Below are 60,948 nucleotides of genomic sequence, written 5' to 3'. Positions count from 1 at the left end.
TATGGGTTTTGATAACATTTCAAAGCTTTATCAAGGTGATGTAGTAAACTATAAGGTTTGTTTTTGCAGATCAAGAGATGAGATAAAAAATGAAAGTTGAATAAAATATAGTTAGAATATATTTTTGTAATATTATTTTTATTTTGAAATTTGAAAAAGTTGAATTGTTTATTTTATTTTGTGTGGAAATTTTGAAAAGTTGTAATGATTAGATCAGATAAGATGAAAATAGTTGCAAAAACAAACAAGACCAAGTAACAATCCTATATACAATGATTAGTTGGACATGATGTCTCATTTGGAGCTTAAAATACTTCATCAAAGGTCCAAAATTCATTTATCTATTTTAGCCAATAGTTTTTCATGACATGTACTCTATATATCAACTTATTTCTTCTATTGACAGAAAAATAATATGTCGGCATATGTATATGAAAAAATTTAGTTGAATTGAGTTATAAATATATTGAGCAAAGTCTAGATTGAAATTCGATCAAAAATTAAAAAGATTTCAAATTCACTATACTTCATCAGAGTATACCACCAAGGGTGGCAGCTCAATGGTCCTTGCATTACCTCAAGTGGTTTGGAAAGTAATAGGTTCTAGATTTGAATCCAAATATGGAGCCATCGTAAACTATTAAATTGTGTTTAGATATTGAGGTGATATCAGATAACTTGAGTTGATATGTGAATAGTAGTATTTTGTAGATTCCATTTATATGTGTTTGAATGTAAATTAGTTGAGATATATATTTACATGTATGAAGTAGGTTGATATGAGTTTAACTTTTTTTGTGAGAAGTTAAAAAAAGTAGTGACTTCCATCAATTATTGATTTGGAATGAGTTGAGCTCACTCCAGCGGCTAACAGTGTTACTCTAGCGGCCAAACACAACCCTGTTAGTCGCCTAGAGTTAATTGAATTCTCTAGTGGAGTTGAGGTCATATAAGTTATGACTCAAATCCAACTTGAATGAGTGCTTACAGTTTCTCACCGTCTAGGCCCCTCCTATCCAGATAAAAAAACCACCTTCACCCACCCCTTCCAATCCTTTTTTATTCAACAAAACTGAAAAATAAAACCTAGAGAAGCGACCTCTTCACCAAAATGTTTGTGTTGATTGTTTGATTGGTTTTTTAGATTTTGATATCCGTACTAACTAAATTGCTTGGTGAATTGAATTATTAAAATTAGTAATATCCATGATTGTATATATATATATGTGTGTGTGTGTGTGTGTGTGTGTGTGTGTGTGTTTGATTTTTTAATTAATTTCCGTTGCACATGAACTTTCTTATCCTTTATCTATATTATTTAAATTTCTTTCGTATTCTTATTTTTTTTTTCCAATATTCTTATTTTTTAACCCAATGTTTTTATTATGATTATTCCTCCATATTAAAATGTGATACTTTCAAAATATTCTAGCTTTTATATATCATGCTTTATAAAGTTTTTGTCAATAGTACCTATATTATCTTTTCGAAAAGGAAATATTGTGAGAAATATCTATCTTTTTTACCCAAGTGTGATAGTCGTACGGATATTATTAAAAGAGCAAAGAAAATATATTATTACTCATGCAACTCAGCACCTCACACAAGGAACTTTGCTCTCATCCTTCCATATGTGAAAACAAAGAAAACAAGAAAAAAAAAAAAAAAAAAAATAGCGGGTAGGGGTAACAACACGCATTCTTGGTGCTTTCACAGAAACTCCCTCAAATCTCACAGCACCTATGGTTAATACTGGTTCATTCAAGGCGTCTAGCAAGAGTCTGGATGTTGCTAGTCATGCTTGAGACTTCCTGAGCCTTGAAACGCGTTTTCGATGCCCGCGGCCCTGTTTGTGTTGTTCCCACTCGTGAGCTCCTCTAAGTACCCTATCTCCACAAGCCTACCAATAGGGAAGTTATAAATATAGTCATGTTAAAGCCAGGAACGTTGTCCAAAGAGCTAGCAGATTTGAACACTAGTACCAACTCAGTACCAAAACCCAGAGAAGAGTAAAATCCTAGACTCTGCAATTGCTGACCTTGCATGTATATTGAGTCCACAAGTCCCTCTGGATTAACTTCTGTCCCATGGAATTCAGAGCCTCCGAATCATGCATTGAGATGGCATTCTCATTAAGGAATGATCTAACAATTTTTGCAGCAGGTTCGACCACTTCTGAGGCCCATAAATCTTCTGAATTGCCTATACAAGAGAATATTCGACTCAATATGGCTGGAAACTATGTTTCTAATGCTGTTTGTCAGAATACAAACATAAAAGAGTACAGAAGGCATACATGATATGGTTTCTGTCGCATCAACATAATTTATGCTCCATCCAAACAATGCTTGCAGCTGACTTAACCTTCTTTTCTGTATGAAAACAACATTGTATTACTAAAGCTTTCAATTGATCTATGGCCATAAGAGTATAGTTAGATATAGGCCCAAGGCATACAAGCCTGCAATGCCTTTGAAAAAAGTAGGAACCACCATAAAAAGATAGATTTTTTCAAAGGGTCTGCATGGGCTTGCATGTCCTAGAGCAGCTCTAATAATTTTCCCAGCTAAAATGTGATCATTAAGATTGATGAAAAATAAAACGTGTAACACAGATGGCTAAATCTTTAACCGATGGAAATTTGAAGAAAAGAAGAAAAACAACTGTTTTTCACAATGCACGTACAAAATTTTGGCAGTTTGCACCCTTGGTTGTAATCAGACTGTTAAGATCAATGAAAAATAGAACATTTGGTACAAAAAATCAAATCTAACCTAAGCGTGGAAATTACCAAAGTTTGGTAGTCTAGGATATAATTTGTTAGTTTTGATAGTTTGGGGTGTATATTGCAAAAGTGATGATAGTTTGGAGGTGCAAAGTGTACTTCCCCCTAGTTAATTATACAACTGAAGTAAACTCTTAAGAGAAAGAACTCGGGAAAAGCTGAAGGAATAAATACAACTGGAGGAAATTCCATCATTGACAAATTCAAATGGTGGGGCAAGCATTGCTCTTTCAGTATTTACCATTTAGGAACAATTAGAAAGTTTAATGAATCACCAACGACTAATCACTGCAAATGTGAGTACCTTGAGATCTATATGCAACACAAGATTACAATATGACACATTCTCAAACGAAAGAGTCATGCTTCCGAAGATTCAATGCTAACTGGAAAGGTAGTGAGCATATTTCTGGACAGATAATTGAAGTATTGGCAAAAATAATAATTTTGTAGGAATGCATGTCAAAGAAATTCATGAAACGGGGATAAAGTACACTAACTTGACGACGAACAAGTCTTCGGGTGTTTAATTTCATTTTCTCAATGGCTTCTTTCATCAGCATTTTGGGCTGGTTATTGTCAAAGGAATCCAAGACAGCACTAAGATTCTGTAACGATGTCTTGTCACCCTTGATCATTGAATTTAAAGAGAAGTCAATTGAACTACTTTCTTCATAAACTCCCAGAAAATTCTCAAACTCCCGAACACCTATGGCTTGTCGCAAGCCTCGAGTATAATTGGCATTTGGACTGTAAATGTCAAAGACTTCATTAAGCAATCCAGCTTCTATCATGCAATCCACTCTTTGCTCCACATATCGGTCCAGTACAGGAAGAGAAGCATCCACACAAATAAAACAGCAATTGTATCTAGAATTATCAACTCGACCCCAGTTCTGCCCTGCCACGTGTAAGATTTAAAAATAATTCAAAAGAGTGAAATTCCAAAAAGTACATAGATTTTCATTAATATTATATGGTCTTTTGACAGTAATAAAAAAAATTCAATATCATAATGAGATAATTATGACCAAATAAATATAAATCACTAATGATACTGAACCTCAGCAGTCTTTTCCTGGAGAAGTTTGCTAGGGGGAATACCAGAGCGAGCATACAAATTGAGGTACTGACTAATCTGCACAATAAAAAAAAAAAAAAAAAAAAAAAGCATCGAAAGAATGTTCTTAGACAGACATGGCATTAATGTAAACAAGACTAACAATATTTCCAGTCACATTACACTCTTGAGGATAACACCTTTTTTTTCAATTTTTTCCATAAATAGTTAGCATTAGAAACTAGATTGCTAATAAGAATTTATTTCCCACTGCAAAAGCAACACATGATTATAATACCAACATAATGGAAAGTTTTGAAACTTCTATCCTCCAACATGTAACTGATCTAAAAATGAAAGCTTTATACAACTACAAATACCTCTACAGACTTACAAGGGCAGAATATTGAAATAACAAAACAATTGACCCCATAGCATATACTTTTATGATAAATTCAATTCATTAAATAAAAGAAAAAACGATTGCAGATGGGTGCAATGTGATACCCCATATGATAAGCATAAGAGTAGGTGATGTATGAGATCCCATATTGCTCGGGAAGGAAAAGTTTTTGCTCTTTATAAGGTTCCAATGAGACTCCAATAGAATCATTGACTAGTCATTTTGAAGCATAAGTCATGTGGTTTGGGCCTTCCATTGGAGCGTAACAAATAGTATCAGAGCATATCCCAACCAGTATTGTGGGAGTTGAGCCATGCCACCTACAATAGATTGGCCCAACAAGGACGTCGGAAATTTAAAAGAGGGAGATTGTGATACCCCATATGATAAGGATAAGGGTACGTGGTGTATGAGATCCCACATTGCTTGGGAATGAGAAGTTATTGCTCTTTATAAAGTTCCAATAGGACGCCAAATGTATCATTGACTAGTCCTTTTGGAGAATAGGCCATGTGGCTTGGGCCTTCCATTGGGGAGTTCCATGCAACCCTAGTACATAGGATGCACACGATACTTCAAAAAGGGGTTGTATGCAAGAGAAAACCCCTTTAATGACTAAAAGAACAAAAATTAAATAAAAAATAATAGCAATTCCATGGCAAAATTAATAAATCAGCACTAGTAAAGTAGTTCTTATCTACATCTATAAATCAGTAATAATAATGGAATAGCCACATTGTAATGAACATCATTATAATTAAAAATCGCATGCATACTTTCATACATCTAATCCTGCATATAGATGTGTGTATATATATATATATATATATATATCTATCAACATGCAAAATATATAATCTACAAAAGGCAATATGCAAATCCCAAGCAAACTCCAAATTGAGGTGAACTTAAACAAGTTGATCAAGCCATAACTCCCAAGCCCCTAGGAACTACCCTAGCATTAAACATGTTTTATTTCAGAATAGGCAAACTCAAACCAGCCAACTGCCTACTTTACTGCCAACAGCAACAACTTTTGAGTTAGTAACTATTGGCCAACTAATAGGGACTAGGTTGTTACTTTTCCAGTTATCTATGTTCTTCAGTATAGAAAATTATTCTGTTGAGATGAAGGCAGAGAGATGTCGGTGGAAATAGAAACAGTATTGGTTATACTCCCAACAATCAATTTACAACGCAAACAACAGAAATCTATCATAAATGGACCCTTGCTTATGTATTTCAAGGAGGAAAGAATAAATATAATGTTGGCACCCTTACCTTTCTATGGTTGTTTGGATGGATTCTGTTTGCTGAAACTGGATCAATGTCCTTAAGATGGTCATAGCCATACTTCGAACTGTCTCTACCAAAATCCAGGTCATGATCTAGCTGATCTTCTCCTGTGAAATTATAATGGATGTGAGGTGCATTTAAAGCAAATATAGAAATCAAAATCAATAGGAAAGGTATTTACCAGAAGGACCATGTGTGCAGCTATCATCCATGTATTCTGATGAATCATCTAAGAGGAATGGACTTACCAGAGCCTTAACAGAACACATAGGCCAAAAAAAAAAAAAAAAGAATGTTATAGAAGTAAAATCATTCTCTGTAAGGTTGTAGAAAATAAATTGGAAGAGAAGTATTGTAATACATGTTCACATTGGTCAACGAGGATTCACTCAATGAAGATTATAAAAGTTAACATTAATCGATTCTCCTTTACTGTGAAAAAACAGAATGCAATAATCACTTACCTGGATATAGTAATTAGTACCCCCAACTATGACTGGGATGTAATTGCGAGACAATACATCATCAATGAGCTGAAATTCCAAAATGCAGAGCCAAGCCTTAGTTACAAAAATTTAATATGTATTGTTAAAACATTATTTAAATCATCACATCCATATGTATATTTGTCACATCTAGGATTAAGCAAAAATCCGAAAATTTGCCTCCAAATACAATTCCGCTCCAACTCCGACAAAACGGAGTCGGAGTCAGATTTTTTTAATCTTTCAGTCAGAGGTGTTGCTGGACCGACTCTGACTCCGACTTCGAATCCGACTCCAATATTGTACATATGTTATAAAAATATGTATTTATTTATATATTTATCATATATACTAGTAAATTTATATAGCTATATAACTAGAACTTATATGGTTAAATTCATTAATATACTAGTATGAGCTAATTATTATAACATAATATACTTACACTATAATATAAATAAACTAACAATAATTTACTGTATATATGTAAATATCATAGTATTACTACTATACATAATCAAGTATAGAAATAAGTTAGACGCTAATATTGAAATAAGTCTAGTATAATAAGTTAATAACACATAATATTAATTTATTAAAGTATAATAACATGTAATTAGACACTAGAAAATCTAGCATATATGTTAGAAATAAGTCTAATATAATAAGTTAATAACATAATACTACAGTATAATAACATGTAATTAGACACTAGAAATAATATGTAATACTATAGTATGATAACATATAATTAGACACTATAGTATAAGTCTAGTATAAAAATAAGTTAGACATTAGTATAGAAATAAATCAGCAGTGAATGATTTAGTTTTAGTTTTTAATTTTTGGAAAAACTAAAATTTGAAAACCCACAAAAAATTCATTTTTAAAAATGGACTAAATATGAAACAAAAAAAAAAAAGCCCAAATCCGACTCTGCTCCAACAAGTCAGAGTCGGATCGGAGCCTACACAAGTTGGAGTCGGAGTCGGATTTAGGGGAATCTGACTCCGCCTATGTCGGTGCTCACCCCTAGTCACATCTAATACTGTAGAGATCCAAGTCACCATGACAACAATAAAGCCAATAAACATGGATAGAACAGAGCTTGAGAAAATCAAACATAAAATCAACACACATGGAATGGCACAAAAACAGAAAACATAAACAGAAACAGGATTTTGCAGCACTACATGCCCCTAGGCTGTCAAAATTAAAAAATAAGATGGAAACAATAGGCCAAGTCCAGATGAAAAGGCAATAAATAAATCCCCCATTATGTCTCTAGATCTAGCAATTAGGCTGATCTGCTCAGATGGAACACATAAACTTAACCACAAGTGGTTGATGATATTGAATGATGCAATCGGTTCCTTCAATTATGTAGTTGTGATATATATAACCATATCATGGATTGCACAACAGTAATCAAACAAGCTCAAGATATTCTTAGGACTAATTAATCACGATCTGAAAATTCTCAAAATTCTGCAGAAAAAATAAAACCCGTAAAACTTTAGTTGATTTATATATATATATATATATATATATATTATTGGTGCCGGGTGTCCGAGAGGTGAGAACAGCGTTCCGACTAATCCCGGGGGTGCACAGGCCCTCGGCAAGGAGTTTTCCACAAGTGCACCTCAAGTAATTCAAGGGGAAATCCCTATGTCCAATGGCCCCTAGTGATTGTTTGCACCCAATGGGATTTGAACCTTAGACCTAGAGGTAGCATACCTCCAAGCCCCAAGGCCTTTACCACTTGAGCCAACCCCTAGGGGTTTATGGGCTTATGTATGATAAGTTCTTCAAGAAAATCTCATATTGTAGCATGTCCCATAAGGCGTTAACAATGTACATCTTGATATGCTACGATGATTAATGAAATGTCAATAAAGACTTTGTAACTTTTTGCATGAACTATCAAACCAAACTGATTATACAGGAAAGAAATTCAAGAAACTTCAGTAACTGCAAAGATTAGTGCCTAGACACAACACAGAGTGCTGACTTATAAAAGCCATCATAACAAGATATTCATCAAAATCTTCATTGTAACAACTGCTTCATAAAACAAATTTCACACCATTTTCATTTTTGTGAGTAAAAGGTTCCGAATGTAAAGTCAAAGATGCACAGACAGACGAGCAAACATAGATGGAGTATATTGAGCATAACTAACTTACAGGAATAGCAGAATCCCGGAAATCCTTGGCTGTGAATTCCAAGTTTGGGCTTATAGTTCCCAAAAGATGATGTGGCACTCCTATACCAAAGTAACGCAAACGAAAATTTCACCCATCTCTCTCTCAAAAACACGCACACACTGAAAAACATGTAAAAGTAGTGAGAGATAGAGAAAGAGTAGAGACCCTTCCGTTCATTGAGGGAAACCTTGTTGGTGAGAACATCCAGGCCTCGGTAGACCTGCATGGAATCAGCGTTGATGATCTCCATGGGGAAGCGGGACCCCAAATCAATGGCAAGTCTGGACTTCCCTGACCCAGTCGGACCCATTATCACCACTACCTTTGGCTTCTCTTTCTCGTCTTCCCATCTTCCGTTGCTAGGGTTAAGGCTCAGAGGCCCCTGCACATCCCCGGCACTGTCCATCTCTCTCTCTCTCTCTCTCTCTCTACCCTCCGTTCCACGACAAGGTTTATATTTGTTGGGCCTATGATGTTTGAAGGAGTCATATAGTATGGGACTCGCGTATATTTTTCGGACACCATTTTCTAGTCCAGAAATTGAGAATTGGAATTAGCTGTATGTTGCAACCCTCTCACCCCTCTCACCCAATAGCCCAAACTAAATAGGCCGATGAATATGATGCGGGATTTTATCAACCTTCTTTTCTTTTTCTTTTTTTTTTTTTTTTATTTTTTTTTTTCTTGGACCAATGATACAAAAGCATGGAATGATTATGCATAATGGGGTTTGAATACGAAGTTGAGATCTATAAGAGCATTAGTAATGGTGTTGGTAAAGGTAAAGATAAAGATAAAATTTGATTAAATCACATGTTTTATCTTTTATCTTTGTCATTTAAAGTAGATTCCTAGCCAAAATAATAATAAAATATTATTTTTTTATAATAAGAATTTTTTTCTAATTTTTCTTTTTCATATTTTGCAATTAAAACCCACTAAATAAGATCTACAACAAGATCTATATGAAGAAATCTAATACATAATGATAACATGTGTATAGGATTGTAAATGAAATAATGTTATATTATAATTTATAACATAAAATTTTAATAAATCTTACCGATTCCGTTGCGAGATCGAGTGAGAGCCTATGGGATTTCGTCGAGAGTAGTCGAGAGAGAGAACCATTGGGGTTTTTGTCCAGAGAGAAGGGCTTCTGTATAGAGAGAGAGAGAGAGAGAGTATAAAGTTTGTCAAGTGTCGAGAGAGAGCGTGTGGAAGGAAAGAGAGAAAAGTAATAAAATAAACAATAGAGGGTAAATAGTGCATCTCCAAATATGTAGAAACACTATAAGCTAGTAAGGAAAAAATTTGCATTTGGCTAATCCACTGCAGTACATTTAATAGGATTGCTAACTAAATACTAGTTTGCATTTGCATTTGGCTACACCATTCTTAGTGCTCTAAGCTAGTTTGGGATGTTCTGTATGCGAAAAAAATTCTACTTATCATCCTTTACACCACACACCAATATGTGATTTGTTATTTTTATCCTTCTATTTAAGCACACATGTATAAACATGTGTGTTTAAATATAAAGATAAAAATGACAAATCACAGGCTGGTGTGCGGTGTGTAGATGATGAGTATCATTTCTTGTATACAAATGCAAGCAACCAACTAAATAATTGGCATGCAACAACCAATTATTTGGTTATGTTAAGAAGAAATGCTATAATGAAGCGTTACACCATGCATCTTCTTATGAACGTGTTTCACACCGTTACGCACGCAATCACCTGCAACCAAAGGGAGAAAGGGCTTGAGGTGCGTAGAAGCGCATTCGATGCCTAAGCCAGAAAAGATAATAGGGATCTCTTAGGAAGCAGAAGATGATCTCATTGTCATATATGGTTGGGTATAAATAGAATCCACAGTACCCTTTTTTGGTGTAGTAACAGCCTGATCTCTCATTTGAAATTCAAATGATAGGATAACTGCATGAACTTTCCTTGCCTTTCGGAGCAGTTAACAGATCACGGCTTATTCGAGACTGTAGAGTGGTTCTCACCATATTATCATAGTATGCGAGTCCTCAGCTCAGGGCTTGTTGACCTAGAATGAACTTCCCCTTCTTTTCGTAAGCCCATTGGACAGTATTTTGAGCCTAAGCCCAAGCCTAGGTTAACAAGCCCTGAGCCAAGGACTCACTCAACTAAGATAATATGGTGATAACCACTTTACAATCTTGAATAAGTCGTGATCCGTTAACCGTTACGAAAGGCAAGAAAAGTTCATGTAGCTATCTTGTCATTTGTAATTTCAAATGAGAGATCAGGTGGTTACTACACCGAAAAGGGGCATTGTGGATTCTATTTATACTTGCCCAAGTATAACAATGAGATCATCTTTTACTTCCTAAGAGATCTCTATCATCTTTTTTGACTTAGGTATCGGAGGTGTTTCTATGCACCTCAAGCCCTTTCTCCCTTTGGTTGTAGGTGATTGTGTGCATGGCAGTGTGAAACACATTCATAACAATTGGCACTGTCGCGTAAGCTCATCTGAGGGTTTTGCCGCAGCACGAGCAGAGGATGTTGTTCCTAGGCGAGCTTTTTTCACTTTCTTATCTTCTACTACTGATGATAGACCTCTCTTTGGACCACTAGTCAATGATGGGGTGCCCAGAAATTAGCGACCAAAAACATGTGCTCTACTGGGCAAAATCACAAATCTATCAATATTGGCACAGGTTAATATAACATCCAACCAGGTGGAATTGTTGTTCTCCTCCACCCAAGCCTGCACGAAACGAATGCGAGCCTCCTCGTAGTTGAAAAGGATAATCTTGAAGCTGCAATCGTTGGGAACAGGACTCCATAAGGCCATAATGGGAAATTCTTGATTTGCTGCCTCGTTTAAAGGGAATTCCCAACCTTTGCCTAACACGAAGAAAAATTTCCTCGACCAGTCCTTGGCATGGGAATACTCATGCTCCAGTTGGACCAACCGATTGTGAGCCCTGAAACTACAAATGTTCCCGTCCAAACACCTAAAGCCTTGAAGGGAAAGGAACTCACGAGCAATCACATCGGGGTAGTCATTACTAGTGGGCTCTAGAACCCGTCATCAAAGGACACGACATGCCATCAAAATCTGCCAAGCTTTGGGCACAAGCTGGAAGGAACGAGGCCTAGGAAATCGAGCACATCGTACGCAGGACGGCAAAAAGGCAAGCAAAGCCCCATCGAGAACATAGCCAGGTATAAGGCCACAGAAATGGCCAAACCTTTCATATCTACAGCTCCATAGTGCTGCTTAGGCAAACCCAAAACAACGGAATTCGGGATCCCATAACAATATCTCACAAAGTCTAGCTCGTGACAAGTTGTAGATGCAACCCATTGATGACCCTCTAAAGCAGAATAAGGGCCTGTGACCACCTCTTTGGAGCCAGGGGAAGGATCGAAGGGTTGAGATGACCTGTCTCCGCGAGAGGAAGAAAGGCAAGAAGATTTGGGAGAGGCCATCAATTTGAAAGAATACAAGAAAGATGCACAGGGAAGCAAAACATCTGAGAAGAAGAGGAGAGTATCAAAAGGGTTGGAGTAAGGAAAGACGAAGGAATGTTCGAGAGAAAAATGTAACTGAACGTAAAACGATAAAGGGGAACACAGAGGCATGAAAGTGGAACAACGCTCTAACACGAGCAATGCGAAAGGACAGAAAGCCCAAAACACGAAGCGACGCCATCATTATAAGTCCCATCACACCGTTCGTGGTGAGACTTCGCGGGGTTAATGGAAGGGGTTTAATCCCCCCCTCTTTTGGTAAGCCCATTGGACAGTCTTTTGAGCCTAGGTCAACAAGCCTTGAGCCAAGGACTTAACCTATTAAGATAATATGGTGATAACCACTCTACAATCTCGAATAAGCTATGATCTGTTAACCACTCCGAAAGGCAATGGAAGTTCATGTAGCTTTCTTGTCATTTGAATTTCAAATGAGAGATCAGGCGGTTACTACACCAAAAAGTGGGTACTGTGGATTCTATTTATACAGCTCAAGTATGACAATGAGATCATCTTCTACTTCCTAAAAGATCTTTGTTATCTTTTCTGACTTAGGCATCAGAGGCGTTTCTACACACATCAAGCCCTTTCTCCCTTTGGTTGCAGGTGATTACATGCGTGGCAGTGTGAAACACGTCCATAACACACCTCTACCTAACTAACATGTAATTTATCATTTTTGTCCTTCTATCTAATCACATACATATTAAGTATTAAAATAAAATGACAAAAATGAAAAATCACATATTAATTAGGTGGAGGTCATGTGTTGTGTAAGGTTTTCATGCATGTAGAATTTTTCTATATTATATGTTCAGGACGGCAAAATTGACACTTCTGAACTTTCTGGACTCTCAAGAAAATTGAAGTAATATGCTTTTTCTAGATTATTATATATGATTACTTCAATCGAGTCATCAGCCTCCGGTATTAAGCGTTGCATTCCTAATTACTTTTTTGCTTTGCTAACCGCTAATAGAAGACTTTTACTTAATTAATTTCCCAAACTCGGCTTGCATGAACATCCTTGAGTGTCTAGTACACATGAAGGACTTTTTCTTTATCTTGGCATGCATACTGCAATTAGCATATGGAAAGTCAGCCTAACTGCTAGTACATCAGAGTTTAGCTTCACATAGTTTTGAGATGGCGGTGTCTAGGCATGCATGATCTTCCTTCTCACTTACTTTAATTGTGTTCAAATCTTGTCTCTGTTGGAGCCACCTTAGTTGTAAAGTGAATTCCGGGAATTTGTCTGTAAGACCCGTTTTGCTAGGAGAGCGTTAGGGCATAGGTTGGTAGACGGTTTGCTAGGTTTTGTGTTAAGAAATGCAATAGGAACAATAATAAAAACATGATTAATAAGTGTTAGGTTGGTTTTGATTGATTTCAAGATGAATAGAATATTTAGATCTAATTCGTCTATTATTTCTTGATCTAGTATACCTCTTGATATTATCAATGAGGAAGACTTTTATGTTAAGGAGACTGATAACATTGATTTCAGCAAATGGGGTATTCCAAATATTGATGCTAATTTATTTACAAAACCAGTTGGACTTAATCTGTCTTTAAGACTGAGTTTAATGTCAAAATTGTTGAACAAACCTACACTATTTTAAAAACTCATGAAAAATGTTAACATCTGGATATGACATGGAAGAAGGTAGCAAACCTCTTGCTATAGTTTACAGTATTTATTATCATGTGCTAAAAACTAAATTGAATCCTAAAGCTATTTTAAAAAATTCAGGAAATAAAACTTTGTTAATTCATCCACTCCCGATGCCAATATTCATGTTCCAAAAATTATTTATTGGAAATATATTAATCTTCACAATTAATGGACATTGGAACCTGAAGTTCCACCAACTAAAGTTATTTTTGATGAGCTTAATCTTGATTATATTCAACAATATTTGAATGGTACTGTAAAAATTAGTTTTGATCAACCTCTAGTTAATAATGAAAGAAGAAATTCTTTTGCTGAAACTAGAAGTTTTTTTGCTGGATCTATTAATGATAATCCAAAAAGAAGAGACAAAAATCTCTTAAACTTTCTAGAAGACTCAGTCAAAATTGTTAAGCTTGATTTAAAATGGAAAGGTGTTTCTACTTCTTCACAAGTTACTTCTATTTATTATACCATCAAAGATACGAAAGTATCTAAAGGTAAAGTCATAAAGGAAGAAGCTGATAAAGAAGAAAAAGATGCTTCCTCTTTATCACTAAAAGTTTCAGATATGATTGCTCCTATTCATCATACTCAATTATTTGTGATGAATAGAGCCTTTGAAATTGATTTGATTGCTCTATATAGTGAATATAATTTTGTTAAAACTCGTGATAAGAGAATATATGAAACTTTTTCTTATTCAGAGAAATTACGTATTAAACGAAAGTGAAAAGAAAAGATGTATGCTCTGTAGAAGCATACATTATTCTTTAAATTTATTGAAAATTATTATGTTCTTAAAAATAGTTTAAATGTTATTAAAACAAATTTTGTCAATGAAGAAGGAAAAACGATGGTTAGATCTAGCCACCCACCTTTAAAGACAATTATTATTTCTCACAAAGGAGTAGAAATAAATGCTTCTCATTTTAAGAAACTCAAGACTGATTCTAATGCCACTACTTTTATTGAAACCAAGAAGATTATTGAGCAAAACAATTTTGCCAATAAAATTCTTCGTGTTATTAGTTAACAACTAAATTGTATTAAAGAAAAGGTTGAAAGCCTTGTTTCTGCCCCAACTACTAAGCTCGAAAAACTTTGATTATTTTACCAAAAATAAGGCAATGCCCTAAGACCAAACAAGCTAAGACCCTTGAAAAAATCAATCAAATGCTTGTTGATTTGAAAAAAGAACCTTCTACCTATGCTGTAAATAACAAAAGTAAAGAAGTTATTTCTGGTTTTTCTACAGAATAGTCATCTGATTCTGATTCCTCTGTCCATGAAGGCATTGTTTTACTTGGAAAACCTGGGATCAAATGATTTTCTTCGAAAAAATATTTTCTCAGGAGTATTACAAAAACTGGAATTCTAGACTTACTCTTCCTGATTTACAGTTTGAAGAAAGATTTTTAAAAATCATGTTTTTTGTTTATTCTAATAAGTTGTATGAATAGAATATTGATGGATTATCTGAGTAAGAAATCGTCAATAAAATGAATCAAATGTCTATGGTTGCAAATGCATATGTTAATAATAACAATCTTGGACAAACGTAGATGGTTGATTTATTAACTACTAGATTCTCTGGTATGCTTCATCATTGGTGGGATAAATATCTCTCTAGTGACTCTAGCGAAACCATTAGGAATGCTGTCAAACATGATGATGGCATGCCTATCTCTAACCAAACCATAGGAAAGGGTATCTCAGATGACGTCAATACTTTGATTTATATTATTGTGAAATATTTTGTTGGAACTCTCTCTAATATTACTAATCGTATTAGTGATTATTTGAATAACCTGAGATTCTGTCAAATGTCTGATTACATATGGTATTAAGATATTTTTCTTTCTAGAGTTATGCTTAGAGAAGATAGTCAGAAACCTTATTGGAAATAAAAATTCATTGATGGATTACCTCATTTATTTACTCATAAAGTTAAGGATAAACTTATTGATATCTTGAGCTTCTTAATTATGATAATTACACATATAGTGATATCACAATTACAATTAAGAAGCTTGGTATTAATATGTGCAATAATCAAAAGATTTTTCGAAAACAGATGAAGAATAGTAAGAAAGTCAAATATGAAATAGGAAATTTATGTGAACAATTTGACATTCTTCCTATTGCTCCTTCTAGACAGAAGCACAAGTATTTTGATAAATTTGCTAAAACTCATGCTAAGAAAACCTATCGAAGGCATGGTATTTTTATAAAAAAACCTATAAGAAAAAACCTTTTATAAGAAAAATACTTCCCAAAATCCTTCTAAAAGAAAATGTTATAACTATGGAAAGTATGGACATTTCTCCAAAGAATATACCAAAAAGCCTAGTAAATTTCAAAACAAGGTTAATCAGTTAAACATTGATATCAATGAGCGTGAGGAATTAGTTAGGATTCTAGAATCAAAATCCTCTGAATCATTTGATATTAATGAATTCAGCTCAAGTGATTCTGATTACCAGTCGGAATCTAAGCTGTCTGATTCTCCCGACATTAAGCTCGGATGTAATGATTCATGTTGTAAACCTTTAGGTAAAACAATCAATGTTTTAGTTAAAGTTGAAGAGAACAAGAAAATCTTTTGTTAACTTTGATTAGCCAAATTATTAATTGTGAGCTCAAAGAAGAATACCTTCAAAAGCTTAAGAAAACTATGGTTTCCCATGAACTTGAGATTTCTAAAACCAAAATTAGTTTTCAAGAAATTTTGGGGAGATTTGAAAAGAATAAACCTAAAGAGATTTCTAAAAAGGATTTACAACATGAAATTGTTTAAATTAAAAAGGAGATTGTTGATCTCAAAGCTAAGATAGGCAATATTAAATCTGATTAATTCTTTTAAACAATAATTATTATGTTTAAAAATTGATAAACATTTTTATCAAGATATTCCTTCCGATAATGAATAAAAAAAATGATGATTCTGATTCAAGTTAGAAGGAAGTACCTCCTCCTGACAACAATCAAATTTGTTTATCCCATCATAGCATTCCACCCGAATGGTTTTCTAAAGTAAATGTTATTGTTTGTCATGAGTTTGAATTCTATGTGATTGCTATGATTGATTCTAGATCTAATATAAATTGTATCCAAGAAGGGATAATGCCTAGTAAGTATTATGAAAAATTTACTGAAAGATTGTTTTCTCCTAATAGATGTAAGATAAAGATCAAATACGAGCTTAATAATACTCATGTCTGCCAAGATAATGTTTACTTTAAAATTTATTCTATACTTCTTAAAAATATGACTGATAAGGTCATATTTTGAATTCCTTTTATTTCATCTTTATATCCATCCATTTTGGAAAAAGATAGCATTATTACTGACTGTAACAACCCGATCCTATATTATTAGGGATAATTACGGATATTTTATTGAGTTTGATAATTAGGTTATTTTTCCGGTTGACATTTTTATGGATGAGGTAGGATTAAAATTTTTTATTTTATTAATTTGAAATATATTTTAAGATAGGTTTCTAGATAGTGTTTTTTTTTTTTTAATTTCTTTCCCTATCTCGTGCGTATATTCCTATATTGCTGGATTTCCAGTTTGAATAAGATTCTTAGATCAAAATCAACTCCGAACTTCAAATTCTATCCAACCTCCTATGATCCATGATACCTCCCTTCCCCCTGCCTATAAAACTACTCCGAGACCCTTCAGTAATAAACACAACACAGAAAATCCACAGAGAAAGAAACCCATTCTCACAGCAAGCCCCTCGTCGCAGACAATACCACCGAACCTTTCTCTTCATACCAACCAACCCATACCACTTACCTCGATGAAACCACCATACCCTGTAAGCCACGAGCACACAACCACCCTCCACCGTAAACCACCAAAAATAATCTCACTTGCCGAGTTGGTCCACATCATTTCCTCCACACACAACACCTTCACTTTTAGCATTTCACAAACCACCTTCCCTCAACCCGTCCAGTAGACCACCCACACGGCAACCACCAGGCACGTTCCGCAGCCTCGCCACCTCGAAGCCAAGCCAACCACGTCGCAACTGCACTGAGAACCACCGAGATGAAACCTAATCATGATACACGAACAGGCCCTATTCTTCACACCAAAAACAGAGCACATACATCCCCACCTTGAGCCACAGCCCAACCACCCCACAACATCAACTCCCTCCACATCGTCACCACACTGCACAGAGAGTGCCGCCTGGCACCTCATGCCACCCTAAGATGTTGCCCACGCTCAGTAAGCTCACACCGATCCTCCCTATGCATAGCCTTTTGGCGTTTTCTTCTCTCGCGTAATCTCTCTCTCATCATGTTACCTCTCTCTCTCTCTCTCTCATCACACTCTCTCTCAGTTACATAGTCCCCCAGCTTGCTGGAGTGCCACCGCGCTTGCCACTGTCGAGTGTAACCCAACCTCACACCTAACTCTCGGTAAGCCCTGATGTATGTCTACGTAGTTGTTTGAAATGTATGTAACAATATGACAATTTTTCCCTTTGAGTTTAGTTTGTAATGAGCCTAAGCAGACGTATTAAGATCTTAGTTATAGTTGGGTATTTTTTTTAAAATTACCATGAGGATAAACACGTATGTTATTAGGTTGTATTTAGGTTATAAATCATTTTGGGCTTGGTAATATTTTATTGGAGCAACGGTTATGTTATTTAAGTGGGATACGCTTGTTTCTTAAATAGACTTGTATTGAATTAAAATTAGGGTAAGTAAATATCAGTTAGATATCGGTGATATTAAGGAAATGACGGTATTTTAGGGATTAGTATATTAATCAAAATAGGTTAATTTTAGCATTTCAGGGTTAAATATTTTAATACATGTTTGATTGAAAAATTTATAGAAATTACACGCTCATTGTATAAGTGACCGATTACTAGTCAAAAATAGTGGATTAGCGCTGCAAGGTAAGTAGCATGATCATACCCTTACACATATATACGGTAAGCGACATGTCTTTTATAAAAATATTATGCATGTATACATTCATTGAAAGCCTCTTTTTACGTACCCAAGTCATGATAAAATTATGAAAATTTATGATTTTATGAAAGGAGTTATGCATAAAATTATTTATAAAAAGTCATGATTTTATGTGAGTCTTATAAATTAAAATATTTATGAAAATTTATGCATGATTTTATGTGAATATTTATGCATCAAAATATTTATGAAAATTCATAATTTTATGTGAGGAAACATGTATCATGACATTTATAAAAGAATGCGATTTTATTTGAAATTTATGATATGATATGACAAGTAAGTATACGATTTCTTTTGAAATCTATGATATGATAAGTATGCAAGTATGATTATGATGAAGTATGAAATATAAAATATGTAACAACCTATGTTATGATATGAAGCGATACCTATGTTATGGGCATATTGCATTGTCAGGTCGTACATGTTGGTAGTACACCCAATATGTCTTCCTTATGTATGGATTCCACAACCTGCAGCCGCGGGCGGAATCAGAATCTACTTAGATTCGTTAACTCTAACTCACGGGGGTCAACAGTGGGTATCGGCCTATGATAAGTGAAAGATAAGTTGATATTCATGTTCATGTTATTTATATATGTATTTATGAGTATGCACATTTTTTAAAAAACCTTATGTTTATTATGTTTACTGTATGATGTGTTGCTTATTGAGTATTCGACTCATTTTTGTATATTTTTATGTTTTTAAACCACCCCTGGTGATGACATTTATAAGGATGAGACTACAAGAGAGGATTTGACTCAAGTTGGTGAGGCAGAGGCCTAGATAGATTATGTTATGATTAGCTTTATAGTTTAAGGTTTAAATAAATTATTCTGATAAGCACATGAGACTTTCATATTTTTTTTAAATAAGTGCTTTCGTAGACTCTATTTTGGATTTTAAGTATTTATTAAATTTCCTTTTATTTATGAAATCTTTCGCATCTGGCGCATTGTTAAAAAGAAAAGTTTTTAAGTTCAAGTTTAGTAGCACATTGGCTCCCAAAAAATTCTAAAATGTCTTTATTGTGGAGTGGGGTGTTACACTGACCCTTTTGGTTAGAAAGTAATGTTTAGATTTGCTTCCAAATTTGATATTGATAAAAACGATTGTCTGAAATCTTTGGTCTCTACTGAAACAAAGCATTTGAATTTCCTACAACAGTAAATCAAATATAAAAAGATTGTTGAACAGTTATCTGATAAATTGTTACAATAAAAAATTGGTGATTTTAATAAATGAATTATTGATGCTCACTAAATCTCGACTTATTTAAATGAATACTAAAACTTTAGAATTTTGCGAAAGTGAGATTCAAAGATTTACTTTCCAAGAAAATTATTATGAACAACAAGTCTCATTGGTCTTGTGCTGCTTTTTATGTCCAGAAGAATACTGAGATTAGTCTTAGAGTGGATTAGGTATCATATCCAATAAGAATGATCATTTGATTCATAAGCTCAATAATGCAGTAGTCTTCTCCAAATTTGATATAAAGTCAAAATTCTGACAAATCCAGATTAGTGAACCTAATAGGTATAAAACTATTTTTACTACCCCTTTGGTCATTACGAGTGAAATGTTATAACTTTTGGACTCAATAATACTCCTAGTGAGTTCCAAAACATTATAAATGACATCTTCAACTCATTTAACCATTTCATTATTGTTTATATTGATGATGTCCTTAGTTACTTAGTCTATTGATGAACATTGAAAATACTTACATTTGTTTCCTGACATCATTAGACAAAATGGTCTTGTCGTTTATGCTAAGAAGATTAAATTGTTTCAAATCAAAATCTGATTCCTTGGTTATGATTTCTCTAAAGGCAAAATCCGGCCTATCAATCGTGCTATTGAATTTGCTGATAAGTTTCTTGATATCATCCTTAATAAAACCCAGTTACAAAGATTCCTTGGTTCTCTTAATTATGTAGCTGAATTTTACAAAAATATGAGGAAACAATGTCGCCGGTCCACTTTTTGAGTGATTACGTTCCAAACCTCCTTCATGGATTGATATCCTTACTTCTATTGTTAAACAAGTCAAGACACATATTAAAACTCTCTCATGTCTTGGGATCCCTACTACTTCTTCTTTTAAAATTGTTGAAACAGATGACTCTAACATTGGTTATGGAGACATTCTAAAACAAATTGTTTCACTAGACTTATCCTAACAAATTGTTTGTTTCCATTCAGGAGTTTAGAATACTGCACAAATTAATTATATTATTACTAAAAAAGAAATTTTATCTATAATAATATTACTTATTTCGAATTCTTAAAGTGATTTATTAAATTAGAAATTTTTAATATGAATTGATTGTAAAAGTGCTAAATATATTTTAGAAAAAGATGTTGAAAACATTGCATCAAAGTTCTAGAAAAAGATGACAAACCATTTTAAGTGTATTTGATTTTGATATTGAATATATTAAAGGATCACAAAATTCTATTCCTGACTTTTTCACCCGTGAATTCTTACATCAATAATGAGAAAAAAAAAAAAGACGAATGGAAGATTGTCACTCCTCCCCCAATTCATGATATTAAACTTGTTAAACATGAGTCTGCTACTCCTCTAGAGATTGCTAACAAGTTTACTACTCTTGGTAGCATTCCTATTATTGAACTTGCTTTATTTTCATATGCTCTCAATACACCTTATGATCCTTATGCTAAGCTTCTTTCTTCTACCCAATATTACCCTGCCTAAAAAATTGAATATATTAAAAAGCTTTATGCCCAGAATCTATTCTACATTGAACCAAACATGTCCATGTATACAAATCCTTTCAAAACTGCTTTAGGTTATTTCCCCCTAGGTTTTCACTAGATTCTTGAGAATCCTACTAAAAACCTCCAATATTATTCTGCTATCCTATTACAAATTGAATCCCTGATTATTAAGCCCATCTTTGATAAAACTGATAAAACCAAACTGATCTACCATAATGCCTATTTATTAAACATTGTTACTAAAGAGAAATGGGGAACACGTTGCTATACTTCAAAGAAACTACCTTATTCTGATGATGTTTACTACTACCATGATTACATTCATGTTAGGTTCAAATTCATGTTATTTAAAACCACAGAAATGACACACTCTTGGTGTTTTGATTTCTACGAAAATTCAAAATTGATTTCCCTCTTTGGTTTTTGAGATGGTGGCACCAATTTGGCCCTATTCCGGAAATCTTTCCTACCAAACTTGAAAAGGTCGTCAAGTGTTTTGCTACTGTCTTCAAAATGGATCAATATAATCAGAAATTTCTATACTTTCTCCATTTTGTAAAAAATATGAAGTTCCTTGGATACTAAAATGGAGTTATGATCGGAATGATAATATATTGATCTGATATCGGTTTATCAAGTGGTAGGATAGATATCCCCACATACAAGATGTGGTTGATAATGTTGCTAGAGATTTTCCTCAAACTGTTCCAGATTTGAAGAATATTGAGGAATTTCTAGGTGTTAAACAATTAACTATGCCTGAATACCTAATTACTCAAGCCACTACTTCTGCTAAACAGATTGTTAAACCAACTACTTCCACCAAATATGATAAATCCCAAAAATCCATTGGATCCAAGGGGAAAACCTTGCTCCAAGGCTTGAAGAAAAATGATTTGATTTATTTGTTAAAAAAGTGCTTAGAAAATTATGATAATTTTGATACTGAGTCTAAAGCATCCTCCGAAATTTCAGTTACTTATCCCTACATCAACATATTTGGACACGATTCAAAAAACACCCCAAGATGATTTGATGATTGATTCATATGCACAAACTGATAAATGCTTTGGCTAACAAATGAAGGAAGCATCACCAAAAGACTACCACCTTTGAAAAGATGTTGATTTATTTGATGCCTTTCTGACAAGATTCCAATTACCCTCCCACAAATGCCACTGAGTGGTTCAATAATTGCCACTGCAAGATGAAGAGATTCTGATGCTTTTTGCTTTGCTGCTGTTTGCTTTAATGCTTTACTATTGTTGAAATAATTATGTAAATGCGACTCATTGGTCTATCAAAGGAGAACATGGTCTCAGAAGAGGTATCACCTTCTTCTCCTATCTCTTTCATACCACCTACTTCTCTAAAATATTCTTACACCTTTGGGTCGATAAGAAACCTATTTCTCCAACCTCTCTGATGATATTTTGTAAGTTATTTTGAATAAACAACTATAATTTGTCTAACTTAATACTTACTTTCATCTTCCATTTATCACTATTTCCATTTGATTGCAGTTATCTAGTCCTGCGTTCATTAATTCCAGTTATATAGTCCTGATTTCATTATCATTTACTTCAAGTTATCTAGTCCTCGTACCTACTTTCATTTACTTAATTACTTTCAGTTAATTACAGTCATTTTAATTACTTCTAGTTATATGATCCTATTACTGATTCATTACTCCTCTTTCATTACTCTTTCCTATTCTGCACCTTTTGGTATATACATATACATACATACATATATACATACATACATACATACATACATGTTATGTGTGTGTGTGTGTGTGTTCTCTAACCATGCTAATCCATGTCATTATGTCGAGGCTTTCTGCGTATGGATCATATATTACTCCTCAAGATCAGTCAAGAAATGTATGTACTGTAAAGCCCGTGGCCCAGACCAATTGGGGTTCAACCTTAGGATAGGACGATGTCGTTCAGGTAAAATTTTTTTTTCCTTGACTTCTTTTCTTATTTCCTCCTTTCTCTCCACACCCCAATGTTTTCTCTCTTTCTCCCTCTCTTCAGTTTCTTTTTTTTTTCCAATTTTCCCTCATCCCGTAACTCACTCCCCACACGTATTTGACGGTTCCTTGCATATTTTTCTTCTGTGCTTTTCTTTTTTTTCCTCTCAACCAGACCTCTCTCAACAGCTGCTTCCTCTCACATTCTCTTCTGCACTTCTGCGATTGTTAGTGTAATTGTGGTGCTGCATTGTGCTTTGTGGAAAATATTAAGTTTGGTACAGGTAAACCATTTTTTTTTCTTTTCTGCACTCTGTTTTTCTTGGTTGAATCAGATGTATCTCACCCTCACGTAACCACTCTCTATTTTTCACTCACAAGGTTTAATTTTTCACAAATCACTACATTGTGCACCTTCATCCTTAAGAGCCTTGCGGGTTGACGTTGCTCACACTGGTAGGCTCCCATAAATTTTTAGATTCCCCTCACTTTTGATTTTCATGTAGCAGTTTCATCTATATTTATTTTCTTAAAATGGGCTTCGGATTTTAATATTTTAATATTTTTTTATTTACTTTTGTTTTTTTTCTCCCTTGTCAGATTTTTTTGACTTATCTATTCAAATTCCTGAAAATTCCTTAGGCTGTGGCAAGTATTAAACCAGTTTAAATACAAATTGTAGGCCTTTTCATTCAACCTGATTTTAGGTAAAACTCTCTTTAAACTTATGTTTTAAATTCTCTATTCTCATGTGTTTCTGAGTTCCTCATTCATTCCCATATTTTCTTCTAAAAATCTAGAATTTATCACCTCGGAGTGTACTGCTATCGGGTTTAGTGGAAAGTGAAGTAGCACAATCTCGTTTCGAAGTGCTACAAGGTAATCACGAACACTAGCTTTGAAAATTGATGTGATATTTGCACTGTTATGATATTCATGGATGGATTGCTGAAGTATATGAAACTTGGTTGGCTATGTTGAGTGGTTGGAAATTGTTGTGGCTAGTTGGGTATCTTGTTATCGTTCATGTTGCAGGAAAGATGTAGAGAGTGGCTGATGCAGTGTTGGGGATTGGTTATGATTGGTGCGATAATGGAGTCTATGAATGGGTCAAGTGACTGTTACACATTGGGACTTTTTGGGTATTGTTGTTTGCAGGAGTTGTTTGTTTTGTGGACTGTTTAATAGTTTAATCTTAGTCTATCTTACTCTTACGAAGATGGAATGTTCTTAACTAAGTTAATTACGAGTGTAGGCATTAACGTGTAAGTAAATATTCTCTGTTATAGGTTCTTGTGACATGACTTTATTACAAGCCCAAAACATAGAGATTACACTACAAGAGTCATGTAAGCGGAATTCCTATCCTAGATTTGCAAAAGAAGAAATGAACTGAGATTGACTTGTAAAAATGTGCATTTTGTTTTAAAAAGAAAAGGTAAAAGATAACCTCGGTATATGTTTTGCATTCACTCATGAGATATGTATGAAAGAGAAAAGAAATGCTTTTGACATGAATAGTGTAGACATGAGCAATATTTGACATGTTTCTGAAATGTGCAAAAAAGCGAATATGATATTTGTGAATTTTTCTACATGTGATATGAAAAGGATTTGGATATGTTTTTGATCAAATGGAAATGATATGATATGTTCAGCACGTAGTTTGATATGATATGGATATGAAAAACCTTTGGCATACTTATCTGTTTTGATTCTGATTCTGAATATGGTTTTGATATGATGATACTGGTTCACGTAATATGATTGGTACCAACATGATATGATATGATATGAGTGCACCCATTTTGAAAACAAAATAGTCTTTTTTGTGTTCTTTCCTGTGTGCACACTCGGGGCTCCGAGATTGAAAAAAAGGAAGTTCATAATATGATACTGCCTAGTTTGGCCACCGGGGATAGCACAACCCTACCACGGGGGTTAAACATGGTAGATGATATGATATGATAAAATGAAGATGTTCAGTTATGTTATGCCAAAATATTTTTAAATATGAAAATGGTTTATGAATATGAAAAGATTTAAAAGTCGCTCTGATTTTTCTAATAATATGTTTTGAGATGTGCATATGAAAAATGAAATGTTTTGCTTCTGCATACCAAACTTTCTAAAAATAGCTCATGTTTACACACTAGTTTATGTTTTCTGCTTACTGAGTTGTTGATAACTCATCCCTTATCTTCATTATTTTATAGATGATATTGATGACCAAGCTGAGGGTCAATAATAGAAATTTGAGCTTGACTAAATATGGATAGAAGGTCAAGTACCTAAGGGTACCATTGTTAGTAGAAGGGTTTGACTTGAGTATTTGAAGTTCTTTAAGTTATTTGGATCTATTGAGACTTAAGATGTATTAGTTTATTACGTTGAGATTTAATTATGTTTTTGGTTTAGTAGAACTTATGGTTTTATCAGCTCAGTATGTTATGACTATTGGAAGATTGTGGACCATTTGGATTACTATTATTGCAGTAATGACTTTGTGGAGTTTGTACTGTGTTTATTTAGAAGATATGAGATTGATTTTTGCTTATGAAGTCTTTAGAGATTTTTAGATGTGTTAGAAGACATGTTTATAAGTGACAGATAATAATTCTGTCTCAACTGCGTACGGGGTGTTACATGTACCGTTACAAACAGTAGAAATTTAATTTGTAAGAGATATCATAATTAACTATTAACAACATGTGGGTAAATTCTGATAAAAGTGGGATTTCTGATCTTAAGTTTACCTGTTCTTTATATATCTTGTAATTATAAATAGCTGGAAGCATCAGCCTGTTCTACATTTTCCATTTTAAAGGAAGCTCAGATCACAAGCCTGTCAATTAGGCCACAGCTGCAAAGTGGGAAAAAAAGAACTAAACTTGAGATCAGTATTTTTTATCGTCCAATGCATGATCCCCAAATAGTTACCTGTTGGACATGTTAAAGGAAGATCAGATCACATGCCTAGGCCTGAAAATTCAGGTGGAAAGTGGAGAAAAGTTAACAAAACAAGAAGCAATGATCTTTTTATTTCCCTTTTCCAAAAATATATATATATATATATATATATATATATATGCTATAATTAATTGACTATGTTAATTAGATCCAACCAACCCAGCTCCTTTTGTCGAAAATAATGTAGGACATACGCTCAAAACACAAAAAGATAATAGTAATACAAGATATAATTTAGAAAGGAAAAAAAAAAAAAAAAGTGAATAAAGTGGATCAGATTCTTTCTAATTGGAAGTCCAAGCTGCTGCATGTAACCCCTAGCTACAAGCTGTGTCTGTAATGATACGTGATAAAGGAAGCTGGGAGCTAGCTAGCTAGATGCCAATCCCTCCTACAGTCCTACTCTATCTTGTATCCCAAGTGATCTGCCTCTTTTCATGCTTTTGTGTAGGTGAGCCTTTACTGTCCACTCCACGAACAAAGCTTCCACCCTAAGCACTCCTCTTCAAGAAAACAAAATAATTACCAATAATCTTTTATAGTACTGTTCGGTGATCACTGTATTGCACCATACCAGAATTTAAAAATACACATGAACTGAGTCTTATAAATAAATTGATCATTTAATGCTATGCACAAAAAATTGACACGAGCAATAATAAGTAGTATTATTGTTGTCTATCTCTCTCCGGCTTAAATCCTAAGTTTGTCAATAACATGAAGAAATCTTTTCCGAAAATGATCAGATCAGCGATTGAGGGAAATGTTAATCCCCACTTTCTGCATTTCTTCATGTCAGCATGTATGGGGTGGCAAGTTACATTCAGTATATAAACCATCATTGAACAGTTTACCTATATATATATATATATATATGAGGGGTGCTACTCCCACCGGGAGCTCTAGCTGGGCTCTTGCTAGTGATTTTGGGATGAGTTTTTTTTTTTACATGTATTTTTTTAACACATTTAAATATATTTTAAAAAATAAAAAAAATTCATAATATTATTAAAAAATACTTACTTAATCATTAAGTAAAAAAATAATAAAAAAATAAAAAACTCATAGTGGTAAAAACTAATAGTAGAAACTAACGGTAAGAGTAATATTTTCCTATACATATATTCATATAAAACAACATTTGGTACCCAAGTGAGAAGAACAGTAGCAGTTGGTTGAATTTGCCATTATACCAACTTAAGAAAATATATAGCTACCTGACATTACCCAAAAGGGGCACATCTAGATCCTTGATCACCAAGTTTACATCGAATATATTCATGAAACCAAAGCTGCAGGTAAGAAAACTGCAGCCTTGATCATTATGATTATCTGAGGTTAACTTCCAACACAAAAGTCTTGATGGTGTTAATGGAGGCGTCGTTCGAGTCATGATTTTCTGAAATAACCTTTATGATTATATAAAGTGAGGAGGTATTCTGGTCATGATTTTAACTTGTACTATTGTATTATCTTTTTAGTGAAATCTTGTTGGTTTCATACCTTTAAAGCCAACGGGTCATGCTCATATAATTCAACCTAAAACAAGAGAAAAAGAACCGTCATTCTAAGCAAAAAGATCGAGCAAAAGAAGAGAGGTAGGAAAGAGAGAGCTCTGCACATTAATTTGAGGGGGAAAAAAAGGGTGTCACAGCGATGGCAACGCCAAAACAGATGTTGGAGCAGCAGCAATCACAAATGCAACAGCTGGTGATCAAGAATTCGGGAATTATGATGAGTGGGAGCCCGACAAAGGAGCTGATCGACAAGGAAGAAGACATGTCAAAGTCGGTGCTGGTTATGTTCCGCGCAAAGGAAGAAGAAATTCAGAGGAAGAAGATGGAGGTTAGGGACAAGGTTCACACCCAGTTGGGCCGCGTCGAAGAAGCAACAAGGCGACTCGCAGAGATTCGGGAAGTAAGTTTATTACTACATATATGCGTCTGTGTCTGGCGCATTAAATATGCAGAAAAAAAATGAGAATCTTTGATGCTGATCAGTTTCATTAATTGCATGAGAGACATGATTGACAGTGCCAATTAGTTTCTTTGCTTTTTTTCACTTCTTTTGAGCAACCTGCATGCCTTGATGATTCAAAAACTAAAAGACAATTTTTCTGTGAGTACTACTGGTCGATCTTTTTTTGTTAATCTGAGCGCAAGCTGATATCATATTGGCATGTGATTGAAGAAATTGAACGTCAAGAAACGACTGTGATATAATATTATCTACATATGACATGTTAATGATCATGAAGTATGGTGGATTATTTGATCAAATAAATGAAAATGAAATGTATTAGGAGCTTGAGGGTCTCACAGATCCAATGAGGAAGGAAGTCAGTCTGGTTCGCAAGAGGATAGATGTAGTTAACAAAGAGTTAAAGCCACTGGGGCAGAGCTGCCAAAAGAAGGTCCAGTACCACTTTTCTGCTTTAATTTGCACAATATTCATGATATTAATTATGTTTAGTTTGTTGTTTTGTAAATCTGGGTTTGATAAAAAAGCTAGCTAGCTGCTTATCAAGAGGCATCTGTACATTATTGCTTCATGGAAAGGAAAACCTTCGATCCCTTACGTTTTACGTCAATATATAAATACTAGATTTGGAAGTTAAGATATGATGATTCCAAATTATAGAACATCATGATCATACAAGTGTACGTGGAACATCATGGAATCATGACTTGACATGTACGACACAATTAAATGCATCAATATTCAAGCTTTTTTTTTGGTGATATTATTACCCTAAATCAAATCAAATTAACCAAGATTTTTTTTTTTTTTTTTTTTTAAGTTCTTCTACAACTTTGTTTGTTACAGGAGAGAGAATACAGGGAAGCCCTTGAGGCTTTCAATGAGAAAAACAAGGAAAAATCCCAACTAGTTACCAAATTAATGGAGGTAAATATATATATACACTAGATATATGTTGATCATTTTAGGCATATTATATAAGATGGTACTTTGTATGGAAAATTTCAAGTTATGATATCTTATATTATTATGTGCAGATATTAATTTTATAACATTAATTTGCGTTCTGATTTTGTAATGTCTTGTCGGTCAGATGGTGAGTGAAAGTGAGAAAGTGAGGCTGAGGAAGCTGGAGGAGCTCAGCAAAAATGTGGATACCCTGAAATAAGATGCATGCATGCATGTGTTTATCAAAGAAAACTAGATGATCATCTTCCATTGGTATCCGTGTGCTGTAATTAGATAGCTAGCACAGTACGTACGTACGTAGCTTAATTTTTCTTGAATTTTTGGTATATCTTTTAATTTCTCTATAATTAATTACTGGTTTTTCCTTGCAAGGTTTTTTCCTTTCAACATTAATGTTCGGCCTTTATATATATATATATATTATAGATTATGTAAGACGTGCCTATCACCCAGTGAAACTGAAGTTTTAATATTTCAGCATGCATGCGTGTTCTGTATGTATATATATATATATATATATATATATATATATATGTGTGTGTGTGTGTGTGTGTGTGTGTGTGTGTGTGTTTTTTTTTTTTTTTTTTTTGGTTGAGGAAAAAAAGTTCCTCTTGTGTTACTCTAAAATTAGTGACATATCTCGATCAACAAATTAATAGACGTGCCACCAATTTTTAACTTTTTTTAGATAAGTAAACTTTATATAAATACCAACCAATAATATTTCCTCCTGCCAGCATATAATATATATATATATATATATATATATAATGCAAGCAATTTAATATTGTTTGGATTAACAATACAAATACAACTACTTTTTATTATTACTTAAAAAATAAGAGACGGTTATATATATAATGTGAGATTAATTAGAGATTAAATCGGCTCATCATCAAATGAAAAATTAAAAATTAAAAAGCATTCTAGCTAATACTTTTAATTACGAAGCAGCAATATTAATTACCGGTTGTAAAATGATTGTACGTACTTGCATTATTATAATTAATTCATATATATTCAACCACTTCCCTTCCGTCGTGTGACAATGGATCGGGTATCGAATTGTAAAATGTCGTCTCCGATTCAATTTTTTTGGACAAAAAATCATTTCAATTTTTCTAAACAAAAAATACGAGATTTTTGCCAATAAAATGAAAATACAAATTATTAGGTAATTACCCGGAAGCCACCCATCCGTACGTGGCCATATTATTATATGTTGTGCTTAAATATTAGTAATTGCTTTGGTTCACTCTAATTATTATTATATGGATGATCTATCATACATATATATATATATATATATATATGTGTATAAAAGTAGCTTCGCGCTCAAATGCTTAAGTACCCTAGCTAATTAGGTGTTAATAATCTTCTACAATTATATAATAATACATCAACTAAGAGAATGTTTGTGTAAGGGGATTTTCCCCCACTACACAGGTCCACTGGGCCTCGGCCCAATACCCGGCCCCAAGATTCAAAGATCACCCATAAAGTAAGACGCCTACAAGAAAAAGTAATCAAGTAGCTGACGGGACAAACCTAATTGACATCGCTCGGCCACACCCTTGTCATGGGACTTGCACAAGGCGTAGTGGAAAATATGGAGAACTCTCGATCCCCTAACACTGGAACATCGACGAATTACCAAAGACAAAGCAAGGTCAGGGAACTCCGCCTCATTAATGACACCACTATCCGAGTTACACACCACATTAATGGCATCGTCGCAGAGCCACACTGCATTAAAAGACTCTGACAAAAGGAACAATACTTAGGGCACGAACTCCATAGGAACAGACACGATCTGTCCCCTCCCCAGGCCATTGTATAAATAGCAAATCTTAGGTACGAGAAACTCTCTTTGATCCGTAAATTCTCTTACTTATTTACAAATTTTCAAAAAAGTTTACTTACTTTGTCATCTGAGACTCCTTGTTGCCTTCTTCTCTACTTATTCAAGCCCAAGTCCTGAAGACTTGAGTTAGTAGAACTTGATTCAAAGGCGTATGAAACACGACGTTAACAGTGGCGTCATTTGTGGGATCCATATAGATCTTATGTGTACTTTGTATGCCTGCGACAACCCGTTCTAGACAACTTGGAAGCTCACCAATACTACCGATGAATATGGGAGTTGACCAGCAAAAGAACCAAATTCTCGGGATTGAAAGGGACGCCACGGAAGAAAGATGAGAACGCACCCGCAAAGAGATACCTCCAAATGGCGGGGTAAGCACGGTGTGTCCTACGGTAGATAATCGCACCTTACTACTACCTCCCGATTGTGCACCAGCCGTAGGCAAGGTCTGAGATGAGCAAAGGCTCAGAAAGACGAAACCAAACGAGCCATTGGAACTCGTTCCCCTCAATCCAGACCTACCAGAAGCCATGGTAAGGATTGGCAGCGAAATGGCATCTAAGGCACGGAGCGCCATGTAGCAATTCCTCGCCGAGCACCAGGATGTATTTGCCTGGAACCATGAGGACATGCTTGGAATAACCCCAGAAATCATACAGCATGGCCTTAGTGTAGACCTACCTTCCTCATAAGCGTCAACAGGCGAGAGCAGGTCCAAATATAGACTGCCCAAAAGACTTACCTCCCCGCGGGATACCAAAGAAAAAAGGTAGGCCAAAAGGTTGCCTTGTCCCTCCCGCGGAGGAGAGTGGGACTAGCCCCATGGCTACTCGAATAACTTAGCTCAAACTTCACTACGACGAAGTGTGGGACTAGCTCTAACCTGACCCAAACCTACCATTCCCTGTGATTGTCAATGGGTAGGAGAGGGTTCAGTAGCATACTACCCGAATAACTTACCTCCCATGGGGAGCAACGGGTTGGCCTGAGCCTAAGCCCGCCTTGTCCCTTTCGTGAAGGAGAGCGGATCTAGCCCCGAGACTACCCAAATACTTACCCCAACCCCCACTGTTGTGAAAGAGCAGACCAACCACATCACTATCTGAATTACCTCCCCAGAGGCAAAGAGGCAATTTGGCGTAAGGCATTCCGATCTCCCCCCTGACGGAGTGACGGCCGAGTCTATTGATCGCCTGAACATAGACATCAGCAACACGAACATTAGCAGCACGAACATCAGCGACATGGCATAAAGCAACGAGCACGTTGCGACATGGACCAAGAGGCCTAGGTTTGCAAAAGTAACTCCTGCCCTTAAGGATAAAATTATAGCATCCTAATTTTCCAACCAATGATTGAATACAAAACGCTAACAAAGAAGGATGGGTCTAGTTCCAAATTGTCCGGATAGTTTACCTTCCTGTGGACCAAGGAGACGGGCCGAGTCAGAGGCCACGTTATCTCCCCGTGGGGGAGAAAGAGCAGATCAACCCCACGGCTACCCGAATAATTGAACTCGGCCATCATCACGGCGAAGAGCAGCCCGACCTACTCATATCCAACTTCGGGGCCACGACGCTACTTGGGAGGGGCACAGAGGCGGGTTAGCAAAATGCTACCCAGCCTCTCCCCCGAGAAGGCAACTGGAATTCCCTCGGCCCGACTTAACTCTTAGCGGAGGAATTCCATCCCCCCAGCCACTGCCGGCGGGCAAAGGCCAATGAACACTGACAACACTTTTATTCTTTTCTTTTAGTTACAAGTCAAAGTAAAATACAACAACATAAAATGGAAGAACAAAAAGACTAGGCGAGGTAAAGCATGTTCGAAAGACAGACAGAAAAGAAAAAATAGGCGTAAGAAAAAGGTGAAGAGACATCAACCTTGATAGACAAAGTTACTAGAAGCCTTGAGAGAATAGCTACTTAATAAAGTGAAATGAAAGCAGCATGGGTAGGAAAGTCGCCGGCCTGCGAGGTCGTCGGGAATAGGCTAGGCTCTGGCGGGGTGGACCATAGGGCCTTGTGCAGCGATGACACCCCCGCCTAACGCCAAGCTCGCAACCTCCTGCGACAAAACCCCCAGGCCAACCATAAAAAGCAGAGGATGAAAGAAAATAAAGGAGAAAAATATGCAAAGACAAACAACCAGGCACAAAAAAATATGAGGTAATATCATTAATCAGAACAAGTTCCAACATGAAGCCGCAGAGCTACAAAGAACAAGTTACAACATGAAGTCGCAGAGTTACAAAGAACAAGATACATTATGAAGCCGTAGAGTTACAAAGAACAAGTTACAACATGAAACCGTAGAGTTACAAAGAATAAGTTACAACATAAAGCCGCAGAGCTACAAGGAACAAGTTACAATGTAAAGCAGCTCATTACAATAACATATAGCAAAGTGAGCTAAGTACAACAGAGAGTTGTAAGACGCAGCAAACCAAAGCCTAATCAAATCATATTTTAGTAGAAGTGGTAGGTAGAGATCTCCATCACTACGACGTGCTGATAACGCTTGAGGTTACCTCTAAAAAAATTAACGAGGATGTAATGAGGTAATTAATTGAGTCGTACGGTGACAATAACGGCCAAAACACTGTTAGGAACCACTCGCCCTCCAAGGATGGGCACGAGGAACTGTCGGAAGAGGTGAAGACAGGAGGGCGAGATGAAGATAAACGGGTAATTTTGGAGCTTAAGAAGAAGCGTTAAGTGCTGGAGCTTGCAAAAGTGAAGGCGAGGATGGGAAGCAGGACATGAATCGCCTCTAAAATGAGCTTAATAAGCAAAAGGGCGAGAACGAGAAGCTGAAGAGGAGGTTTGAGGCCACTAAAATAAAGAAGAGCAAGAAGACCCGTCAGAGGAGCCACGCGGTGTGTAGCCAAGGAGAGTCAACCTTTAACTGGCAGGATCGTTCCTAGCAGCGCTACCACTAAAGGCGCTCGCAATTAGATCCTTCTCGAGGAGAGCGGCCTGCTCCACAGACTCCTTATGCAAAGAAAGCTCCCGCACACACAGGGCCCTCAGGTCGCATTGAGGATTCTGAAGGACATGAGTCTTCATCAGCTCTAAGTCGTTGTTATAATCGAGGTACCAGGCGTCATCGTGAACACCATAGACATATGACAACTCCTCTCGTAGAACTCAAATGGTAGCACCACGAGCCTCCAAAACCCACTCAGCCTCAACCTGGTCAGCCTCTAAACCCTTCCTCCTCCAGAGTTTTTCTCTTGTCCGACAGATATTTGGAAACCTCTTCAAACTGCTCCGTCAGGAACCTTTTTGCCCGACTATCAGACTTCTGCCGGTTGTGCAGTTCCCAAACCTAGGCCTGCAACTGCTCAAGCTCCTACTGACAGTCATCAAAAGACTTCTGCAGCACCTCCCTCGCCTCGAAAGCGAGAGCAACCTCGAGGCAAAGAGTGCCAACCTCGCCCTAGGACTTCGATAAGTCAGTAAGGGCCTCCTCGGCTTCTTCTTTCTTCCTTCGCTCCTTCGCTGCACAATCTAAGGCCAACTACGTGAGCGAATAAAGTGCCCTGTTCTTGCTCACCACCTCTTCTCAGCCATCCACAATAAAAGCTGCCAGATGCTCCAACCCCTTCTACAAAAGTTTGAGTCAACATCAAAAAAGGAAATGAACAAGAAGTTCAGTGAGTTTGCAAGTGAAGATCTTACCCCCCACAAATAGCTTCTTGAGCCTGTTGTCCATCTTGTGGATGCGGTCAGCACGGCTTGCAGAAGACGTCGGCCGAAAGTCCGCTAGGACCTCATCGACTACCTCCTCGCCTTCACCCTCGCCAGGGGCCGCAGGCACTGTGGCTACTTTGGGCAAAGGAGTGCCCCCCGTCGTGGGAACAACTTCAGCAGCAGGCTCGAGGACCAGCGGCTCGGATTAAGCATCCATGGTATCTCCTGGAGCCAATAGTGCGGAGCGAGGAGAGTTTGCTATCATCATCATCTTCCTGGGTGACGATGGCTTGGGCCGGATAATGAGCGCCACCTCGAAAGGACTCCCAGAGGGAATGGGGACATCTTCAAAATTGGATCTGATGGGGGACATCGTCTAGGGCCTTTTTCCTTTTCTCTCCACCGGTGGGCTGGGTGAGCAGCTACAGGCTCACGATGTGACCTCCCTTATTGGGAAGCCTACGTCGAAGCACAAATTGGCCGGGGAGCCAGGTACAGACAAAGGCTATCCTCGGCTAATAGAGCCTCTGAAGAAATGTCGTCCTGATGGGCCTCCACCCAAGCACAGACGACCTTAAGCCTGAGCATCTCGTCCAGGGTCGCGCTAGGGTGACGACCGTTGTCACGATCCACGATGCCCCATATGGCGAAGATAGGGAATGAGCGCTGAATGGCCTGCCTAATAGGGAACTCCCATCCATCGCTAGACAAAAAAGAAAAAAAAAAGGGCCCCAAGTCCACTGGCCGAGAAGAATTGGCGGGGTAACTGTAAGAGGATTTACAAACTTTGGCATCGAAGACTCTCTAGTCCCAGAACTCACTTATTTACAAACTTGAAAGAGAATTTACTGACTTTGGCATCGGAGACTCCCTGACCCCAAGGTCGCCCTCTCTCAGTTGCTTTCTTTTCTACTTTTGCAGGCCCAAGTCCCGAAAACCTGAGTTGCTAGAACCTAATCCAAAGGCGTACGAAATACGACGTTAACAATTTGGTTAAGAGAGAATTTTGAGAACGCCTGAGATTTTTTTTTAAAAATTATTGTTTATTGAATCCTGTGAAGGTAGATACGAAATTTTGAATATATATTTTTTTATAAGATTTTGTAGTGAGATTGTGAAATAGGTAAGAAAAATGATAAACGTACATCACTTTTCTTAATTTAAATACTATGTTTTAAAATAAGGGATATTTTTTATAAAATAACTTATAAAAGTAACATCACTTTATAAAAATATCCTTATTTTAAAATATGTTGTGAAATGTGTTGTATGGGTATTACTCGATAGGTAAAGTTGAAAAGTTATTTGAATATAAATTTTTATGATGGCTTTTATTTTTGGTTTTTGTAAAATTTGTATGATTTTATGTTTTTTAATTTGGGTGAAACTATATACTACACTCTTATTAAACTTTCATCGTACTATATAAATGTGACACTTTCCATCGCCCTTATATCATTTTAAAACAAAAGCAAATTCAAAAATTACTAGGCAATGCCTTCTCATGATGGTGGGATAAGAGAGTTGAGAGTATAATATGTAACATTTTTTTTTTTCACTTTTTACTAAAATATGGGCAAATGATTAGATGATGAAAACTTGAAATAAATTCTTAAGATTAAACATGTTTAAATATTTTTACATGGCCTAAGTCCTATAGCTCTAGGTGATGATCTACTTGTTAAGATATAACATAAATAATTAAATTTATGTCTTCTATCGTTTAAGCTTTCATAACGAATGATAACTTAGCATTGTCAGTTGCCCTTTTTGGTTTGACAGAAAGAACATAAACCCAAACCATTGGTCAATTGCTCTTTTATTTTAATTTTAATTTTCATAAAATAACTAAAAGAAATGTTCAAGCAATTATCAATGTTGAAAATAAATACCTCAATGCTTTTCATCTATTATTTAAGAGTACAAAAACAAACTTGTGTGGAAACTCCAAAGGGAAATTCCAAAACTATACATTTTGATGTAGCCAGGCCAAGAAAAATTACACAAAAAAAATTGGAGTGAAGAAATAAAAAGGAAAGACAGAGGGAAAAGTACAAAACTTTTCCTCACTGAATCTGTATAATATTGTACAATCAATCAGCTATCTATCAATCTATATATCTTTATGTTCCAGAGTTTCTCTGGTGCAGAAAAAAAGCTCCTCATCTCCTCTGGAAGTTGAGGAACTTGATGCCATAGGCAAAGACAAAGAAGAAGAGGAGGACCCAACCAACATGGGCGAAGACTACAGGGACAAGGAAGTCATGCTCAAAACCCATGTAATCCTTTAGGAATTGGTCTACAGGTACGACTGTTGAATCAGAAAGTTGAAGCGGAGTCTTCTTGTCTGCAATTTGAGATGCAAAAACACCATAGATTGTCCAAGCAACAGGTGAAGCCCAGTAGTACCACCTCCACCATATGGGGATCAGCTGCAATGAAAAAGCCCCAAAGTGTTGTGATTACAGCACAAGGACTCTGTTTCAAAATTAAGATGCCTTCTCTATTTTTCTCAATTGAATGGTTTGGTATCTTTTCATGAAAATTATATATATACACAACTCGGTTTCTAAGTTTCCAAGTTTATTCTTAGTTTTTGGAAGTAATAAAAACTTCTTTGTTTTTGGATCTCCACTGCTTGAAATGATACATTCCCATAGTTTTTCCAACCTTCTAATGCTTGGAAATGAAACAAAGATATGGTTTTGAAATCACATACCGGCCTAGGAATGAGGAAACCAGAGAACAAGTTCCAAAAGCTCAAGAAGAAGGACATAACAATTGCGGCAATTTGATGGCCCGGAGTCAGTGCAACAACCATCATCCCGTACATTGAGAAGTATGTAAAGCACATGAATATGAAGTAGTAGAAATACAAGAACTTGTCCACCTTCCAGTGGAATCCAATCATCGAGTACAGAAGAAGAGCATACACAAACGTTTGTACTGCAACATAAATTGTCTCAATGGCCACCTGCAATGAAAAAGTCACCCATCAGTATATATACAGATTACATATAGACTTTTCCATTCTTTTTTTCGTTTTTGAGAAAACAGGCAATTTGATACACAATAGAGCTCGTTGTAACCGAGAACAACTTCCAATCTCTTACCTGAGCAAATGCATAGGGCAACTCTGAATACATTCCAGCAGCTCTTTCACGGTAAAAGACTGTTCTCTCTACTGCAACCACAGATTGTACGGCAGAAGCATTGATACCTCCAAGGAAAAGAACAGCAGCATAGGTAGCTCCCAAAAGATTGATCAGGTCTTGCTGTTTGTGTCTGTTAAGAAAGTAAGATGTGATTGACCTCGTAAGTACCAATTCAGAGTAAGGAACATGAAGTACAATATTGCTTCTATGCTAATTCCGAAAAAGAAAATAGATTTACATGCTCTTAAAAGTGATTTTAGATGGGCCATTAAATGATGGAAACAAAAGCAAATGAAGGTTAGGATAAAGAAATTTAGACTTACATCTGGTCTCCCTTGCTCCAGAAGATAACACCAAACATAACACCAATGACAATTGTCAAGAAAAACCGAATTGCATTGTATTCCGAGTTTCTCCAGTATGACCAGTGCTGCTTCCAGAAACACGCCTTGCACTGAGTTAGGAAGCTTTGGGAGTACTGAGTGGGGAAGTAAAGATCCTTTGAACCAGGTTGTGGAGAGCTCAGCTCCTTGATAAGCTCCTGATTTCTCCTGAAAATTAGCGAAATAAAATAGCGATAGATCAGCACACATGCAGACAGGGAGGATGTCGCAACAGAAGAGAGGAGTGAATATTCTCTCATTTATTACTCACCTATAGAGGTCAGAGCTGGCAAAAACTTCAGCAAAATCAATGTCAAGTTGACCCTCAACTGAAGTAGAACTGACCTCCAACATCCAGGTAGCAGGATTGTACCCCTTTTTTATCTTGGGGACCCCTTGGATAGCCTAACAGAGGTTCTCAATATTAGTCAAGATTGTATTTGGATAATTTTAGGAGCACATGCTTCCTAGTCCTTGAAAAATGACATGAATACTCTTCCTGATCCTTAGAAAATTATATGAACAATCTGAATTAACCATTTTACTCCGGCAGAGGTGTTCATCATTAAAGGGATTCAACATTGATTATGCAACTAGAAATGATTAGTAGTATGACAATGGACCGTGAGCAGCTTGAACACAAACATGTTGGAAAGAAGTTCTGAGCTGCCAACGTTTGGGCATAATTACTGTGCAATCAAGCATGTAAGAAAAATTGGAACTCACCTCAAAATACTCGACAAGTTTGTGAGAACGATCACCAAGAGGTCCGGCATAAATTGCCTGTCCTCCTCTTTTCATCAAGAAGAGCTGCAAGCACAAGACAATAACAAGGTGAAACAGAGCAGATGAAATGATGTTACATCATACATGAAACATATAAGAGATTGAATAAGTTAAAAATTGAACCATACCTCATCAAAAGCTTCAAAGATGTCAATGCTCGGTTGGTGAATTGTGCAGACAACAGTTCGTCCAGTATTCACTGTGTTTCTTACAGTACGCATGACAATGGCAGCAGCTCTAGCATCAAGGCCTGACGTGGGCTCATCCATAAAGATGATGGAAGGGTTTGCAACTAATTCCACAGCAATGGTGAGCCTCTTTCTCTGCTCAGTTGAAAGACCATTAACTCCTGGAAGTCCAACCAGAGCATCCCTCAAAGGATGAAGCTCAACCAAATCCATGACTTCGTCAACAAACATCTATAAGAATGAAGAAGATCACAGTCAAAAACATATTGTTCATCTCATCCAGTTTCTCATATTCAATGCAAACTAGAGAGTAAAAGGATTTTCAGCTAGACAAATGATTATAAATTCAAAATATAAATGAAGATTATATAACCGCACAATTTCAGGTGGAATAGTTGACTATTTGGAGGATAAAATTGTATCCAATTAGAGAAATAAATGCTGAGTTCTCAAAGAAAAAATTTGCTACCTTTCGTGTTTCCTTTTTTACATCCGAAGCGAGACGCAACCATGCAGAATATACGAGAGATTCATAAACAGTGACATATGGGGAATGAATGTCATTCTGTTCACAATAACCGCTGACCCGAGCAAATGTGGCTTGGTTCTTTGGGTAACCAGAAATGCTAATACTTCCTTCAATATATCCACCAGTCTTTCTTCCTGCTAAGACATCCATCAAGGTAGTCTTTCCCGCACCACTGACACCAACTAATGCTGTCAGTACACCAGGTCGGAAAGCGCCACTAACATCTCGGAGTAGCTGCAGTCGGGTCTCATCAACACCTTGGGTCTTCATTTCCTAAAAAGGATACCATTATGTTTTTTAGAAAAATCATATATGACCCATGAACGATGTTTGGTATCATATGGCCTTTTAATTTCTCAAATTAAAATGTTATGTTTGATTCGCTATCCACTGCAAATTCAATTATTTTTTGAAAATTCCAGTCAAAACTGTCTTCTAGGAACCTAATGAGTTAGTAACCAAATATCAAGTGACTGTTTCAGTTTCTTTTTGTTTATGATACTTTAGCGATGAACAAAATATTTCAATGCATATATTGATGGGAACAAGTGACTTACTGCAGGCATATCCACGTAGTAATTCACATGATTGAAAGCAAGTGAAAGGGGCTGGAAGGGCAAAACCATTCCTCGTTTAGTTTGAACTGAGCTGGTACTTCCTTGAGCATTTCTCACTGACATGTCAATACCTGTAATGCTGATTAGTATTAGACTACCAAAATAATGTGATAGTGGGGCTACTATACTCAATGCGATGCTTATGCTGTAGAACTAGTGCTACGTCATGATCACATTGTTTTAGAATTGGGGCAAGTGGTGAATAGGAATCTTGCAGCTTGGTCATAATTAACCTAATGCTTTTCTCGCTATCATCATGTTTGATACCCCAGAAGAGAGCAGGCTTGGCAAAGATTTTAGGTCTTATTAGCTTTGATTTTATTAATGCCATAGTCCGTATAACTTTGAAGCCAACACTAACCTTCTGAAGTGGTTGCCAATTGCCTCCTAGGCTTCCTTTCAGACTCATCCTCCACGATCACAGCTTTAGTATCACCGGGCACTGAATTGAGTTCAAAGGAAATTGCAGAATGTCAATTCATGTATCTTATTGCAGTATGAAAAACCAATGCAAAAAATTCAAATTATTCACTTACTATTCAGGAATGTCAGTGCTGCAATGAAAAGAAAATTGAAAAGAAGAGAAAACCCGAGGAGTGCTGCAATACATATCCAATACCAATATTCCTCAGTGAACAGGCCTCTCTCCTTGAGAAGAGTCTTTCCAACTGTTGGTTGACCGGAGTTTGGTGTTGGCTGTACCGAAGAAATCAAGATGATATCAAGCATAAAATAGATTTGAATTTAACAAATGCAATGACGATATATATATATATATATGTGTGTGTGTGTGTGTGTGTGTGTTAATGTATGAGGAGAACCAAATGTGATGATAAAAATTCACTGCAAATCACGAGTTTTTCTGTCCTCTATAAGAACTTACAGTGCTCCATCTGTCATCAAGAAACTCGTTGATAGCAATTGCATTTTGTCCATACATCATGGGAGAGATGTAGTAGCCCCATATCATCCATGACTCAATGTCATCTACGCACCAATATGAGTGGCATTTTAATATCTTGAAAATATATCAAATACACCAGCAGTTTATCATTGTATTTTTTATGATTTACAACAATCCAGGCATTAGAAGAGTGGTTTCATGGCTAAATACTCTTTAACAAGGTGAACAAATAAGGATTTCTGACCTTTGGAAACAATGAAACCACCAAGAACGAACACCAGCAGCAATGTAAAGGTACCAAGAGTGCTTGCAACAACCTGTGTTCTTCCGGCAGCTGCAATGAAACGGAAGAGGCAGAGTGCCATCTGATGTACGCCAAAGAAAGCCAAGAACTGCTTGAAGAACCTGAACATGTAGAACACTTATCAACAGAGAGTTTTCATTTGTTGAACTACTAGATTCCAATTTTCATAAGTACCACAAATCTAAAGCTAGGAGTATTTAAAACGAGAAGATAAATTTAGTACTTACCTACTGGCGGAAGGTGCAAACCCAATGGTGTAATATGTAAGAATGATCCAAAGACCAGATTCCATCAGTGAAACTGGAATTCTAAGGAGCCAAATAGGCAATGCAAAAGCCCATGCAGGGTAGAACAAGAAATCCCTCTGTTTAAAAAACACAGGAAGCCTAAAAACTGTCATTGCAAGTTCTGTCATTCCATTAAACATGACATTAATGAGGCTGAAAAATAGTGCTCCCCAAAATTTTGCTCCATCTCTAATTTGTCCAGTTTTCATTTCCGTCCTGAAGAACACAGTCAATGCAATTGTTGCCATGACTGTTAGCTGAGTAGTTTTGAATATGTATACAAACGAGCTGCGCTTCATCAGCAGCCATTCCCTTGTGAAATTAGCCTTGAAGAGTTCCATGTTGGAGATCCCGTACTTTTCTCTTACCAAAGCAGCAGGATGGGCTCTGGATTTGTCATATGGAATTCTTAAATCTTCTGAGAGTTGTTGCCCAATGTGAAAAGAGTTGAAGGCTCTTAGAAACTCAGGTACAGAGATATATCGGTAAGGTTGGTCCCTTCTGAACCAATATTGTTCTTGGTCATTCTTGGAAGTTACTTCCTGCAGAAAGTCAGCAACTCCTTTCCTTTCTGGACATTTGAAACCCACATATTCGAAGAACTCAAGAACATTCTCACGCGGACCTTGATATACAATCTGGCCCTCAGAGAGAAGGATAATGTCATCAAAAAGATCATACGTTTCGGGGGCTGGCTGCAAGAGAGAGATGACCATGGTGACATCCATAATATGAACCATTTGTCTCATGAACTTGACAATCTGAAACGTGGTGGAGCTGTCCAGCCCTGTTGATATTTCATCCATAAAAAATGCTTTTGCTGGTCCAACCAACATTTCTCCTGCACTCAATACAAATAATTCTGGTCTGAGATTCAGAAATGGTTTTGAACTTTAATCTTAAATACACACTCACAGGTAATAATAGAAGAAGCTGACATTATAACATAAGTCAATAGACAGAATGGGTTTTCCAAGATATGGTAACCCAGAAAGGACATTTCGACATCTGATACAATCAATGGAAATAATCTATCATAAATTTCCAAGTGCGGAGGATTATGAAACTATTTGTAGGTGAAACTCTTCCTATATGAAGAAAAGGGACATAACTGCTCTTTTTTGCCATCATGTTTAAATATGTTCTTTATGTCATTGATACATACCAGTGGTTACACGCTTCTTTTGTCCACCAGAAATACCCCTTCTCATGTCATCCCCCACCATAGTATCAGCACAAATATCCAATCCCAGTATCTGTTGGAAGCCCGTCAAAATTTTTAAGTGAGTTATATAACTGGTGGCAAAATAAAAACATAAGAAACCAACTCGCTAAGTAATAGAACCTTGAGATTGTAATCAGTGATCAAGCTTGTCTCCTGTCCGACCATAGCCGTAGCTTTCATGAAAGCATCAATCTCGGGATCTGGTTTAATTCCTGCTTCTTTCTCGCGTCTAGCCAACTCTAATAGCATTTCATACCTGGTTCCAACTCCTAAACTACGTGCCGAAAAATCCAACGTCTCACGAACAGTCATCTCACCGTAATGGAGATCATGCTGGCTGATATAAGCACAGGTTCTTTGAGGCACGAATTCATTGAGTTCATGGCCACAGTATGTGACTTTCCCAGTTACCTGTTCATCGCCCCACTCATTAATATTACCTCCAAAATCAATTGTGTATACGAGTGAATAGGATTAACACACGAGGTAGAAAGAAGGAGAGGATCACAAACCCTTAAGTCATCATCCAGCTTCCCTGAAAGTGCTTGTAGCAATGTTGTTTTCCCTGACGCAGGAGGCCCTAGAAGCAATGTCATCCTGAAAATGCATAAACAGGAAATTAGTATGTCCTTCCTTTTACGAGGAGAAAATTTGTATGCAGAAGATATTAGTTCTGCAATATATGCACAATTCATGAACATACCTCGATGGCTTGACTACACCGGTCACATCTTTGAGTATCTTGACAACTCTTTTCTTTGATGGAGAGAGCCGAATCTTCCCTAGAACTCCCTGTTCACAGCATAAAGTGTAACTTGAAGGGGAAATAGTAAAATCAACAGGAAAATTAATGCCAGAATAAGAGAGAAATCAATAGCATGAATACAATACCTCTATTGCGTTCAAGGAGGAATTCAGCAGAGTTGGAAGTGCTCTGGTCCCAACGTATGCGTCTCCTTCAACCGATAACTGCTGGAATCTGACTTCAATCTTTGGGATCTCTATTCCTACCCTGTTTCCAAAAAAGATTCAATCAAGAAGATTTCGCATCAGAAGAAGGAATAACTAGTTCGAAAAGACAAATGGAGATCAAAAGAATAAATTCCTACTATTTCCCAGAAATGAAAAAAAAAAATCACAAAAGCGAACACCTAATATTCAGTTGCTGAGAAGTGGATAATCAGAGAAAATAAATAAAACCAAAACCCAGTGGAGCTACAACTTTTGCCTTAAAACCACTACTAGATTCAAAACCTTAATCCTTTTCTAATGCCCTCCATTTCCCCAGCAACCAAACAAAACTATTCCAGAAGAACAAAACATTTGCAGATATATATACGAACATATATATATTTATGTTAGAAACCAACCTATCAGTTCTGTCCCTAAGCCTCCTGAGGAACTTCTCGTTATCCTCTTCAATAACCTTGAGAATGCTCTCCATCAACTGCTTCTTATCCTGAGAGCCAAGCTTGGTGACATCAACCTCACCATGCACAACCCTCCCGTTACTCATCACCTGCTTTAGCATCCCCGTCCTCACCCTATCATACGTGGGAAGCCTCTCTATTGCAGCCCACTTCAACTCCTCCTCGTCGTTCTCCACCTGCCGCCCGCTCCGCTGAAACACGTCCGGCTCATTCCACATTTCCCGCACGCTGGCCGACCGCCAGCTCCTCCTACTACTCGACTGCCTAGCCAGGTCTTCTCCGACGAATGCCGCCGCCATTTCTGAGTACGCCGGCAACCCTCGGAGTGATTAACAACGTACCACTAAACGCTAGCTCAAAGTTTTAGCACCCAGTGAAGACTAAAAATAATTCAACGTATAGAGTACCAATCTTGGCGATTCTTCAGCACAACAAATTCATGAAGCGTAGAGATTGATTGATTTCTCAATCTTTCTACGCGTTTGTTTGGTGAGTGAGAAAACGAGGAGTGGGGGGAGAGATATTTTTGCGAGGATGTCTTAAAGTTTATATATAGTATAGAAGAAGAATAAGAGCAGCAGCGGCCAGCGAGGTCTTTCATTCTCTCTCTCTCTTTCGGACTGTACTTTGATTGAAATTGTTTTTTATTTTATTTTTTAATATTATTTTGATTGGTCAAAGTAGGAAAGAGGAAAGAGATTTCCTTGCCAACGTTGTATTTTGCTGACCATAATGAAACTAAAGAAGCATCTGTTGGACGACAAATGTTGTTGTTCACATACGCGTGGCTTCAGGGCGCGTGCCTATCTCTTTTGCCTAACTGCTTCTGACCAGTCCGACACGTCGTTAGTAAATGATTACTTCTAGGCACTAAGTTAAGTTAATTGGATCATTAATTACTTAATTTATCTAGATTTTAAGCTTGAAATGATATGCGTAAATAATAATTAAAAAGTGATAAAAAATAATAATAAAATAATAAATAAAATAAAATAATAATATAAAAAATAATAATAAAATATTAAATAGTAGTACAACGTAATCTCATTTTTATTTGTAAGATTTACATCATATAATTTAATTTATAAAGAAATATAATTAAATTATTTTTTAAATATTTTAAATTTATTTTATAAGTTGGATCATGTTACATCAGCACGAGTCATATAGAAGGAAGGATGTATCTTTTATATCAATTGGCAATAAACTAATTAAATTTAAGAAAATTATATACGATTATTACATATATAATTCTTTTTTATATAATCATGTTTTAAAATAATATTATTTTCATAAATTATTTTATAAAAAGGTTGCAAAAATAATTATATAAGTATCGTTTTTCAATTACATTATAAGCTCGTCTAATAAACAAGAAAGAATTATAAACAATTGACTCAATATTTGGCATAAACTTATATATATATATATATGTATATATATATTCTGGTAATGTCATTGGATTCTGTAGAAGTATTTCTTGATGATGAAGAAAAACTTGGCATTTGTATTTGTCCCTCTACTGTGTATGACTTGCATGCATTTATGCTCACCAACAAACTCGAGTCTCAATCCGTCTGGTATGAATTCCAGCTCCAACTTTCCACGCCTTCTAGAAACGACTTGACACAAATATATATATATATATATATATTGTCTTTTTTTGAGCATTGACAAAAATACTTCGTTGCTATATATACAGTTATACACATACATATAATGTGTAGATTCCACGATTGCAATGGGAATGCAGTGCGTGCAAGCCGGGCCGTCAGGGCCGTTTAATTAAGAATAAATATAGATAAAAGTTTTTATTGAGATTATTCATTTTACACACATGATGTGGTATTATCTAGATCACATATCTTTCTAAATGAGTATTGAGAACAATCAACTAGAAATAACTATGCAGTGAGTGTAAAATGTATACTACTACAATAATTTCTCTCTAACATTACTCTTCAATTAATTCGTGAGTTAAAAACTCTTCATCCCCTGTTGGATATTTTTGTATATATATTTATTGGTAAGTTTTTTTAACAGTACTGTACGTTTATTGACGTTACAAGACTCGGTTTTATTTTATTTTATTTTAAGTATGAGAAATTTTACATAAAATTAGTCTTATATCATATACTTTTATTTAATCAATACCTAATTTTTTGTTTTTATTCTTTTATCTTAAATAAAATGATAAAAATGATAAATCACATATATATTATGTGATATATATTATATATGACTTTTTTATAGTATTTCTCGTTGTATATATAAATATATATATTTTATTTAAAACCTTTAAATTCGAACAGTTACTCCAGAACATGCATTTCTTTGATTTGGAAGTGTTGTGTACTTGAGAGTTACATGGGCATGCAAGTGGGGTTTAGTTAGTAATGTCTACAAGAAAGTGTTAGAAAATGGTGTTTGTATTGATGAGAGACATCAGAGATAATCATTGCTCCAACGGGCAACGGCTTTGGTGCATGCAAAACCTTTTTCTTTTGATATTTTATGAGATGAGAAGCTGACGTAATAGCTCTACAACATCCTGGCGTACAAGAATAGGCTTTTCTCAGTTAACTGAAGAAAGATAATTTTATACATTTAATGTGAAAGGTGGGTGACTATAATTAAAGCTTCGTTTGTTTTTTTTTTATAGATAACATGATATTAGTTAAAATTAAAATTAAAAAATTAAATAAAATATTATTAAAATATATTTTTTAATATTATTTTTATTTTAAAATTTAAAAAATTTGAATTATTTATTTTATTTTATATTAAAATTTAAAAAATTTGTAATAAATAAATGAAATAAAATGATATATTTTTTGAAAACAAACGAAGCCTAAGACGACGTTGACATTCTCTAACATAACGCTTATCCAATGTATCAACATTTAAATTATAAGTTCTTTTTTTGCTCCAACTTCAATTTCTTTTTTATATATAGAGCTCATTCTTTGTTTTAGGAAAAATGAGCATGCGGCTTTTCACATACTCTTTTTAATACAATTATAGATACATTTGTTTCTCATATATAAATCAAATATAACTCCTCGTTTAGATGTTAAGATGAGAAATCTATAAATGATAATGAAATATTTTGTGAATAGTTATAAAATAATTAGAGTAAGATATTGTATGAAATTTTAGAAAATATGAGAGAAAAAGTTGAATAAAATATTATAAAGTGAAAATATTATTTTTGTTTTAAAATTTAGAAAAGTTAAAATATTTTTTGTGTTTTGTTTAAAAATTTGATAAAGTTATAATGATTAGGTAATAACTAGATGAAAAAATTAAAAATTTTAAAATTTTAAATTAAAAAGTATTTGTATTTGAGTGGTATTTAGATGTTGAGATGAGATGAATTGAGACTGTAAAGGAAAATTTGTTCTTTATATTAAAAAAAAGGCTATCCAATAATTGATGTTGACACTTCAAATAAGATATGGAATATTGTGATAAATTATAAAGTTGCTACAAACAAATAAGAAAAAATCTAAAATTAGGACTTGGTGTCACGGGTGGTAATGCGCATGTGATATTTGTATCATATCAAATCATGAGTATTAGACATATGAATTAATTCAAATATGATTCGTTTAGTTAAATGGATCATAGTCTAAGACTCTAATACGGTCCATATAAATAGTGAATGATACGGTACAATCTGTTTAACTTGTTAATAATTAATTTTCATTGGATTAACTTGGACACGACACATTTAATTAGTTTCAGTCCATTTAACCAACTTAATCCATTTCGACCCATTTTATATTAATGGATTGAGTTGACCCATATATTTGTATTTTTTTTTATCTCAATTAATATAATTTCATATATAACATAATAATAACTATATAAATCATTCGCAATTACAACTGGATTCAAGATAAAATATTTTATTATCAATATCCAAACTAATAATATAAAAAAAAAATTAATATCTTCACAATATAAAATTACATATTAACAAGGAAAATTAATTGTTTGATATGTCAAATAGTCAAATACTAATATTAATATTATATCTCAACAACAAAAAAGACATGTAAAATTAAATATTTATAAAATTTAAAAACATATTTATTCATTATATATGGGTTAATTACAGATTTCACGGACTGACCCACAAATCACAATTAACTCATTTATTAATGTGTCTTATCATACAATTCATTTTGAATCAAACATGTTTATATTGAATTCAAACACGTTTATTTCTTATCGTATTCGCGTTATATATTATCATCCAGTGTAAGTCAGGTCCTTTTCACCGTCCAATAAAAAGCTGGCACACATAAGTAAAAGTAGATCCACCCACATAGAATTTTAATCCTATATTCATTTAAAAAAATTAATTAAGATTTAGATAATAATAATGTTTGGTGGACTACTACCACCCTGAAGTCTGAACGCCAGTCCGGTTGTAGACCACCCTAGTCCGGTGCTGGGCTGCCTAAACCGACAGGAGTAGGTGAATTCAATGCTTCTTTAGTTCCAGATCATTTGCTAGATTTGGCCAAAGTCGGTCAAATCCAGCGTCCTGGTGGCTCCGGATCCAGCCTCACCAATGCCGTCTTCGTCCGAATCCATCGTCAGGCTTTTTTCAGCTGGCCCCGGCCGCTGCTCATGCTGGTGACCGCCGCCAACAAGTGGCGGTTGGATGATAGTTACCACTCTTTACAACATCTAAATGAAAAATTATATACATCGTACTGTCATTTTATTTTCATCTCATTAAATATGATGCGACATATTTATTAAATGATCATTTATTATATATTTTTTTATTATCTAATAATAATGAATATGCTATATATTACTTAATATAATTAAAATAAGATGAGAGTATAATGCATAACGTATATTACTCAAAATCAGGTATTTAAATGTTTAGGATTTATATTTTAGAATTTTAGATTTTTATTTAAAAAATAATAATTTGGTGTAGTTGAACTTATTGTACAATTATTGAAATATCGAGGTGGCTATAAGGATTGGAGGTGTAAAACCTCACACCCAATCCGCACTTTCAAACAAATAGAATAAAAAGACCATCATATTTGAAAGCATTAAATAAAGTATTACTATGCTTACCTATATATACCAAAATGAAATAAATTAATTACATTTTTCATAAGTTCATTTAAAGTTACGTTAACATTATGACATTTCTTAAGCTATATAAATGCCAAATAATAAATAATATTGTATTCATAATAGAGCCAGCCCTATTATGAATATTAATCACAAAATAATATTTCATATCATATTTTATGAGTTTATCTACAAACTTATACCCAATTTGAAGTTATATGTAGCTTTATAAATTGCACATACATTAATCAAACATATCTATATCAGACTATATTCCCAATTATTTAAAAGGCCACATCAATCTGGTATGTAGGGATCTAAACGAGCTGAGTTGTTTAATATTTGAGCGAGTTCGGTCTTATTCATGAACTGCCTCATTTGGATAAATATGTAGATTATATATATATATATATTTTTTTTTTTATAACTTATTTTATAAATTATTTAATATTCGGAAAAATCTAATTATTTTATATAGATTATATAGAGAATAACTTAATATTCTCTCGTTATATATTTTAAGAGAACATTACAAAATGGTAAATATGAAGTTATATGAATTTAGGCAAATTAAATTGGTACAAAAATATATAATTCAAAGTGCAAATGAAGTGTAATAATCTTGATCATTATGTAGTACATCAACAGCAAGAAAAAAATGGGTCTCCTTCCTAAATTATAATATAGTTATTAGAACAAATAATATATCTTAAGAATATATATATATATATATAATTGATTGATTTCAAAAAAAGATTTTTTTTTTTTTTGAAGAAATTTGATAAATATTATGAATTTCATAAGTATCATATGTATTTAAGTATACCTAGCTACCTCACAGAATATCCACAGGCCTCATCATTCCTAGCATAATTATCAGACCTCTTTCTCTCTCAACCCCCAAAAAAATTAATGATAGATGAAGAGGAAAGAATACCATTTTCAAAGGATTTTCTTTTTCCTTGGTTACTTGTGCCACTCACTGAAATACATCATTATTTTACTTCTCACTTAGAACAATAAATAAATAAATAAATAAAAACTAAGATAATGATTCTGGTAGATGTGCTAGCTTCTTGGACCAAGGTCTTTGTGAGTAAATCCTGGTTTAGAAACGTAGTTGTGACCCTAGTCAGAGTAGAACATAAATAAATTTAGAATCTTATATGTCGTTTAAGTGATTGATACAAGAAGACACTGTGATTGTTTGAGCTGTAAAATCTCAATAGATATTACAAGAAGTAAACTTAGGGGTTGTTTGGAAGATGCGATGGTTTCATCTCATCTCATTTCATTCTCAAATACTTTTTAATTTCAAATATTCAACATTTTAATCTAATCATTATAATTTTTTCCAAACTTCTGAATAAAACATAAAAAATAATTCATTTTTTTTAAATCTAAAAATAAAAATTATATTCTAACAATATTTTAACTTTATAATATTTTTATTCAACTTTTTGTATTTCCTTTTTAAAAATCCCATAAAACATCATAACTCAAACTATTTTACTACTATTAACAAATTATTTCACTATTATTCACATATTTTTCATCTCATCTCATTCCCCAATATCCCCTTATCAGTAAAGTAAACTTGTTTAGGACAATATTTTAGTCATCAATCGAGTGCTTTTGGAGTCGTGGGAAACATGCAATTGTTTCAATATTTCTCATTTTTATTTCATGAAGATGCTATTTCACCAACTTTGACCCACCAAAAAACCATAATCAATACCTTTAATAGGCCAATGGTCTCTAGTGGGAGCAAAGGCTCTTTAAAAAAACCTTGAAAGTGAAAATTATGGTGACTCTCACATGATTATGGTAATGCCACCTAATTAGCTCTACAATGCATTCCCAAGAATAATCAACAATCTTAATATCTCTCACTTGAAAAAAAAAAAAAAAAACAATAGTTTAGGAGTAACATTTTTATTAGTTGCATACCAAACAAGAGGTAATTCTTTCACACTCTTTAGTCATTAAAAGAAAGAGAGAACATGGAAAATACTATATATACTTATAATTTTACATACATAACCAAACGTGCTGACGTGTTAGTCATTGAAATTGTGTAGATTTTAAAATTCAAAATTTGAATTATAAAAGAAAAAATTTGATAAAATAAGGCTGATACCCAATACGTATAATAATGTGCATAAAATTGCACGTACATGCAATACTATATTAGGTCAAGAGGCAAAATAAAAAGAATCACTAGATATTAGTAATCAAATTCAAGGCTTTCATACAAGCTTTAACTATAATTGAAACGGTCAGTGCAACTAGACTTTAGGTACTGGTCAAGCACTCAGGCAATACAAAAAAGAAAAAAAAAAAAAAAAAAAAAAACACTGGTAGAGAAAAGAAACGTAGAAGAATAGGAGGAAGTTATCTAAAATATATAAAATAAAATAAAAATGCTGAAAATATCTATTGGATTATTCAATCTGAAACCCATCCTTAATTCTAGGAGTTGGATAAAAAGTCCAACGTGGCACCTGCATGGAAATTCCGGCACCCAAACTTTGCTTGATCATCTTCGAGAAGATCGTTGTGATATCAACATCCAACCATGAAGTAAATGCAACGAAATTGTTTTTTTTTTTTTTTTTCCAAAAAAAAGAAATTATGCATATGTGCCGTATAATGTATTCTAGTAAATGTTTCAAATTTTCTTATATTTGATGCTACGATAAGATTTTAGTCAAAAGTTTAACACCACCAACCAAAAGTCATAGCTTTATTAATTTTATAGAAAAATGACTTTTATGCATGCTTTCTAAAGTTGAAAAATAAAAATACATTTCCAAACAATATCTCAGAGTCTATGCAACTCAACTCTATCCCCAACCTTATAATTCCTATATAATTCTTACTTACTGGTGTGCCATACCAACTCGTTGTGGGTTTTTGTGATTCTAAACATATAGTTTTGTATGTATATGTATGTATGTGTGTGTATATATATATATATATATATATATATTTTAAGAAGATGTCAGTACCCTAATTTTATTGATAATCCTTAATTATGACGGAGAAAAACTGTGATTACAAATAGACATGCACCTCGAAGGTACAAATAAGTATAAAACCAAACCCAAACATAAAAAAATCTAAAAACACCCAACCACATGACAATATACCAAAAGGTTCACATAGATAACAGAAACAAATCAAAGGAATAGAAGCAGCCCTTAGCAAATTGATATAAAATAAAAAATCTGCAGGAACAAGGTGACACATGCAAATAAGAAAAACAAACAAATACACGCAAGTACTGAAACTCACATGATCTAAAAAAAAAAAAAGGTTTGCCTTTTCTCTCTACCCCAAGCAAAAACCCATTTGCCTTAGGCTTGATTTCTTCCTGTCCACCAGACGGAGGGGGTTTGGAGCTTCGGCTCCTCCCACCTCCTCCCCTAGCAAGCCATAGTAGCTCTTTAGTATTAACCTTTCATATTTTGTCTAAATTTTCTGTTTTTTGTCTTAGGTTTTTCTCCGTAGCGCTGAAATATGCCGATATCTAGCTTTCCGGCGACTTCCGACCAACACGTGCCGCTTATTCTGCCTCTCCAGTCACCAATCTTCTAGTTTGCGGAAGGAATCCACTCATTTGTTTGGCGTGTTCGTCACAAGCGAGGCTTGTACCGTGAGAGACTTCCACGCGCCGCCGCGTTCTGTAAATGCTTTTGAAGCCACGCGCGGCCCTCGACATCAGAGGCTTCGGATCTGACTCTCCTTTCCACTCTAATGGTGGTGCGTGTCCTGCACACACCGCCATCGCCTGTGTTGGCACTTTGCCAATGACTCGACACAGTTTTCAGCTGTATCCTATGTTTCTGCTTTCCCTAACTAATGATCAAGCGAAAGTGAGCGTGAAAGTCTCTTCCAGCCATTCCAAACAAACAAGCTGCAGCACACACCATCTCACTGCGACTTTTAGTTGCAGTTTAATAGTCTTTTTATCAAACTATTCAAAAACCACCATCTCACTGCAACTTTTAGTTGCAATTTAATAGTCTTTTTATCACACTATTCAAAAACCGCTCCAAACGGCTTTCCCTAGGGGTGGGCAACGGGGCCCCGCCCCCACCCCCGCTACCCCGCCCCCCGCTCCGCACTCCTCCCATTTTTGATGTAAAAATTTATAATTTTTAATATTTATATAAGTAATTTATATAAATATATTGTATATAAATATATACAATTTGTTAAAAACTTGAATTCAACTTCAAGTTAATAGATTGCATTGGTCTCCTAGGCCAACCATTATATAGGAGGCCAAGGCAATACAATAGTGATAGTTAAGCAATGTGGGACTTACTGTGGGACTTAACTATCACTATTGTATTGCATTGGTCTCCTATATAATGGTTGGTCTAGGAGGTCAAGACAATCCAAAATATAACTCTAATGAGTTTGTATTTTTTTTAAGTATAAATTTCAATTTATACTTTAAATTATATTATAATTTGAGTCTAAAAAATATTTTTAGACTAAAAAACTTTTTAGAGAATGGATTGAGCGGGGGCGGGGCGGGGTGCGGTTTCTACCCCACCCCTCGGTAGCGGGGCGGGGGCGGGGTATGAAACCCCTCCACCCGCATGGTGCGGGGCGGGGGGCGGGGAGGGGGTGCCCCGCCCCGCACCATGCGGGTAGCACCCCTAGCTTTCCCTTAGTGGGAAATGGGTGGAAGTCAAATTTTGGCTCCAGATCCTTCTTTTTTATTTTCATTAGTGTTGCGTTTGTTTGCTTCAGGATGATTGTTGGAGACTCTCACTCCATTGAATCTTGTATCATGTAACTCGTAGTTTATCTATGAAACTTCTTGCTTAGGAAAAAAAAAAAAAAAAAAACAAGCAGATAAACAGAATGTCTACATGTCTACTATGAGCAAACTCGATCAATCCATGTCTTACTTTTGTATCTATAGTTTCGCGTGTTAAGCTACTACTTAACTGTTAGTTATTTGAATTATTATATTCACATTCTCTGTCTCGTATGCCCAAACTCTACTTTAATAAGTGGCCGGGCAAACACGTGTATTTTAATTAAATAGGATGAAATATAAAATCAATGTTCGAACTCTGCTATGATACTATCTTAAACATAATATAATACTTATTTCGGTGCTTGCAAGGAGCCCGCCATTCTCCTCATCTGGACGTCGACAAACTGTCACCACACCGCCCACTTGCTGAAAACTGATCAAATTGTCAAACATAATTAATTGTTCATATTGTCAATGGCGCAGGCATAGTTCACACGGATCATTACATTCATGGCAACTGATCTTGTGATAAAGTCCAAACAAACCCAGAATATACAAACAAAAGTTTTCCATACTTCAGCTTCAAAAGTCTTGTAAGGCCTTATTTTTGGCAGAGATTATATATTAAACAGCATAATGTAAACTGAACTAATCTACGTGCTGTTTTAGGCATTAAAAAGAAGATTCAAATCATCCAACGATAGTCAATCCCGGCCCCACACCTCCATATATTCAAAGAAAAAAAAAATACTTGTGAACTCGAGTTGCAACAATCGATAGGTACGGAGTCAAAATATGAAAAGTAACGTATTCAAGGATGCAAGGAGTTTATCTGCATGGACAAATGGATCAGAACTCAAGAGACAAAAAAACCTTTCATCTCACTCATCTTATCTTATTTTATTTTATTTCATCGTTATAATTTTTTTAAATTTTTATATAAAATATAATAAATAATTTAATTTTTTCAAATTTCAAAATAATAATAATATTAAAAAATAATATTTAAATAATATTTATTTAACTTTTATCTTAACTCACTATCTAAATAGTACGTAAGTGAAAAATTATGAAAAAATAGTTTAAAAAAATATATAGTAAATTCAGCTTTTCCGATAATCCTAGTTTAACATTAACATAAATGATCAATCACTCAAAAAACCTATTTTATGATCATATCCAAAGCAACACATCATGATTCAAAAAATAATGCAGATAGTTTGAAAGGTGGAACAATATTGAACCAGTGAAGACAACTTCTGAAAACAATAAGTTGGTACAGTATCCCTAATTTGACCATTATTAATAAAAAAAAAAAAATTGCCTGTATCAATTTTTGTTAAGCCAGCCATCTCCAGGCTTTCCTCTTGTACTTCTGTTTTTAGTTTAATATAAATATGATTATTATTAAAAAAACACACACACATGTTTGATTCAATGATTATTATAAGGGTTTTGACAGACATTGAGGCCTACAAAAAAAACAAAAAGACTAAAAAAAAAAAGACAATGGTTGCAAAAACCTAGCTTAAGAGTGCGTTTGGATACTGAACTGAGTTGAGTTGAGTTGAGATGATAAAATATTGTTAGAATATTATTTTTTAATATTATTATTATTTTAGAATTTGAAAAAGTTGAATTGTTTATTATATTTTGTATTAGAATTTGAAAAAAATTGTAATAATGAGTTGAGATGGATTAAGATTCCAAACGAAGCCTAATTCTCTAGAAAAGGAACAACTATACCTTGAATACCAGACAGTTTACATAATAAACTCAATCCCCACTTGCACATTTACTATGTCAGATCATAAATTCAATGGAAAATTCTTTCTATATTTAAAGGATAATGTGGAGTTGTAAATTATAATAAGAGGGAAAAGGCTAATTCAGCATGTTTCAGTTTCCGATTTGTTCTTTCAAGCATTGGGAAATTTTGTCCAAATAGATCAGCATTAGAAAATGTCAAAGATGCTTGATTTTTCAAATTGAACAACAACAATGGCAAACCTCTTCCTCTCTGCAATCAGGTTGCGGCCTCCATGCATATCCTTGCTCCAATCTAGCAGAACTGATATAGCTCTTCATGTTATCCATTCTTTTTGAACAACATAGGCCCAGCACTTCAGACTTTCTCTTCCCATAATGTCAGTCGTTTTCGTATGCCTAAGCATTAATAAGGGGTGTCAATTATACCCGTTATTTATCGGAGAATTTAAAAAAATGGTGAGGAAGTTCTTATTTGGGCTCCAAAGGCGGATGCAGGAAGGTTTACTAAAAGTGTTTGGGGGTGTTTTCGTGTTCAAACTTCAAGCACCTAGGCTTCCGTGGATGGATTGGGTTTGGCACTCGTTTATTTCCAAAAAAATATCCGTATTGATATGGAAAGTTCTGAATGGTTGCCTTCCTGTGGATGATAGATTGAGGAGAATGGAAGCCTATGAGGATTGAAATTATCCAAGTACCTCTATAATGCAGCGGAAATATCTACCAATCCACTCAATAAATTGGTTAGTATTCAAACATGCAATTAATTTAATAATTAAATAATAACATAAAATAGATAAATTGCATAACACTAAGATTGGTATTGAAGAGAAACCCTTTAAAAAACTCTTTAAAGGTAAAACCTTACGGGACAGCCAAACCCAGAAAAGTCAATCTTATTATTTGAAAATTAATTATAATTACTCATCAATTACAAAACCTTTGCAACTTGACTCTCTTACTTGTCCAGACAAACGACCCGTTTGTCTTCTACCGCAGTAGCAGCCAGAACCTCTGGCGATATTCAAATATTGTCTTTCCTCCTAGAACTTTAGGGGCTGAAGTTTAATCACACGATCCTCCACGCTAGAAGCACAATCACACTCAAAGAGAGATCACAAATATAAAAATTCACAAAGAAATTTTCTCACCGAAATAATGCACTAGAAAGTGCTCTAGAAAATATGTAGATCTGAATCTCTATGTAGATCCTAACCAGTAGGATCCTTTAAATAAACAATATGAAAAGAGTTCCAGTTTCAGTAGGATTCTGCTAACGGATAGAATTTGTCGTGAAGACGTCTCCTGACGGATTGCTGATATGTCGCGATAATTCTTCTCTGCAATAACTAATTTCTGTTCAGCTTCTGTTCTGGATAGTTTCTTAATAGTTCGAAATTCTTTCTACTTGATATCTTCTTTTTGAATTTTCTATCCAGATCACTTGATATCTCCTATCTTTTCCAATATTCAATCTTGATCAAAAGTCTTTTGAACCTTTATCTATTTAACCACTTATCTTAGAATTCAAATATTCATAGATAAAGATAAAGACAAACCTTTATCTATTAATCTATTTATCTTTGAATTTAAATATTCATAGATAAAGATAAAAACAAATTATATTCATCCAATAATTCAAATAGGTCCTAGTCATCTAATCCTAGCCAACAAACTTTTACATCAACAAGGATCAAGATTATGTTCTTGCATTGGGTGAGTTTGCATCACAAATTTGGTGCCGGGCATGTATCCTTTTAGGCATGCCGATTTTTATTGGAAGAAATTAGAAAAAGCGGATGGAGTGTTGGTTTTGTCGGGCCAAACAATCCTCTTGTCATGGTCAGACTCTTGGTCTCCTTCCTATTATTATCACTTGGTGTTTGTGGTGGCAGATATGTAAAGCTCGGATAGAGGGTTCATTTGAATCTATTGATACCGTTTGAATATCTATTAAATATTGGTTGTCTTGGGTTGCCTTAAAATTTAAAGATCAGAATAATATCAAGCAAAGAGATGAAGAATTGCTTCAATCCTTAAATCTTCCTGTCCCAAATGCTGGTATGGGGGGGGGGGAGAGAGAGAATTGTGAGATGGGAGAAACCACAGTGTGGTTGGTACAAACTTAATTTTGATGGATGCTCATTGGGTAATCCAGGTGCTTCTGGAATAGGAGGAGTTATTAGAGATCATGAAGGTGAGTTCCAGTTGAGTTTTTCTATTCCTATTGGGTGCCGCTCTAATAACCATGCTGAGGTTATGGGTTTGCTTTATGGCTTGAGGCATGCTAAGCGTATGGGTTGTGATGCTATTGAGATTGAGATGGATTCAAAGTTGATTATTCACTGGATCAGTAATGGAAGGTGTGGTTTGTGGTATCTAGAAGATTACTGGGAGGAAATCATGAGCATTCTTGGCCAAATGCATTTCACTAGCTAGTAGACACATATATAGGGAGTGCAATGCGGTGGCTAATGTTTTGGCAAAATCTGGAGCTAAGGGAAATAATTCTACTTATTCTTCTACTTCGGAACTTTCTCGGTTGACTAGAGGTTTTTTAAGACTTGATAAGGGTGGTTTGCCATATTTAAGACGTAAGTAAGAGTAGGGTTTGTACTATGGTTGTTTTTGTTGGTTTTTTATTTTTTAGAATTCTTTAGGTTTGGGTATTGGGTTTGGTTGTAATTCTCACGTATTTGATTGCTACTACGGTTTTCCTCTATTACAAGTGAGGTTTTTTAAATAAAATTGAGAGAGGATCACTCATGGGCATGTGATCTTCATCTCTTAAAAAAAAAAAAAATCATCACACCCCTCCGAAAGTTGGAGCATAGATATCTTTCATGTCCAGCTCGTTAAATAATTTTGAGAAATGACCCTATCCAAATGCCTTAGTGAAAGATATCTGCCGACTGATTACCGGAACTCAAATAAGAGGTGATTATCTTTTCAGCTATACCAAAGTCCCTCAAAACAAAAATCAGCTTAAATATTTCTTCTTCTTCCTCTCGTGAAATACAATATTACGTACTAGCAATGGACGTAGCTCATGTTTGGTTTTCACAAAACATCTTCATTCATAGGCCTGTCACCAGGAAAGCTTCTCTGACTAAATGGAGTCTATTCATATCATTCACAAGTTGTGCGTCAAATTGTTCTATATTTAACCTTTGCATTTGACGTTGCCACAATGCATAGTTTCTTACTCATGCAACAAGATTATTCCCTCCTATAAGGCTGAGCACTGAATAAGTTAGAGTCAGTATGTCCATCCTTGGACTCTGAATCTGACTTTATTGGAGTTGAATCCGATCTCTAACTCCGATTCTGAGATGTTCATCCTCTGCTCCGACTTTGACTTTAACTTGTCGGAGCGTAATTAGATTTTGGGTTTTTTTTTTTTTTTTGGCTTTTTTTTTGGGCTGTTTTTATCCTCCTACAATTGCACAATATCCAGGAGTTAATCTCCTCTCCATGTGCCTGCACAATCTGCATCAAAATACTAGAAAGGATTGAAACAAGACCTATGCGCGCGCTTCATATAAATATGTGAGATTGTGGGATCATGGCTTAGTCAAGATTAGATGTACATTGGGTATCTGCTTTGGGGGATCGCAGTGATGCACCTAGCTAGTTAGCTACGTTCACAAAAACCTCAACAATAATGCAAAACATCGGGCCTACTTGTTACTGTCGCATTAGGGATGCCTGGCGTTCGTGAGGATATGAATTCCCAAAAGTTGAATTCTGAACATCGGCCAAAGCAGTTTTCTCAAAATCTCAGAATCAAAATGCTATAACCTATTCGACGAGGGCCATCTCCGAACACTAAGGGTGTTCAACCGGTCCCCTTTTTTTTCTAGATCCGGTCCAAAACCCAAAAATCCGGGTGCATCCCGACAGTTATCCGCCCGGATTACACCCGGGCGGGTGAGAAGAATCCAGATCCGGTTACGGATCCTGTTCTATGACCCAGTTATCCGTAACCGGGTCATTTAAAAATAAAATAAAAACCGCCCCATCGCTTAATCAGTAATCTCAAAACGCTGCTAAATCTCAAACCCTACTCTCTTCGAGACTTCGACGCAGGCGTCTCTTCTTCCTTTCCGAATCCCTTCTACCTTCTCTGTTCGACGCGGCGTCTCTTCTACTGCCTTCTCTCTTCGGCGCGCCTTGTCTCTTCTACTGAATCCCTTCGTCTTTCGAAGTCCTTTACAGTTTGCGCATCTGGGAGAGAGACGCGGAGGCTACCATCCAACATTTCTCAAGTCTAAGCTCGTAAGTCAGGTCCTTCTCTACTCTGTCATCTCTCTTTCTCTACTCTGTCAGTTTATTGTATTTTTGGGTGTTTTAGGGTTTGATTGTAAACGATGGGACCAAGTTATGAAAGAGAGAAGAAGAAGGGTTTTTTCTTTCTTCTTCCTTTTTCTCTTCTACGTTTTCTTCTTTGCTTTCCTCTTTCTTTTTATGCTCCTTGTTTTCCTTCAGCAAGATAAAGCATTGGGATATTTTGTCAGAAATGTGAGCTAAGAATCGAACTCTCACTCCACCCAAAACCGAGTTGTAAAAACAAATAACAAAGCACAAAGTAAATGGAATAACTAATGAGTATGGGAGAAAAAATATGCATGACCAGAAAAAATATATTAAACTAAGTTCAGTTAAAAACAACAAATATTAATTGGCATGCAAGTATTAAAATTCTAAGGAGGTGATTACAAATTGTTTAGTAATTTCATGGAAATTTGTGTTCTTTTCAAATTGGAGGTGAAGGCAATACTAATTAATTCTGATTAAGAAATTTGTGTTCTTTTCAAAATTGCTTAGTTTTAATCA

The 60,948-nt window shown here is 35.2% G+C and overlaps 3 protein-coding genes across 8 annotated transcripts; 1 reads left to right on the top strand and 2 right to left on the bottom strand.

The window, feature by feature from the left end:
* Positions 1-1,718: 1,718 nt before the first annotated feature.
* On the bottom strand, positions 1,719-8,754 carry LOC121239919 (tRNA dimethylallyltransferase 2). Of its 6 annotated transcripts, none has more exons than XM_041137304.1 (10): positions 8,405-8,752; positions 8,219-8,298; positions 6,009-6,077; positions 5,726-5,798; positions 5,530-5,648; positions 3,849-3,923; positions 3,286-3,681; positions 2,297-2,372; positions 2,039-2,202; positions 1,719-1,900 (listed from the first exon to the last, which is right to left on the bottom strand). In XM_041137304.1, exons 1-10 carry the CDS (start codon positions 8,643-8,645, stop codon positions 1,796-1,798), a joined length of 1,398 nt encoding a protein of 465 aa, XP_040993238.1. In that variant the 5' UTR covers positions 8,646-8,752; the 3' UTR covers positions 1,719-1,795. The 6 variants fall into 6 exon arrangements, with proteins under 6 accessions (XP_040993238.1, XP_040993239.1, XP_040993237.1 ...); XM_041137305.1 differs by having other exon boundaries at positions 5,530-5,645; XM_041137303.1 differs by having other exon boundaries at positions 5,530-5,651; positions 8,405-8,749.
* Positions 8,755-27,344: 18,590 nt separating this feature from the next.
* On the top strand, positions 27,345-29,523 carry LOC121238262 (structural maintenance of chromosomes protein 1A-like). The gene is made up of 4 exons (XM_041135092.1): positions 27,345-28,054; positions 28,440-28,550; positions 28,964-29,044; positions 29,211-29,523. Exons 1-4 carry the CDS (start codon positions 27,794-27,796, stop codon positions 29,283-29,285), a joined length of 528 nt encoding a protein of 175 aa, XP_040991026.1. The 5' UTR covers positions 27,345-27,793; the 3' UTR covers positions 29,286-29,523.
* Positions 29,524-36,526: 7,003 nt separating this feature from the next.
* LOC121239677 (pleiotropic drug resistance protein 2-like) lies at positions 36,527-45,061 on the bottom strand. The gene is made up of 20 exons (XM_041136950.1): positions 44,397-45,061; positions 43,918-44,038; positions 43,730-43,818; positions 43,539-43,623; positions 43,147-43,437; positions 42,967-43,057; positions 41,742-42,642; positions 41,455-41,615; positions 41,190-41,293; positions 40,843-41,002; positions 40,668-40,748; positions 40,247-40,377; positions 39,630-39,962; positions 39,101-39,391; positions 38,913-38,996; positions 38,458-38,591; positions 38,127-38,354; positions 37,762-37,933; positions 37,368-37,622; positions 36,527-37,080 (listed from the first exon to the last, which is right to left on the bottom strand). Exons 1-20 carry the CDS (start codon positions 44,753-44,755, stop codon positions 36,811-36,813), a joined length of 4,341 nt encoding a protein of 1,446 aa, XP_040992884.1. The 5' UTR covers positions 44,756-45,061; the 3' UTR covers positions 36,527-36,810.
* Positions 45,062-60,948: the final 15,887 nt, after the last annotated feature.

Source organism: Juglans microcarpa x Juglans regia, chromosome 7D (assembly GCF_004785595.1).
Source record: "Juglans microcarpa x Juglans regia isolate MS1-56 chromosome 7D, Jm3101_v1.0, whole genome shotgun sequence".
NCBI lineage: Eukaryota > Viridiplantae > Streptophyta > Magnoliopsida > Fagales > Juglandaceae > Juglans > Juglans microcarpa x Juglans regia.
The sequence above is the reverse complement of the archived record's forward strand: the minus strand, read 5'-3'. Positions and strand labels throughout refer to the sequence as shown.

Coding starts and splice junctions, on each gene's coding strand:
- LOC121239677 (XM_041136950.1), bottom strand. CDS start 44,755: ATGGCGGCGGCATTCGTCGGAGAAGACCTGGCTAGGCAGTCGAGTAGT. Junction 44,039..44,396: donor CTTAGGGACAGAACTGATAG/GTTGGTTTCTAA, acceptor TTTTGGAAACAG/GGTAGGAATAGAGATCCCAA. Junction 41,003..41,189: donor TTGATGACAGATGGAGCACT/GTAAGTTCTTAT, acceptor TCTTCGGTACAG/CCAACACCAAACTCCGGTCA.
- LOC121239919 (XM_041137303.1), bottom strand. CDS start 8,645: ATGGACAGTGCCGGGGATGTGCAGGGGCCTCTGAGCCTTAACCCTAGC. Junction 6,078..8,218: donor TCCGGGATTCTGCTATTCCT/GTAAGTTAGTTA, acceptor TTGGAATTTCAG/CTCATTGATGATGTATTGTC. Junction 3,924..5,529: donor ATCCAAACAACCATAGAAAG/GTAAGGGTGCCA, acceptor TTTATTGTGCAG/ATTAGTCAGTACCTCAATTT.
- LOC121238262 (XM_041135092.1), top strand. CDS start 27,794: ATGGCAACGCCAAAACAGATGTTGGAGCAGCAGCAATCACAAATGCAA. Junction 28,551..28,963: donor GGCAGAGCTGCCAAAAGAAG/GTCCAGTACCAC, acceptor TGTTTGTTACAG/GAGAGAGAATACAGGGAAGC. Junction 29,045..29,210: donor TAGTTACCAAATTAATGGAG/GTAAATATATAT, acceptor CTTGTCGGTCAG/ATGGTGAGTGAAAGTGAGAA.